General features: G+C 34.8%; 1 long non-coding RNA gene across 1 annotated transcript; it reads left to right on the top strand.

The window, feature by feature from the left end:
• The first annotated feature begins 8579 nt into the window (after positions 1-8579).
• Positions 8580-58127, top strand: LOC135296023 (uncharacterized). Its single transcript, XR_010358071.1, has 3 exons — positions 8580-8708; positions 40821-41401; positions 56439-58127. It is a non-coding gene; the product is annotated as an uncharacterized LOC135296023 (long non-coding RNA).
• The last annotated feature ends 13962 nt before the right edge of the window (positions 58128-72089 follow it).

Genomic DNA, 72089 nt, shown 5'->3' on the forward strand with positions numbered 1-72089 from the left:
TTTGGGGGTTTTTTGGGTTTTTTTTGGGTTTTTTGGTTTGTGTTTTTTGTTTTTTTGTGGTTTTTTTGTTTGTTTTGTTTTTGGGGTTTTTTTGTTTGGTTGGGGTTTTTTGGTGGTACACATTTCTATTTTAAAATTTTTACTGTTAGTGTATCCTTTTATAAACACTACAGGTTCATTCTTTTGAAGTGGCATTGATTTGGACTTCAGAGTTTGATGCCACTGTAATTCTAATTACAGTGGTAATGATAGCTTACCTTGTTGAAACAACTTAGTATCTGGTCATGTGAGATATCACAGAAGTATTTTGTTTACAAAATCCATAGGCAGCAGCACTTTTTTTCCCTATTTTTTTTTTTGTAGCATTAAGTGAAAACTTTTTACACTGGTGCATGAGTCTTGACCTGTTTGATTTTCATGTTAAACAGTATTATATTTTAGGAAAGGTGCAAGGGGACACACAAAATTAATACAGGCATTTCTAGGAGTGTAATTTAAACTTTATAAAAAGCACTGTTTACCTGTTAAATAATGCCTATTATATTACCATGTACAGTTTCAAGGACTGCATTTCATTTGTGTCAGTGAAACAATTCAAATGAAGAGCGTAATGTGTGTTCACTGAGTGATTAGATTATGAATTTTACACAGATTTCAGGAATTTCTTTCAAGCCTGAGATTCTGGAATAACGGTAGCTTTGGATATGAAAATTTTTAATTTAGTAGTTTTCAGTTTGCATGTTCATGAAGAAATCTTTAGTAAGAAAAAGGAAGAAAATCAGGAAAAAACCCCACATAATTCGAGAGTTGACAGAGAAACTGATTTCAATGTTGGGATAGTTTTTACTGAACTATTAAGCTCATGAGCTCATTTTTACCTAAAGCTGTAATTTTCATTAAGGTCCTAAGTTTCACTTTTCTTGAAATGAGTATTGATGCTCTTGTATCCCAAAGAATCTCAGGTGATCTTTGTCAAGATGTTTCATTTGTACTGAAAGACATACTCCTAGTGAGAAAGACTCTTGTCTGTTTGTGGGCTTTGTTTTTGTTTGGTCTTGTTTTGTTTAGGTTTTGTTTAGGTTTTGCTGTTAGTTTATCTTTCTCTCCATCCCCCCCAACAGGCAGACAGCAGAGGCTGCTGCATCCTTTCATATTTTGAATTAGACAAATTTTAAGAAAACAAGAATACAGATAATACAAAACCTAAAGATGGATTAGGGATATTGAAGGGATTCAGAAGATGGGATTATTATTTTTTATGTGAAAAAAGAGAAAATATTGAATGTACAAAAAAAAAAAAACAAACACCTGAGGAGAAGCTGAGCCTAAACTGTCAGAATAATTAAAAAATATGAAAGGCATAAATAATTGTAAAAACATAGTGATAGAAAACGGCAATTAGAGGAAAGTACTTGTCTCTTCTGAGTAGTTAGAAGCACAATGTTCTGTATTTACAGGATTACAGCCATGGAGATGACCTGAAATAATGTTCAAGAGGTGATTGCTTCTTGAAGGCTCAAAAGTTAAAAGGCTCATTCTTTGGTTCCATGATTTAAAGCAGCCACATTTTTTTAGGGGGGGAAGAAGGAGGGAGAGCTGTCAAACTGTTTGACTGCTTGACTTTGGTTTTGCTCTTTACACAGGGATGAATTGCACACTAAACAACCTCAATATGATCTTCAATTAATTATGCTTACTTTTTATGATGTATTCACTTATCTTTTAGAATTTAGTGAGATTCGCTGTAAACCATGCCAAAACACATAGTGGTAGTAGAGGGAAAAAAGAGGAAAAGAAATAATTAAAAATACATAGATCATATAGATTAATCAGTGACTAAGCAAGGCAGAACCAGGAAATTCTAATTTGTTTTTAAACTGTGTAGTACAAGAAACCAGCATCTCCATCTGTCAAGAAACAATGTGGACATCTGAATACACACCGTTCGGAATTTCAGCAGGCAGCCGGCCACTCCGGACCACCAAGCCCTGGACACAAACGATGGCCTTTCCCCAGAGAAACAAAACTCACCAGGCCAGGTTCCTGATGTCAGTTTGCAGGAGGATTTTATTCATAGCTTGTCTTGTGGATGGATTTCCTATTTTATGATAGAGTCCTTTGGTTTTGTCTGGGATAGAGATAATTCTCTTCATAGTAGCTGGAATAGTGCTGTACTTTGGGATGAAAATAATGTGGGTAAACACACTGATGGCTTAGGTTTCTCTGAGAAGTCCTTGCATTAAGTTAAGGAATTTTTGCCTCTTCCTTCACCCCACCAGTGAGGGGCCTTGGAGTGCACAAGGAACTGGGAGGGATCACAGCTGGGACAGCTGACCCCGATTGACAAAAATAATTTTCCAGACCTTGTGGCCTTATGCTGAACAAAACAAACAAAAAAAATTCTGGAGGAGCTAGCCAGGGAGTAGTGGTCACTACTTGGGAACTACCTGGGCATTTTGTTTATTACTACTACTACTACTACTACTACTACTACTACTACTACTACTACTACTACTACTACTACTACTACTATTATTATTATTATTATTATTATTATTATTATTATTATTACTATTATTATTATTTATTATTATTATTTATTGTTGTTATTAGTGCCTTCTCTTCTGTCCTAATAAATTGTCTTTCTCTCAACCCATAAGTTTTACCTTTCTTTCAAGTCTCTACCCCACCCCAGTGTGGAGCAATGAAGAGAGGACAGAGGTGTTTCACTATCTGGGGGGTTAAACCACATTTGTCTGTGATATCTGGCAGTATTTGCTTCTTGGGTTTTGAGTTGTTTGGGGGTTTTTTTGTGACTATTGTCTAACATTTAGTGAATCTATCTGTTTCTCTACTTATCATGTATTTATCTAGGAAGTATTGGGTTAGTTTTTTGGTGTCATTTGGTTAGACTCAGCTTGAAGGTGTCTGATTTTCAAATGTTTTCATCCATATCTTGGTCTAGAGGGCACACTTCATGAGTTGATATAATAGTTTTTGTGGTGATGAAGGCATTGTGTAAGAGAAAATTTAGATGTATTTCAAATAATTTAGAACATCAAAGGGAATTAAAAACCCCTATTTAATTAAAAATATTTTTTTATCCAGGCATGAGGATGAGGAGATATAGTGTTTCTGTCTGAGCACTCAGCTGCTTACTCATGTTCCCCTTCCCTGGTAGGATGGGGAAAGAATCAGAACCCTAAAAGTGGGAAAGAAACACAAGAATTGAGATAAAAACAGTTTAATAATTAAAAAGATATACCAAACAATGACAACAGCACATAATAATAATAATAATAATAATAATAATAATAATAATAATAATAATAATAATAATAGTAGTAGTAGTAGTAGTAGTAGCAGCAGTAGTAGTAGTAATATGGGAAAAAAGCAGAAAACCAATGTGAAACATCCAAAATTGTGAATAAAAAATTGCAAGAAAGTTTGGCACAGAGTATAAGTTTATTTTCCTCTTTTAAACTAGTGCTTATGATGGAGAAACAAAGGAGGTAAGGTAAGAAGGTAATTGACTTCTGAGATATGCTTTTTCAAACTTTATTATTAGATAAAAATACAAGTGCATATACTTAATACACTATTTATTGGCATAACTGGCCTTTAAGTTTATGAACTGGGGTTTTTTTTTTCATGGTTTTAGGATCTAATATTTAAAATTGGTTTGTGTTCAAGCCCAGGAATATCTATTTTTTTCATCATTACATAAAACAAGACAATATTTTTTTTTGTGCAAAAGGAATGGAGTGGGTTTAAATTGCATCCTAAGTTTTTATCCCAGTTATCATCATGTGTTTAAGAAGCTGAATTAAATTTTTTGCCAAAATCTGATCCATGAAAGCCTGGTGGTAGTTTTTAGAATGGATTGGGTCATATTTGTTATTGGAAAAAGCAGAAGGCATCCAATAATGCACAAAAATGAAAACACATTTCTAAACAACCTTTTTATTCTTAAATTGAAACAGAAAATAAAATTCACAACTACAACATAAGACTTGAAGATTTTAATGTTCTATTTTTCAGTTTTCTGGAGTATTATCCATTAAACTCTCTTTAGTACCATGCTTCAGATTGTAGATAAATTTGATTTCAGATTTGTCCATCTACTTTTGGGACCACTTTGTAGATAGCTTTGTGTGGATTTGGGTAAATCTAAGTTACTCCATCATGATTTATGGGTGTCTGGAGAGGATACATGTTAGATTTCACAAATTTTAGAGTTGATGCTGTGTATCATTCATTGGTTTTTCAGTGTACTGGAGAAATACTAGGCTTCATTCTTTAAACAATTTTTGTATTTTTCTCCCAGGCAAACAAGCACATACATGTTAAGAATGATAATAATTCCTTTTAAATTGAGTGAAAATATGTCTCCTTAATCACCTCCTCTTGCTATTGTCAAACTTTCCATGTTCTCTTCACATTAGATGAAAACAATTTAGAAGATGTCAGTGTCCTAGGTTACTCCTAGCCATGCAGAGATAAAGGAACAAACAAGAGACATTAATTTCTCAGGTTCATTAATTTTTGCACTTGAGCAAATCATAAATATAGGCTTGGGCTTTACAAGAATTAGTATTAGAAAGGAAGAATGTATTTATTAAGAAGAAGAATTATTAAGCCTAAAGGCCACATAATAAGGAAAAAGATGTTTAGTTTTCAGGTTTACTATGAAAAAGAGAGAGTTTCTTGTATGAGGTTTATATTTAGAGCATGGTGTTAAAAATGCCAAGGTCAAAGCTTCAATCCCCTTATGGGCCATTCACTTGAGAGCTAGACTCATTGACCCTTGTGGGTCACTTCCATCTCAGAATATTTTGTGGTTTGTAATGAAGTTTCTCCATTCAGTTTTCAGGTTTTGACAATATTAATAAAATTATCACCATGTATTAGGAATTGTATGTGTGTGAAAAGTGCAAAATAGTTAATGGTGAGTCTTGTATTTAATCTCAGGCAAAGTGTAGCTTCTGCAATAAGATTAAGTTTCTCTCTAGACAAAGTATTTGACTCACAAAATTTTAGTCACAGGTTAAATACTGCAAGCCTATTTCATAACTTCTGTTGAAAGTTATGATAAGAACTCCAACTGTGTATATCTTTCAGCTTCTAAATTGAATGTCAGTTTAGTTTGTAGGACTGTATTTCAGTCAATAAAAATTTACTACAACTCAAATTCACTTTAAAGCGGTGAGTTAAAGAATCACCTAAACTTTATTCTGATTCTTTTCTTTGGAAGAACAACATTAAATTACTTTTTTTTTTTTTTAAGTCTGCTTTGTACCTACATGTGTGGAGTCAGTCAAACACACAAGTTTTGCTTTGGTTTCATATAAAGATGATGAATTGCTTTTCAAGAAATGGTGCAAAAATCATGAAGACTGCTTTGTACGCTTCAAGTTCTTATGTTCATGTAATAGCAAAGCTCATATTCAATTAGATCTTGATGTATGAGTTTCATTTTTTATTGCAATCCATCAGAGATTTTACAGAGTGAATAACAGAACTGCTAAATATGACAAACATGTCAAAGTCAGTGAAGGATTATGATCTGGTATGGATATTATAACTGTTTCATATAATAACAATACAGTTGGAACTGTTTGTAAACATTTTGTTATAAATTAGCTGCTCTTGGGGACTGTAGTAATATACCTACATATATGGTTCTAAAGGACTGAAATTCAAAGGCTTTCCAGAGTGAACTATCTTCTCTAAAGTAGCTATTCATTACCCACAGTATCCTTCCTCAAATTTTAAGAATTATGAGTGAATTGAAAACTGCCAAAGGTATTCAAAATTATTCTCTTTAACAATATGGTTTTTTAAAAGATATTTGCATTCTATTAATACAATAATAGCAAAAATTCACAAGAATTACACTGAAATACTGGTAAAATAATCTGGTCAGTCTTAATTGCCACTACCACAGTGTTGTTGCTTACACAGACAGCAGTGATGATATCAAAGTTCATACTAGGTAAACGGTATGTAAAGGCATATAGTATATCCAGGATACTTCCTAGTTCCAACATGGTACAAATGAAGATAGAGACAGACTTCCAAATGAATTCTATTATTTAAAAATACAGGATACATTTACAAAATTATTTCATTTTCATTAAGTTCAGGAAATATGAGAAAATTCTGAAGAACTGGAAAATGTGAAAGACAACAGAGTGCAAATTCATAGATGTATCTCAGTATGAGAAGTTTCTCAGGAATTATAAACCAGCTACAAATCTGTAGCATGACAGAGTAATAACAGAATGAAGATTATTTTCAAAATATTTATGCTGATAGAATTGCTGGCCTTCCTGACAAATACTACTGTGTGGATGTATACTTTGATTTCTCCAAAGTATTTAGATTTTGTTCAAAGAATATACTATATGTAATTATCACACAATGAGTAGATGTAATTTAAAAGTGGTTTTTTAACTACAATTCCCTATAATCCAACAGAAAAATAATATGGTTTGAAAAATATATTTTGGATTTTTTCTTAAATTTTTACCTATGACCTATATGACATGGTAACTTTCTAGTATGGCTGCTAAACGACCCTGGTTGATGAGGGAAGCATTGGTAAATAAAACTAACAAATCTTTTCCCCTTTAGTATAGCTAAATCCAAGTGATTGCAAATTTTGCATTTGTGAGTAAAAAATATATGTGATATACATCTATATAAATTCTATAATTCTGTAGACCAGCAATTTAAAAGAAGACAGATTTTGGCATCGAAGTTTGATTCTACATAAATTCTCACCTGTACTGTTCTTGAAGGGAAAAAAAATGGAACACCAGAAAGGAAGGGGTTTTTTAGTATAGAGAGCATGTAGAACAGCTAAAATCCTATACCCAATTCAAGAAAACAATGAATATTGTAAAATGTTAGGAACATCACCTGAAGTGAGGGCACAGTTCTTGTGAGTAATATGGAAATCCTGAGAGAAGTGCAGTTGCTACTTCTCAGCTTCCTTATAACAATGAGGACATATACTTGTGATTTGCTGGTTTTAAGATTTCAAATTAAATCAGCATTAAATATTGCTGGAAGATAAGCACTACAGTATAATGTTTTATTTAAAATTATCAAAAGACAAAAGAGTTCATCAGGAAAAATAATTAAGATAAATACCTGATAGTAGAGGATTTTCAGACTTTTTGGTAACTACACAGTGAAATCCAATGACTGGAAGGTTTCACCAAGATGGTCGTTAAATGTAAGAGATTTAGCCTCAATTACTTTGTGTTGGGAAAAACTGGGAACTTCTAACACTTGAGCATGTGCAATTTGTGACAATCAAATTCTACAGCAAGGGACTAAGTCTTTTAGAGTATCAGCAAGTTAAAATTGCCAGAGCTAAAACTTGAAAGCTTTGGTTTCTTCAAAACTTGCAGTAGTTCAGCTTAACAGGGGAAATGGAACCATATGATCCTCTTTCCTAGGACACTGTTTCCTTCTGGTTATCAGATGCAGGTCCCTGGAGAGGATGGGATTTTAGAATAGCACTGTTTAAAAGGCAGAAAATCATGACCAAGTTTAATTTTCCATTGCATGAGGCTGTTGTCTTCAGAGGTAAGAAAAGAATACTGCACTCCATTGTGCACCCTTAGACTCACTGATGTCTTGATGTTCTCTTTTGATTTTTCTTTATCACCTCCTTAAAAAGGATCAGATAAGCGGCTACACACAGAGTGGACAAAAAGTACAGAACCCATTAATAATAAAATATTCCTGATAAAATTATATTTCTCAAAAAATATTCCTCGACTTGTTAGTGGCTCTGGCTGCATGACCTTTGCCCCTCTTCCCACCTCATTCTCAAACCAGTAAGAAAGATTAGTAGACACTTAACCTCATTACTTCTGTACACCTACCTACAGCTAATGTAGCCATATAGCAAAAATGTGAGTGAGGAGAGATGAAATATTTTTAATCAGTCTTTAGACAAAATAGTCAATATTCAGCTTCTCATCTTAGGGATTATTTTTCATTATTATGATGCCTAAAGATTTTTCTAAGAGCTCCTGTAGGAGGATGGAATTAATATTATTAACAATGTAATTCATTCTGAGTGAAAGATTTGATGTCTCCACAGTAACAGTTAATATCACTGAGTTACTAAAGAAAAATAATGCAACATAAAATATTTTTTTTCATTTTTGATTCGTTAAGCATTATAATATTTTCACTCTTCCATGCTCCATAACATAGTTAGCCTTTCTATAAGGAAGAATAAATTCTCAAAGTGTATTCAGTCACTGACCTAAACAATACTGTAAGAAAAAAGTAGTAATAGCTTTGGGGAAATTTTTACTTAGGTGGTGGTACCTGGGGCAGGAACTTTAACCCCTTATACAGCAAAAGCTTATCTCCCCATAACATATGGCTAGGTTAGGCTGCAATGATTTGTCATGTGATGAATTATCTCACCTGAGAACCTCCTTAGCTGGCAAAACACATCCTGGCTTGAATTGTGAGAAAGTAAAACCTAAAACTAGTAATTGCAGAACACAATCATTTTTGCAACTATAAAAGACTACTATGATTTTCATGAAATCAGAAATCTCTTATACATTCTCTGAGTGTGTGGAGAGTTCTCGATGTTAAGATGTTGGCAATGAGTTACTTCCCTGGGACTGAGAGAATCTGGGAGAGTCTCTGCCCATCACTGTCATTCCTTGGTAAGTGACATTGACTCCTAATCTATACTATTTCTCTGCTAGCTGTAACATAAGGTACCTTTACTAATATTATCGTGAACTGTATTTTTTATCTACTAGGAGCTCCTTTGTGTTATCCTGTGTAGTAGTAATCTGTTTAAGTTTTATGTCTGTTTCCTTGGCCTATTCAAATAAATAATTCATGTTGGAGTAAGCCTGGTTGGTCACTATTAAGAACTTGCCAGCAGGTGGGAGTTTTGGGGTGCTGGCTGCCTCAGTAAAGATTCTGCCCACTTCCAGAAACCTGGAAAGGCAGGGATTTATCTAAGCTCTCCCGTCTCCATTTGTTACAGTACCAAAGATGCATTTCAGTCTAGGCAGAACTGAATGTGTTTTTAACAACCAGTATGTGGGACATGAATTACTGACTAGGATGGTAGTCACAAACAAAATTACAAAGATGCAATTATTAAAATGAATAGACTTGGTCTTAAGGAGTTATGCAGTAAGGATTATAGAGCATGAAATCTCCTGACTGCTCAACAGGAGATCTTTTTAGATAGCCATTGTGTCATACTAATGTTAGTAAAGGGCTGATAAATAATTCGTCTCATTACCTGCACTGTAAAGTGGGAATGTGGATGATGCAGTTGTCAGGCAGTGCAAACATGAGGGTTATCTAGTATAACCTAGAGTATAGTCCTGAGATTCATTAACCTTCTTAATTATTTTAGTAACTAGATAAATGCTGAGTGTTTTTTTGGTTTGTTTGTTGTTGGGTTTTTTAATTGTGAATATAGGATTTAAGATATCTTAGCATCAAAGTATATTTTTTGTTGTTGGAAATTTTAGTAATTCAGATAAAAGAAACAGTCATAGATGAGAAACAAAGAGCAAAAATACTATATTTGTAATGAACTTGTTAAAAATACTTAGCAAAATAAAAAATGCAAATATTTATGCAAGGTAAATATAATCATATATGTATAAATGGGAAGATCATTGTGACTTATTTGTGATGTCAAGCTTTACAAAAATTTCAAGGTTTTAAAATTACTAAATTTATAACTTAAACCTAGTTAACAGATTGTATAATTTAAAACTGTTGACATTATAACAAGGATTTAATAAGCACTGGCTGTAGGCTCTTAGATGTAGAATTGATTCAGATTCCAGTTGAAACTCGGCTAAAAATTTCCTTTTAGGACACTGCATTAAATTATATTTTTATCTAATACTACTTGAACAATAAGAGAAAATGCAGTTTTTTCTTTAGATAATTTTATAATGTGTTAGCAATTTTGGAAATCTTTAAATTATAATTATATTTAAAATGCTTCTAGTAGGGCACAACTGTAAAATAAACTTTAATGCTCACTTTACCAACTCATAAGGGTTGTCTTTTACTGCCACCTCCTCTTAATCCACTAGTTGTCTTCCTCACTCACAACAGCAATTAATTCCTGCAGTATGTAAATACACATACAAAAAACTGTTCACCTTTGGACAGTATTTGATATATGTATTTCAAATTCAAACTTTACCCTTTTTTACAGACTCCACATGCATTAGCTCTCTTCTCAGTGCTTATCTTTTCTCTCATGCAGTTATACCGCTTTTTTGCCAGCTTTCAAAAGCAAGTTACAAGCTCCCTCTCCACGGTGTGTTTGCAATATGCTGCAGCTGTTCTGACTAAAGCTGTTGCTGAAGTGAAGTGAGAAATGAGACCATGACAGAGGATCAGACATTCCTTGAATCCTTTTAACCATGCCTTTGAATTTGTAAGGGAAATCAATACTAAACAACTGAACCTGAAATCAATTAAAGCAAAAGGGAAAAAAAAAACCCAACCCCCAAATGAGGAAGAGGACATGGAACAATCTTAAATGAATAATTTGATTAAATAATATCTTTTTTACTACTCGTTGGTCTCTATGCTTTGTATCAGCATTATTCCTTACTTTTTCAATTGTGGAATCACACCCAAGAAAACTTTGTGCATTGGTTGCAATTAACCATAAAGCATGAGATAACAATGAAAAATATATGTTCAGCATTCTTTTATTTATAGACTGATGTACTGGGGTTTTTTTTAACAATAATGAATGAACAATTTTTTCAATCTATTAGGAATATAAAAATACTGAGTATGTTTGTAGAGATATCAATAAGTAATACTCAACAGTATAAAATTGAATTTTGACACAGGTAATCATATTATTATAATTCATCTGAAGGGCAAAACACCAGTTCAAAATTCTCAAAAAGTAATTTAGTGAAGGTCATTAATCAGATAGCTACTTCAAGCAGAATGATGGAGGCACATTTCTGTTAAATCTGAGCACTGAATTAAAAGTAATCTACACAAGTGATTCATGCTCACATGACTTCAACTAATATCATATGAGCTCAACTGATATATATTCAAATTAAATAAGTGTCAAATCATAATTACCTACCAATGCAGACTTGCTTCAGACTTAGGAAATAAAGTATTTAACTATCTATGCACATATCTCTGTATGATTGACTAGCTTCTATAATAATTTTTAGTTTGTGTTTGCCCTTTGTGCTTTATAATTTATTTATTTCAGTGCAACCTTTTTACCCTGTTTGATTCTGCAGTTATTCAAATAAGTCCCCCGTGTGTATGTATGTTTATTCTCTATTCCAAAATTCATTTTTATGCCCTTAATTCTTACTTAGATCATTCTGGTTAACTACTATATTCTATGCGGACACCATGACATGTTGAAGGTTTATGACCAAGTTAAGCATTTACCTTTGTACACGTACACACATGGGCACAAATATATAAAGACAGGAATCTATATCCTAAATAACTGTGAACACTGCTGAAGTTTTGGACAGAAGACTCTAGATAAGCTACATGTGATTCTGGATATTTGTGTAAGATGCAATACAGATGCCTCAGTGTGATGTTTGTTCTTCATGAGGAGGTAACATGCCTGAAGGACATTTCCTTTAGTGTTCTAGAAGGAACAGGGAATAAATTAAATTCTTGCTACATAGATAATTTTTGAAATAATGATTAATAGTATCCAGTTCATAATCTCTACACTGACAGATATTTTCATATAAAGATAATAAAGAACTTTAAAGCTGTCCACTTATTTAGGGCCATTTATAATAAGATGCATTCAATTAAGTTCTACTTCATGTACTCCTGAATTATTGGGAGCAGCTGAGGTAACCTAGAGAAGTGGCAGTACAAAACATAACCAGTGCAAGTTCTTTCAGCTAATTCTCAGACTGTTCCATAAGCACAGAGTGGTGTATGTAGAAACACTGACTATAATAAAATCAGAAGTTAAAATTCTGGATTTTTCAGAATATATTCCAGAGCTAAGGCTCCACTGTGTGATATTTAACTGGCAATATCACCATCTGAAGGCCCAATTTCAAATTAACATTAAAACATTAAAACATATCCTAGCCATCCTTGTACATCTGAATTCACAGACATTCATCACTCATCAATGGACATTAGTCGAGACTGACATGAAAAAAATGTATCAAAAAAGCAAAATAAGGAAATTTTTGCCGTGGTTTCCATAGGATGGCACATGAAGACATCCTACTGCTATAAACTATGTCAATCAAATGTTCTGTCTTCATAAACAAGGAGAAAATAATGTATTAAAAAGTAATTAATTGATTGATTCCTCAATTTTCATAATCATATTTAAAGACCATTCTGTTGTGTACCACAGTTATAATTTTTTTAAAAAATTTCAGTACTGTCTGGACAACTTCTTTTAAGTTCTTCTCAAGCAGCATTATTAAAATCTACTCTTTGGAAACAAGTATTTGGAAACAATTTTGCATAAACTCACAAACTCCGTCTAGCACTTCACCTGGGAAAGCTGAGAAAACAAGAAGGGGTAGAAGTTTAATGTCTTGCTTACAGCTTTACAGATTTTTTTTTTTCCTTGACTGTCTGGAAATAAACGATTGGATATAAATAGTGGAAAGAATATTAAATAAAACATAAGGAGGATTAGAAGGACAGTGGAAGGATAAAAAGTAAGCCTGGATCTTTTTAAAACCTGAAATAATCTTCTCTGAGACTTTACGACTCTTTTGCTTGGTTTTGGAATGAATGATGAAACTGAACAGTAACAATTGCGTATGTGCAGAATCAGATTTTGTTCTCCAGGATGTTCATGATTGCCTTTAGCAAGAAAAGAAGAGTTGCTATACAATAACAGATGTTGAAATAAGGGTCAGTGTAAGAAGAACATAACATAGAATAAAATAAGATAGAATTCAAAATTTTAGAAGAGATCAACAATGAAATAGACAAATTATTTTGTCAGGTGAACCACTAAACTACCATTGAAGGATTTGATATCTGCATCACCCATGCTGAACGGTAGCATAATTATAAAAATAAATATAAAAACTATCTAAATGCTACTACATCAACTGTAAGTTTCTACCATCAAATAATAAGAAAATAAATCCCTAAAACAAGTCAAAAGAAAAGAAAGTTTTCTTTTTTGAGAATTTTTATCCTTGACAATTTTCAGATAAAACAAAACAACACCACTTGAAATTGCAACATATTAAGAGTTCCTGATTGAAACATATACTTGGTATATTTAAGTACCATTGGGAATTATTTTTTCATTTGTATGATATAAAAACTATGATGCATTTGTCAAAGGCATTGTGTTTTTTTTTTTCTCCTTTCAAATATTCTTTTTCAGTAAAAACACAAACAGTATATTTAGTAGTACATCTGCTAATAAAAAATAATTTAAACCCATTAGAACAAAAGTAATAATGAGATGTTTAGATTAAAGAACTTCATATAACTTTGATTGGAACAATTTTTATATGATTTAATAAGACAATAATAAAGTTTCTTGTCAATAAAAAATAAAAATAATAAATAAAAATGCTAAACAGCTGGTGATTAAGAAACAATAATGAAAATCACAAATAATTCTCTCACCACACAGAAACCTCAGTATTAGCAGATCTTTTAAGAGAACATTGATATATCTAATTTTGTTCATGAAAGGTGTTGCAAGGTATTGCGCTGAGAATAACTCATTAATTAATGAGTTTTATACATTAAAAAAGAAAGAAATACTATTATTGTCAGGATCTAGTCACAGGAACTGTCAATGACAATGGAAGTGTCTCTGTTTCATCTCTACCCTCCTGGCTTTCAATTACGATCAAACAAAGTCTGCATTACTATACTTCCCTTTTCTTCAGAGCTCAGTCATTATTTTAAAATCCTCATATTACCATTATGTTATGCATATTTAATAATTCAGGACACGTTTGGAAACTTTTCATCAAAATGCTATGGTTAAAGGTGGCTTTATCTCACAGTAAGCACTTCTGCCAGAAGAACCCAAAATTTACCAAGTTCCAGTTCACATGGGGAAGAGTTAGGTTCTTCAATGGTCAGTTTCAAATAGTAATTTATATCTACTTTAAAATAATCTTCATTATCATCAAAGAAGAGGAATTTCCATTTATTTCTGCTTTGTCTCAGTGGTTCCTTATTCTATTTCTTGTTTGAACCATAAACAATTAAAAATAAAACTTTGACTTCCTAAAAGTAACAGTAATTCATATTAACCTGCGGTGTCCCAGGAAGTTTTTGATAATGTAAGCATGGAAGTAATTTGGAAGGATATTAAGACACCATGCATGAAGAGCCACATAAATATGATGACCAGAGTAACAGAAAATAAGATAAATTATAGAGTGCAAGATCACTGCCCTTGGGGAATAAGAACAAATTATGCTACAAACCTACTAATTGCAACTGACTAGTGTAAAAACATTCTGTTTTTTCCATCATCTTATGATAGGGTAAAAATTATTAATAATTCAGTAATGAAGTGGCAAATGTTATCTCAGAATATATTAAATATAAATATTAAATATATTATATATCAGAATATATAATATGGCTGGAGCATTCCAGCCATAGCCTGTAGCACAGGACACCAGAAAATTCTTTATCAGAAAATTGTTCACTTTATCTTAAATAGTTCTGATGAGATCTTATCCATATAAGAATTAAATAAATTAAATTTTTTAAAAAGTAGATGTATATGTGCCGTACATGTGTATGGACCAGGAAAATTTGGTATGATCATGGAATAAAAAAGGTACTGCAGAGAAGGTAAAATTTTTGTCTTATACAGTCAAATGGTATGGTTCTTAAATATGGAGAGAAGAAGAAGGAAAGGAGGAAGCACAACCTGAGGTTAAAGAATAAATGAGTGGATGTTAGTATATATCAACCAGAAATAAGAAGATTTATTAAAAATAAAATACTGATAGCAGCTTGTCAATATTAGCACCAAGACAAAAAAAAAAACCAAAAACCAAAACTCAAGATATTATTTTTAAGATTTATCTAAATCATTGTATAAGAGGAGTTTAATGACTGAACTTGAAAACATTTCAAGTCTTTTAAAATCCTGTTTGGAAAAAAAAAAAAAAAGCATAAAAATCCAACAACCAAAACCACACTCCAATACAAATTTCTGGAAGAAAAAAATAAAACCATGACTTAGAACTACTTGGATTGTTAGTTTTAAAACAAAGGGGAAGCCAGCTCAAACAGAGCCTAAAGAGGACACCTGCCATCTTGGAGCATCCTGTGCTTTTCATGTTACTTTTGCTTTTGACAATGACAGTAAGGGCCATCATTATCCTAGACTCATCACTCTGTATACAACCTGGTTTGAAGAAACTTGTGTCTGTACAAATTCTCTGCCACTGTGCTCTCCACCTTACTCTTACTTTTGTATTTCTCTCTCTATCCCTTTCATTTTTCAGTTTTGAGTGGCCTAATCAAGAAAGTGTCTCAACAGTGAAAAACAATAAGGGACTAAACATTTACAGAAACATCTGATGCACTTTACTGCCACAGGTTTAGCACATTTTTAATCTGATTAAGAGAGCAGATGCTGTTCTATGTTTTTTCAGCAATGAGATAATCCAATAACAAAAATAGAAAGCTTGCAAATATTTGGTACTCTTCATTTTTCAATTGCACAAATTTGCTGTTATTTCTTCTGTGATGTTTAAAAATGTCTATGCATGATAAAAAATATGTTTTTCCCTGCATGAGAAAAAGTAGATTACATCTCTCATCATCAACAGAAACATAAGTAGGGGTTTTTTTGGTACAACATAATATACCTGAAGAAAAATGGAAACTGTGATTCCTGGTATATGCAATATTAGCAACTTTGTTTTCCTAAATGTTTAAACTTACTCATTACATATTGTCTTTCTATAATCAAATTAAATGGGATTGTCAGAATAACACTACCAGCAGTAATAGAGTATAAACTCCCAAAGCACATTAGCTGTTCAATATTATAAGAACTCACAAGCACTTAATTTTTCTCAGCTTTTTCTGAGCCCAGAAAACTCTGAAAATGGCCTTTCTCAGTAAAGCAAACCAACATGGTCAATTAGTAACGTAGACTCAGGGCAAAACTATCCAAGAACTTAGAGCAGTACTTGTTTTATTTCCAGAAGTCTGTTGAATTGTTAAACTTCAGTAATACCTGTTAACATGCCCAAATACTACCATGTAAAGACAACTAGACATAATAATAGGGCATTAGTTATACAAGTGATGGTTTTTCGGGTGGAAATAACCTGATTGCTTTCTTTATAAACAGAACAAGAGGAAAATATCCTACATATCACTTAAAACATTACCCTGTAAAAAAATTAAATCTATTTTTGTTTATTTGTATAGGCCTGCCAAAGATACAGTTATATATGAAGTGTGCATGAAGACATGGTCAGAATCACGGATAGGAAAGAAATAACAGTGATTGTCCTGAGCACATCTCACCTTCAAGGATTTCAGCTGGCTGAATCCAAATGGAATCTAGATTATGTCCTTCACTGGTAGAAGTTATCATGAAAAAAGCTGTAAGGTTGCCCCTCCTTTCCTCAGGACCAGTTTTTAAATATTCTGAAGCATGATCAATGCCCTTACTAGCAAGAAGCTTTGGTGTGGGCTTAGAATGCTAGAAACAGGATCCAGTGTGCAGACAATAGTCAGGATCAGCCCTGGTGTGATGCTGGTCTGTGATGGTGACATTCATCCAAGGTCAAGTTAATCAGTGGGACAAGATCAAAACTGAGAAGATATAACCAGGGCAGACATAAATACAACCAGCTGAATTTCTTTGTTTAGGCAAAATCCTGGAAGTGGGATTAGGAACTTGATGTTGGGCAGAAATTTGGAGACACGAACAAAGATCAGGAGATGAATGAACAGGATAAACAAAAGTTTATGTATAGGCTGAAACAGGAAAATTTGAAGATGTTGTCAATGCACTCTACACAGAGATACTTTTTTCTTGCCATGGTAAGTAAAGAATGCAATCTAATATTTAGCTGTTTAGATTACCTACTGCTTCATCAATAACTAGCCACTGGGAGAATGCCTGCTAGTATCAGTGACAACATCAATATCAATATAAATAAATAGTCCCTTGATTTCAGATAAATATAATTCTATATTACCCCTTCAGATATTAATTCGTAGGCAGAAGAAAGGTTAGTGAGATCAGGCAGAAGACAGAACAATTAACTCCTTTTTTTTTTTAGCAGTATTGGCAAGGTTAATGAGCTAAAAGAAATATGAAAATGAGTGAAATAATGAAGCCAATCTTTAATTTCAGTAAACAGCTGCCATTCAAGGTTACAGAGTTTAAAGGATTTTTATCCATTTATCAGTTTTAGACTTTTCTTGTAGTTGTTATGGTTTCTGTATATTTTGCTCTGCAAACTCTTACTGCAATAGGTTAGTACTTGGAAATTTTCCGATATGTTAGATAATAGTTTTGAAGTTCATTTTAACAGTGAATGCTTTTACAACCTACGCTTACCCAGTTTGATGTAATCCTGTTTACTGCAGAGGTTCTTTAAAAACTCAGATTGATCATGAATAGAAGAGTGATGAGTAAAATGTATGAGGATCTATTTTTGTAAAAAACTGTAACAGCGCAGTTATTTGGATTAAGAAATATGAAAAGTAATTTCTCTTCCTGATAGGATTGAAGGTGTTTCAAATTTATGGGCTTTTTATGTGCAATGTGAAGCATTTGATCAGCTGCTGACAATTTGAGCACATATCTTTTACAGCTACCACTTTGTTGAGTTACTGTAAAGCATAAATAATATACTGGCCTTAGCCTTTGTCAACTTGATTTCCCAAAGACTGTGGTCAATACACTTGTTACACTTAAAATAGCCACCAAAACTTCTTAGGCAATGGAAGAGATGAATGATTTGGTGGTCTTTGGGAGATGCCAGTAGTATACATTGGACTGGCAAGGGCAGGTGGGTTGCTAACTTAGCTCTTTGAGATAAGGTGCTAGCATTACACCAGGAAAGGTGAACAGCAGATACGTGTCCCCAGTGAGTTAACTGGAAGGGTAAGGTACTTCAAGTAAAGAATCCTTAATTGCCAATGTCCTTTATCCTAAGCTGAGATAATTAGGAAATTTTAAAGAATAGCTTATTACTTCCATACATATTTGTGGAAGTAATATATCTTTTTCTGTACAGACAGAAACAGCACAAGAAAAGAAAGCATCAAACTTAATTACAAGAAACATCTACCTGAAATTTTGCTCCTGCAAAAGCAACCTGAAAAGCAAGTGAATAATAATATAATCATGCTGTGTTCATATATAATATTTATATAACTGTATAATAATACCTGTGGGTATTAGGATAGACAACAATTTGTTTGACCACACCATCTTTTAAAATTTCTTTTTTTTACACAGATAATGATAGTGCTGATTTTTTGTGTAATTCTAGAACATGAGTCTGAATTATTCAAGGGTCCAGAATTTAGGTCATCCTCTTACTCGTAATATTCAGGTCAATAGGTCACTATTTAGTATTTAGTATTTCCTGCAACAGTTTTTCCCCTCCACCTCACCTTTTTTTTTTTTTAATGAAAGGGATAATTGTCACAGTAAATTCAAATATGGTGAACATCCCTTTTACTGTACTTGCTTCAACTACTCAGTCAACATGCTGCTCAATACCTATTTTTCACTTTATCTGTTAGGCTTCAGAGGTGCATATATGCTTATATTCTGCTAAATAACAGAAATTACCAAGTTGTATCAAGAGTATGAACAAATCCATCTGAGGTGCCTAAAATAAGTAGAGTGTATAGCAAAAATCATTAGAATTGATACAAGTATCTTCAACAACCTATGATATACAAGAACTTAAATCTCACTTAAAAATTATTGTTATTTATGGACTTATGAAAATCATAAATCATTAATGTAGTACTTTAGTTTCATACTCTAATTAGAAGGAAATTTTAAAATAGTGTTTTCTTTTTTGATGTGTTCAAAACCAGGCTTACAATCACATTTATCCATTCTTCAAGTAAACTCTGGGTTTCACTTTCCCATACTGCACAGAGCATAAAACAGTTTACAAGCAAAGAGGGTCTCGGATTTGATCATCAACCATAGAAAGAGAATCAAATTAGAGAATAATTATCAAAAGGTCCAAAAACGATTCTTATTGGGAATCAGATTGAAATTTACACAGCTACCACAAGAGAAATATAACTTTTTTTTCAAATCAAGGGAATCAGACATATTTCTTATTAAAAATAAATTGGTGTGTGATTCCATAATACTATTATTAATTTCACTTCTTGCTATGACATTTTGGCTATATTTGTTCTGTCTTGCAGAATAAGCCTATTTCATGGAATGAGCAAATACATTTTTCTCTTTATTTTCTGTTGTTTTCCTAGTAACATAACTCCAGATTCAAGGAAATGTGGTTTCTTTAATCTTTCTGGCTAATGAAATGAAAGTATTCAATATGCCTATTACTGTTCTCACATCTATCACAATTTTATATTAAGATATTCTTTTTTTTTTCCTCAAGCAACTACAGAATTTCCCTAAATATATCATTCTAGTTATTTACTTACCAGCCTAATATAATGTCAGACCAATTTCACATCTAAATCTGTTATCCAACATCATTTGCAGTCTAATCTTTACAAGCGTGATAAGGAAAATTCAGTTTCCCAGACCTTATATGTTTGAGCTTTCAAAGTTTTACAAAAATGATTCCTACTCTATTGAATTTGATTTTCTGAGAGCCAAAATAAGTACAAATCTAGTTGTATAACAGAAATAGTTATTCCAATTTTAGGTCGATTTTTCCATATCCCACATATTAACTAAGGCTTGAAAATCACCAAAGCACACAAGGAATTGTTCAAGCTGTATATATTGGCTGCAAATTTTGATTCCTTGAATATTTTGCTCTCAAATACCTTACATACTTCCCCTTTGCAATTTAATATTTATCCCTATTTTTTTTTCACTCAGACCTTTGAAAAATGTGAAATAAAATCCTCCAGAAGACAAACAGCAATAGACAATAATAACCAAGCATTTTCTGGTGTAAGGCATGTTAATAGTACAAGTAGCTTTTTTTAACCATGGCTGATGTTTCATTGGCAGAAATCAGTCACTAGGTCCAAATTTCAGTAGCAAATAGAAGAAAAATCACTAACCTTCTCTTCATGGATCTTTTGATCATTTTGCCAATATGTGTGCTAAAAGATGAAGAAGAAAAATGTTCATAGGAAACCCTCTGGCCTGCTGATGTAGGAATCAAAATCATTTGCCCTCTGTGGTTTCACTGGCAAATTGATCTGCAGTAACTCTCATAGGTTTGACACAAGTTTTCTTTTTTGCAAGGCACATGTCTCTCCAGAGCCCACTGCACTCTGCTATTGAAAAAATTTTGCTATCCCTACAAATGCCATGAGAGTACAAGATTTTGATTTCTTTTGCCATTAAAAGCAGAACATGCTTTTTGTGAGCTCCACAGTTTCAAGAAGTGAGAATGAACAGGTGAAGAAAAATTGGGAGAGGAAAAGACCCCTATTGTTTGCCTTTCTAGACACAGCCAGATACAGCAAACTCTACATTGCAGGACACAGCTGAGCCAATGCACAAAGTTGGTTGCTGCTATGAGAGGAATACTCAGAGCTTACAACCACCATATCTAGTACTACAAAAAATCACTAGAATTTTCTTAGAAGTTTTCTCTTCAAGGGACATGAACTATTAAAATGTATAAGCAGGCATCTCCAAATATTTATGGATAGCACCTCAACCCCACAGGACCTAGAAAACATTGTGATTCCTCATGAGGAATAGAGGAATATCACACATGAAAAGCTAAATAATCCATGTAACAATTGTATTTTTGCATGTTACTTAATACAAAATAATATGCAAAATATGTAGTATTATTTTCTTAAGGAAAAGTATGAATGAGACAGGATCTGGAGTTCCAAACAATTCAACTATTTTTGAATATTTCTCTCTAGGCAGTTCAGCCTGATGCTGAAAGTTCTGTTGAAAATGGGAATCACAGCAACATAACACTACAACCTTTGTGTGTTTATAGGTATTTCTGGACAGAAATACCAAGTTATGTCACAACTACACTGAACACAGAATAGAATGAACTTGTCACAAAGCCCATGCTGACCACAGGACAGCAGAAAATCAGCCAGAATGAAGAGTTAACACTATGGTGTTGCAACATTGTGGCAACAGTAAAAGTACATAGGAGAACTAGGCGCTTGTACTGCTTAAACCCTTAAATCATTCACCAGAAACATGAGGCTTATCCCTAGCTGCTGTGAAAACATAAAAATCAGAAACTCCTGAAGAAAACACGTCAGCAGTTTATACCAAGAGCCAGGGAACTGGGCAGTGACAAGCATGTCTTGGATTTGATTCTGCAGGTGAAGATTAACCTAAAAGGTCTGGGGAAGTTTTGGAAACACACTCTTCTCCCCAAAAACCTTGCTCGTTAAGGCACATTTATGGACCCACCTTGCTTCTATATTTTCACTATTCAGCACCTGGTCTCCATGTCTTCTGAAAGCATAGAGATTTCAGCAGATGGTTTAACATTATAAATTAAAGTCAAAGCCTTACAGATCTAGTCTTTTTTTAAGACAACTGAAGTGACATACCTCTTGCAGTTCCCGTACTTCAACCAGGATTTCAGTAGCTCAATTCGAGTCTAAATACTTTGATGAGGCAATAAGGGCTATGTAATAGCTTTCACAATGAAACTACAGCTTAAAGACATATCTTTAAAATGCCACCTCCATACTGCAGAAACCACGGGAAAATAAATTTTATAAGACCATTTTCCATTCATATGTAGAAACAGGGGGCACTAAGGAAAATAGAACATCAGTTACTTCCAATATTTCCATTTAGTAGCCTACAAACTACAATACCTTGAAAGAATATAGAAGATTAATTTCTTCTTGAATGGCTCTCTTACCCTCAAGACATAATGAAATGTTATATTTTATGTTCCTAACATATAGAAGTCTTTAAACTCTGTCAAAATCCTGGCACACATCTGGTGAGGGTAAAAGCAAGACCACACAACAGCACAAAGTGCTCTCCACTGTCCAGCAAAAGCTCACTTTGGCTGGGAACTGAGAAGAATGGTTTATCAATCCAAAACTTGCATACCAGCAGTAAATTTCTTTTTAACAAGAGATTTCTCTGAGGGCCTCTTACTGATTTCCTGTTCTCTGCTTGGACATTCAAAGATCCATAAAACTGACCCAAGATCCCTGCTTTGAACATTTGGAAAGATTTTTTGCTGTTACATCTGGCGTTTGAGTGCTTTATCTAACATTATCAACTCTGTGTGTTCAGAATTCATGAAATGAATCTCACTAAGTATAACAGGCTTTTAACAATTATAAAGAGTTAAGAATAAGCAGCACAGCAAGTTTGGCGCTGCGTATAGACTTAGTTGTTCACATTGCCATTTTCTCCAGTGCAAGAGTTAGAAAGTGTAACTTCAGCTGGAACACAGAACTTGTCACAAATTTCAAGACATGGCTAAGTCTTGTCATGAATTTCAAGACTTGTCATGAGTTTCAAGACAAAATCTTTACATGATTCTGCATGAGGGTGTCAGTCATCACTGAAAGGTAAATGCACTTTTCTCCAGAAGATTAGAAAAGCTTATACTCTTTTCAATTGTAGTACGAAAATGGATTTTTAGTTTCAGTCCCCATGAGGATTACTTTCTGAAAACCACTTCAGAATAGTTTGTCCCTCACTTAGCTGATAACAGCAGTGATCCATAGTAAGATACACAATTTGAAAAGCAATGAAGAATATGGTGCACTCTAATTGCCTCTTGACTGCAGGCAGGTTATTGAATAGGCAAAATCAATTTTACTATACAGTGAACAGATTTGGAATTAAGGCAGTCTTATTGAAGAGCTGGTCAAAAGTCATTTCCAATTGAGGAGTTTTGCTTCAGAAAATGCTAATTTGCCCATTGCACCTTAACTGCCGGTCAGGACTGTCCGGTTTTCTGAAAACCTACCCAAAAAGAAATAAAAGCTGCAGAACCAATCTAACAAATTCTATATAGATCACTAGGGGGAATTAAAATTTTCATCATTTCAATGTACTTACTACTTTTTTATATTCTTCTGAATAAAAGGCAATAAGTGCACCTTTGGGTCTTTATCAGTAGTACTTGCCTTCCTACTATGTTATTATTGCAAAGAAACATATTATACAATTGTTCGGACATATATATTCAGACATATATGTTCCAGAAAACCTGCTGTTAAAATTATCATTTTTATTCATATGGCTTATGAGAAAAGTGATTCTTTTCTCCCTCTCTCCCCTCAGACAAAACAAAAAACAAATCCAGAAGAAAACACCACAGGTCTTCCTGAATGAGATAAACATAATGCAGGAAGGAAATACTTATATGAGATGCATGTCCTGCTTTAAAATTTTTTTTTTCTTAATTCTCTATCTTATTGTTTGTTCTTTTTTAATCCATTCCTCTTAGCTGAATAGAAATGCATCTCCAAATAAGGAATATACTATATGAAGTTGAATTATTTTTGAGGATTTCAGACCAGTATTTGAAGTTTCAATAAAATTGCAGTAAAATCTACCTTCTGGAAATTCACCATCAGATTTTCACTTAATATTAAGTGATTTTCCCATTTCTGATACTTAAACTTTGTATATCCTATCTGTATAAGAATTCCCAAAAGCTTTTGTAATCTCAGATGAGCAAATTGAGTAATAGGAGTTAATTCCTATGACATAATTATGAAGAGTTTTTGCAGCTTTCTGAAGATTTTAATTGTGTTTTTTTCATAGTCTTTACCATTTTTATATGCATGTGTGTTTGTTTGTGAAAGAAAAAGGTGTCTATTATTATCTGATACCATATGATTTATGCTATAACTTATGCATTTATGAATAGTTATTACAGTTTCCTAAGTTTTTTTTATTTTTTTAATTGTTCCTGTAAGACCATAAAATCTTATTCCGTATAAAATACTGTCTACAAAAGGCAGCATACATGGTAGCACCAAAATATTTTTATCCACAATAGTTTGGAATTGGTATAAGTCTCAAAACCACTCCAGCTGTATAATTAAAAAAAACCAAAATCTGATTTTCAGGCAAACCCATTTTCCCCAAGAAAAATACTCTGAGTTGATAGCTTATGGCTGGTATTGTTGCAAGAAGATATCAAATGGTGTAACTATCAATCCATACCTGCCCTGTGCAGGCAGAATAACCACATTGCAAGAGCCAAAGTTCATGCTTCAACACGGTTAGACATATTTTGTATTACATGTAATAAGGATTAGTTTTGTACATCACAAGCAGAGATTCCCCAGATGGATGAGATGGTGTGTCCCAACAAATTTGCAAATAACAAGTCCTGTTGTAAACCGAAGTAACTTCCTATACTAAGTATGGCTGCTGTATGGTATAGGAACATAAACCCCCAGTTTTCCTATTTTTGTAAAGCATTGTAAAAATTCAATTCAATTTTAAAACATTAATAAAAGGAGAAATTGATTCTCACTACAAATTCTGTTACAAGAAAGATGCTATTATCTTTCCTGTAATAAAGATGTTGATTTTGTACAGATACTTTTACTCAGAAAAAACCCTCTAACAAATTCTAGTGATATGAAACATTAAAAAGTGTGCACTGTAAAAAAACTCAATGTTTACCAGTGGCTTCATTTTTAATGTTGCTTCTCGTGGATCAAAAATAATTAAGTATTCTGAAGCGAACCTTTATAAGAATTTCTCAAGACAGATATTTTCAGGGATATTTGTGAAGCCATGAAAGTCTGTTGTTGCAAAAAATACATTTCATTAAGACCTATAATGAACTGCATGCATTTTCTTCCTTTTAATCTCTACAGATGTAGTAGATGGCAATGGTTTCTTCCAGAACTGGGATGCAGTTATCCAATAATTAACCTATCAAAGTCCCCAAGTATCTCATTCATGAGATACATTCCAATTATTAGAGGCTTATTAATTATCTGGGGATAGACTAAGGGAGAAGACTCAAGCCTGCATTAGCTCTGAGTAAGTAATTGCTGTCTACTTGAAAAACTGCATTTTAAGGAAGTCTTTCATATATTTATCTAAGGAGAGGGGTATTCCAGAGGGAAGTTGTCCACATTTTCTGGCAGCCACACTTAATATGATTAGTACTTCTCTTCTACAGTTCCAGTGGGGTTACTGCCAGAGGAAGGTTATAATTAAGACTAAACCAGGACATTATAGCTGTAAGTCATTCAAACATGTTTAGGTGAGTTTATGCTTCTTGCCAGATCCTTAAGCAAAATTTGACATAAATTGTACCAGTAGCATCAATCTTTGAAAAATAATTTCCTAGTATCTATCTTTCTTTTTTTTGCTGTGAATAGATAATAAATCTTAATATGCATCTGGACAAATGTTCAATGTGATGAAGTGAAAGACAGACTTTGTGATCTTCTCCAAAGAGCTGGAGTGTTGGTGGATAAAGGAAGAGCAACTGTTATCTTCTTCCTGGACTTGTGCAGAGCTCTTGGCACTGTCCCCAGAAGACAACCTCATCTTTAAACTGAGGAGACATGTATTTGATGAATGAACCACTGAGTGGATGAGGAATTGGCTAGATGTTTTTACTCATGCAGTTGTGGTCAACATCTCAATATCCATGTGGAGACCAATTATAGGTGAACAATATAAAAATATTGCCTTATATCTTCAAAACATATATTAAACAAAAAAGGCAACATTGTGAATGGCATAATAATAAACCATGCTTAACACCTCAAGATAGCTATGCTTTCGAGAAGGGGAAAAAATACATAAAATTGCTTCACATATAATTTTCTAAGAAAAAAATGAAGGCAGAAATTTAAATTGTTTGTATTTTATGTTCAGCTGTTGTTGTGTCTTATACCATCAACACCAAAACAAGAAGAAAGTATCTGTTTTGGTGACATCTGGAATTCAGTCACTGGAGGACCCATTAGAAAAATGAAACATTTTTCACTTGTTTATTTCCGTTCTTGTCTATACAGTAGAGATATCTATTAATTTCAAATTGCTACTCCATGAATGTAGTAGTACAGGGCCTTGGAAACACTTTTTGCTGAAAACATTGAGCAGATTAATACAAAATTCATGTTTTGCCTACCTGATCATGAGAATTGCAACTTGATTTGGAAAAAATACACGTAACTTTAAGGGAGACATAATTTTTTTTTAAATACTGATAGAAAAATAAGGCAGCTATTAGATAAACACATTTAAAATCAGGTTTTATAAGATGCAAATTTTGTAAAAAAATGTGATGTGAAAATAAACAAAAATTAATCAAGTTTTCTTCCATTCTCTTAATATCCTTTCTGTCAGTTGGTAGCTTCTCTAGTAACAAACTGCTTCTGACTCTGCAGATGACAGGATTGTTTTCAGTTTCCAAGCATGGAAGAAGCAGGTAATAGATCTCTCAACTGGTGTGGGTTTGTATTGCAATCTAACATGGCTCTTGAAAACAAACACCTGTTATTTGTCTGTTCTATGTGCTATGTGACATCCTGTAAATTTTATTTGCCATTTGGGAAAAAAATTTTGCCCGTCAGTTGCTGAGAAGGAAAAAGATCTACTTGGACTTTAAGGACTAGGAAGACCACTACTGCTCTGGTCCAAAGTGGCATATTTTTAGTGATCTGGTTTAGATTTATGGTACCTCTTCCTTTGAAGGAAATGTTACAACATAACAAAACATCATAATCTTTCTACAAACCTAATATATTCACAGTAGAGGGATATCAGCAAAGACTGTCTTTAGAAGTACTTATTAATTAATGAATAGACAAGCATTATGAAATGCAGAGTAGTAAAATAGCAAGGGTCTGTACATGGCATTCATAACTTCTTTTTGTCTTGGTGTTGTTTTTGTTTTTATGGCGTTTGTTTGGGGTTTTGTTTTTTTTTTGTTTTGGTTTTTTTTTGGTTGATGTTTTTGGTGATTCTGGGGGGAATTTTTGCCAGCAGCTATTCTTATAGTAGCAGAAATTCATCCTTACCCAGAGCAGTTTAAATCAATTCTTTTATTCCCTCACAGAAAAGGTATGGAGTCTGTGATATTGAACAGTCAAAGAATAAATGCCTGAAGTGTCACCAAACAGTAAAATAGAGACATCCTGCTCTTTTTAGAAGCAAGGAATAGCTAAGAAAGTTGCTCATGACTTTCCAAACTGTGTTTTAACAGATTATCTGCAATTAAAGATTATTAGATCTGGACTCATGATGGCAACAGCCCCAAATGACTGTCATAGGGTTTAGCCTAAGGCTGAAGTGCGAAAATGTGGAAGAATTTCTACAGATTTCAACATGGTCAGAACTTATAGACAGTATGTGAGAGCTACAAGGATTATGTATGTGAGGCAGCTTCTCACCACAAAGCATGGGAGACTCATTGCTCTGCTAAGGAAACCTGCGTAGGTGCTAACAGGGGCTTGAATTACGATGCACAGAGTAATCTTGTGAATTTCCCAACCACCCAAAAGACACTTCCAAGGAAGGAAGGTCTTTTTGACAAAGAACATCAAAAGACTTTTAAGAATGATATCGAAGTCTGACCTTTGATTCTCCAAAAATAATTTTTAACACTATTAGACATCAGATCAAAGCTTTTGTGTGCTGATTCCTAGGCCATGCACACAAAATGGAAATACAGAAAATGGTCGCTCGTGACAATGTTGATTGGTTTATTTTCCACAGAGTCTGTCATGGACATAAGTCTGAGGTGAGTGCGATTATTTTGTTTGGTAGGGTTTTTTTAACAGATGAGATTACGTTGCAGTCAAAAATATATATGTGTTCTTACCTCATTTTAAAAAGCAATGAAAACCTGAATCTCATACAAATAAAATTTTGTCCAGGTCAGTGTATAAATGGATGACCGGTTCTTCCTTGAACTGCTGCTGTTCACCATGTGGTATACTACTCTAAATCGCCGTCTGTTTCATTTTATTTTAATATATTGGACTATGAAGCATGACATTTCAAGCCTCTGATGCACATTTCTTGTCAGAATTAACTTCAGCGGCTCAAGAGGTCACTGTTTGCCCAGCTGGAAGAGGCAATCTGCTCAGACACCACAATGAAAGCTGACAGAAACCATGAATCATTACACTCACATGTCAACCCTGTTTCATTTTCTGAAATGGCCTGGAGGCATTCTCACAACACAGCATAGCAGAGATGCTGCCTTCTAGGTGAATCTGTTACAGCAAAGTCAAACTCCTAGTTTGTACCACTGGTGAAGGTGATCTCAAGTGAAAAACTTTCTCTTGAAAGTCTGATTGAATTCCTCTATTTCCAGATACAAGAGATTTACAGCTTAGAATGTCTCAACAGGTTGTGCTGTGATGATGGTTTGAGTCTCAACTGAGATATTTTTCCTTTTGCATGGTTGAAATATAGTCCAAAATGGAACACAGTGTCCTTCAATACATGGTAGTTAACAGTTTTCAGAGGCAGATAGAAAATCAGGAAGTCAGAAACACTGGATGCTGAAAAATACTGTTCTTAACCAACACCGTGCATGAAAGCTCCTCAAAATTTTATATATGATCTTACCAATCTGTGTAGTCATTTTTCATCAATGACATCTTCCAGTCCTTGTATTATCAAAACTCTCATAAGCTGAGAGAAATTGAATTTCAAAATTATGTTGGCCATGGTTTAAGCAATTTCATTTTTTGTCTTGATTCAGTACATTTTAGATTGATGAATCAGTGGATGTATCCTTATGGGTTGAAGGCAATGTTGTAACTTGCAAAAATGGAATTTAAAAAAAAAAATTCCCATTTTCCTTTTAAATTTTTCTAGGGATTTTTTGTTGCTTTTTCTTTCTTTCTCTCTATGTCTAAAAAGCAGGGACCAATTTAGTAATAAAGCATGTTTTCAAACAAACTGTCATAAAAACTTAGAAGATTTTAAGGTTTGTTCATCTAGAATGCTTTCTTTATCCTTAAATGATACAGCATTTTGGCTGTTAATTTTAAATTTAGTTCCCTAGAATAACAGCTATGGAAATTATCTTTAAAGCAATGTCTAGAACAAGGAATAAAAGAAGAAGCAGATGCACACATTCAGCATTCTTTTCTCCAGGTTAAACAAGCACAAAGTTCCTCAGCTGGTCCTCATAAGGCTTGTGGTCCTTCAACAGCTCTACTGCCTTTCTCTGGACACACTCCAGCCTTCTTTCTTGAAGTGAGGAGACCAAAATAGAATCACAGAATTAAATCACGCATGCTTTAAAATGAAATCAATACATTGAAAGAGGGAGCAAATAAAGTTGAATGCTATGCTTATTTTAATGCATGATATGTTTACTCTATGTTAAATGAAAGTTTTAAAACAAGTATGGATGCTTGTTTAGAAAGCATTTTCTGAATTTAAATACATTTGAATTAACACAAAAAACATTATATTTTATACATGACAAAAAGACAAACAATATACACTTCAAAGCCATTTCTGAGTCCTTTAGTTTTTCTTAATGTGCTATCCTGAAATACTGTAATATTTTAACTGTGTATGAGGAGAAGACTGAGAGTCCAGAGAGATTTTGGTAACTATATTTCATATTTCTTGAATTTTCATGGACAAAACACCTAAATGTCTGTTGTGTGGAACCTTAAATTTTTGTAAAATTAGCCATAAAATCTCAGAGGTGGGGGTTTAAAATTTCTCTTATTTTAACCTCCTCAGCACTGCTGAATTGTAAAGTGAAATCTAACACTCATTCCCATCAAAAATTGACATAATCCACTCTATGTGCTTTGGGCACCGTTCTGTGGCATAAGAGAGGATACAGTCACTGGGCTTATGGTTGTAATATGCCCTTGGCAGAAATATCACTGTTTTTTGACTTCTTATCTCGGGAATAGAGCAGAATTTAGGAACTGTAAACAAGTCACTGTCTTTACTCCGGTTCTTTCCATCACCTCACTAATAACCCACCACGAGCAGCCAGTCTAGAAGGCTAATTCTCATGCCATGATTTCTATCTACCTCCCAACTCTTTCACTGATATATTTTCCCACGTCTGGCTCTGTGCAAATTGGCTATTTCACAGACGCAGTTTCCTATGACTGATAGTTAAGATTCGTGGCTTCAAGGGTTGTCACTGTATGGAATAAAATGAGGAGATGAAGCTAGGAATGTAAAATAAAGTAGCTGTGGTAACATTATTTATTACCTTATTTATTTTTTTCTATTAATCATAATAACCAATACCTGCCTCTGTCTTTCATCTGTACACTGAGAAAGTAGACATGCTGTGACATGGAGTGAACAGGAGGGTTAGACCTCTCATTTCTCTTCTCTATGGAACACCCTTATAGAGACAAATCTCCTCAACCCCAAGGTTCAGGTAGCATGATCCTAAGCTGAAAAATTTTAGAGTTTTGAATTTCAGTATATAATAAAGTTAACAAACTGCTTATCTGAGAATAAAGTTATCTCCTTTTTTAATCAGCATTCCCTCATGACAAATGCCTTATGGTTCTTTCTTTATAAAGGACAAAGGGTCAAGATGATGTACTCATGCCAAAGATTGAGTAATTTAGCAAATGGCCAAAAAATGTTTCTGAAAAAAAAAGTGTTCTCAATAGACTTCCGCAGAACTGCACATGAAATGTCACACAAGGCTAAAAGGTGATAAAGTTCATAGTCTCACAAACTATCAGAATTACATATTCCTGGTGAGATGTTTTGCTTGATAAGGAAGATGCTAACTGGATTATGAACTTGCTGCTTCTTCTAAAATATTAAAGTATTATATTAACAGTAACTCATATTTGAATAACAAAAACATGGATCATACCAATAAAGTTGCTATCTAGGGTGAAAAGGAAATAATTTCACCTCTGACACTCAACTGTTCATCCAATCTTACAGCTAAGTTTCAACTTTCTCTGAAATAAGGCCTGTGAATAAAGGGGTGTAGTGGGCAGACACCACTAGAAGATGAGCACTACTTTTTCACTTTCTTTGTTCACTTCAGACCTTCAAGAGATGGGGGAGCAAAAACGAAAAAAAAATGAGGAAGGTCCTGGGGTGAAAATAATATAATTCCAAAAACTGAGGGAAGAGGAAGGAAAAAATCCTATCAAAATAAAGAAATGCAAATTCAGTCATTGAGTTCAACAAGAGGACTAATACCCTGCTACTCTCTGAACAATAGTTTCTACCCCAGAATCCCAATCTCCTCAGTTTGTGTTGCTCAACATGAGGTTAATGATGAAGAATAAGGGGTGGAGATTATTTTAGGTCTGTCAGGGAAAGGGTTAATTTCCTTCATAGGAGGTTACATGGTGCTGTCTTGTGGATTTATGGCTAAAACAGCCTTGATAATATACCAGAAATAAAAATTTTTAAAAAATCATAAAATAATAGAATCAGAGAATGGTTTTGGTTTGAACAGACTTTAAAATCATCTGGTTTCAAGCTCCCTGCCATGGCCAGGACACTTTCCATTAAACCAGGCTGCTCAAAGTCCCGTCTTGAACACTGCCAGAGATGGGGCACTCACACCTTTTCTGGGCAACCCATTCCATGCCTCATCACCCTCACAGTTGAGGAATTTCTTCCTAATAGCTAATCTAAGTCTACCCTCTTTCAGTTTAAAGCCCTTAACCCTCTTGCTGTCACTATTTGCCCATGTAAAACGTCCCTCTCCAGCTCTCTTGCGGCCTCCTTTAGGTACTGGAAGATCAATAGAAGGTCTGCCTGCAGCTTTCTCTTCTCCAGAGAGTTGAGACACAAACTGTCTCAGCATGTCTTTATAGGGAAAGTGATCTGATCATCCCAGCCCGTCCCATCCCAGCCCTCTGATCATCTTCTGACCTCTATCTAGGAGAGAAAGAGTGAGAGAAACTAGATGGGCATATAGGTTCCAGACAGGGCCAATCCACTGCAGGGAGCCAGTGATTTGTTTTATTATCCTGACAAATGTAAATTCATCTCCTGTCTCTTGTATAGTATTCTGTTCTGCAAAATTTATGATATATCTGTCATTCTGTCTCCACTTCCTTGTTTTGTTTATGAAAATTAAAATACTTAAATGCAATCATTCACATAAACTTATTGTCACCTAGCACTTCACACAACACTTCTTTTATGGCAGCACTGTTTCATATATTTTCCCTAACACTTTCTTTGCCATATAATATTTCATTAGTCACAAAGGGATGAAGTTGAAGAATCTATCCCAAACCTCCCTTCAGAATCTGTATTTTTCTAGAAGTATTTTTCTAGATAAACATCTTTCCATTTATTACTTTCATTTCTATTCTCTGTGTTATTAGACTCCTAATCTCCTAGATTAGATTAACAGGAATCTATCATAAGGTGTATCACTTGGTCATTTTGGCACAGATTTTGACTGTTTAGATTTAAACTGACTTTAGGCTATAAAAAAATATAAAAAACATTTTATAGTTTTCAATAGCTTCTTCATTGTTCCATACATCTTTCATTATTAATTTAACTAAGTAATAAATTAACTGATTAACAATTAAGTAATTGTTATAAATTTAACTAATTTTGCACTCTTCTCAGTATGTCCTAAACTTTTTGATTCAATACCTACTTTAAATTTTTGTTGAAATGGAACACAACACATATGATGTGTTTTTGTATGGTTTATTCATATTGCTCTTTCTATAGCCAGTACAGATTTTCCTAAATATGCTGGGTTATATTTTGAGTCACCAGCATATTCCAGAACGGGAATTAATCTGTTATCTTGAATCTTATCAAAATCAATAAACACAGATAATTCTCTAAGTACTTAATTAGCAAAGATACTATGAGAGGAATTTGATACATAGTTGGGAAAGCATATGAAGCTGAGGCACATACAGACTATTTTCCTTGTAAATTATACTTTAGATCACCAGTGTGGAAAATACCATTTCACACTTGATTTGCTACTTTGGGGAAAAGAACATTAAGATTCACATTTCCTTCCCAAACTTCACCTCCCAGAACTCATCTAACATGTTACCATAACAGTGGTAAGTGGTATGTACTGCAATGGAGTTTCACAGGTATCCTAAAAGGCCTAATTTTTCTCAGCTATCTGTGTGTCTATCTGGCATGTCATGTTGTCTTTTCTTTTGAGAAATATAATGTTGATGATATCTATTTCCTTAGTCCTTTAGTGCTTCCATAGTTTTTTCAGCTTATTTGTTAACATTAGTTATAAGATCAGCTCAGCACAAAGCAGAAATGTGAGTAGTCAGAAGGGGAAGACAAAGTTTTATTCGGATATGAAGGTCTTCTCCTCAGGTGGAGAGTTCTGAAAAGGACCCCATAAATTAATAATGAGATTAAGTCTTTTAAAAAAGACAGCTCTCTTGTGAGAGCAAATCTAATGAGGATTAATCCTTTCTTTGAGTTGTGGAATTGACACATCCTAGTGTAAAAGGAATTAATCTGACAAGACTTCACTGCACATGTAAACGTTCTACAGATGAAGAACTGAGTGCAGCAGATGTGCAGCACAACTATCTCTACTAGGGGAGTTCTGACAGCTGTCACAAACTCTCCGGTCATTGTCAAATGAGTCTGTCAATCCCATTACTTACCTTTTTACATGCCAAGGGAACGCTGCAAGCTTCAAGCAAAGTAAAAGGTAAAGTTTGAGAAGCTATCACAGACTCTTTGTAATAGTGGTTTTATCAAATTAATATACAAAACTCATTTATAGAAGTAAATCAAATGTATTTTGATGCCAACGCATTAAAACAATCAGGAATCATCTATATAAGTTACAAATGGTCTTCTAAAATCTTGGTAACCAACCTGTTTCTTTCATATCAGCCCTAATGATGCCAACTTGGGTAACAAAGAACCACTCACCCTATGTTAGGTTTAAGTAGTGCAATGCACTGAGAAATGTCTGAAATTATGTAAATTTAAGCACTGATAGTAGAGGAGAGGCTTGAACTGTGTCAAAGTTAATTTAGAAAGTTAAAGAAATAATGAATGCCAACAGTGCAGAGCCTTGGTATCATGCAATAGGAAAGCAAAAGAGATAGACAGGCCATTCTAGAGAATTGAATTCCAGAAGTCCATTTAAACTATATTAAGGCAGTAGGAAACTTCTGCTTTGAATTTTAAAATGTCACAATGAACACAAAATGGAAAATATCTTCGATAATATTATTTGCAATCTGTGATTCACTTCACAGTAGAAACATGAAAAACTATCTGTTATAGCAAAATATTGATAAAAGGGGTATTTTGATAGGGTTTGCATAAATATATTTCACCTATTAATAAACAAATTAAAGGTTAATGAAACTATGTGAACAATGTATAATGCTGAATAGTATGAAGGTCATAAGACCTTTTCCAATTCTGCTTGAGGCCCAAAGTAACATTTAGATGTTCACAATATTTTCAAGCTTTATAAATGTTATATAATTAGCTATTCTCTCCCTGGAGAAAGAAAAACTGATAGACTTCAGGAGTGAATATCTAAATAATACAATACTAAATTACGCTTTATTTGAAAAATTATTTTATATTCAGTTATTTCTGAAATTACATAATTTCTGATAAGTATGTTATGTTCTCTAAAAAAAAATGAAATGTCATGCTTACGAGAAGATAAAAAACCAAACCATACTATTTTAATAATACTTCCATATTAGCATCTGTCTAGGGTTTGCCAATATCAACTGTAGCACCACTTAGATTATTTAATGATACATAACGAAATGAACAAAGTCTGGAATCCTTAATGAGAGCAAATGGAATAAAGTGAAGTTCATTCTCAACATAATCATAAGTACAGAATTTTGCAAAAGAAATTGAAAGTGTGAGCTTAAGCAAAACTGGTTCATTCACTTTCCTGTCATGCAAGAGTCAGTGGCTACTGTAGGGATAAATGAGGCAAAGCACACCATGGAAACTAAAACACTAACAGAGGTTTGAGAAGGTTAAAATAAGTCATGCTTGCAAAACTTTCTTTAAATATGATGCACTATTTTCTTTGAAGTACTTTCCAAGAATTAAATGCTTGCTCTGGAGAAAAAATTCAATTAGAAAACTATTGTAGAGATTACTATAGGAGAATACATGCAGTTTGCTGCTAATCTGTTTATTCTCAGCCCTGAATTTTCTTAAAAAAAATTAATTAAGATTATATGACAGATGTACTGAAAGTAAATTATGCATTCTTTATAAAATATTCCTATCTAATCTTCCTTATTTATAGGTGAGCACATGACCAAGCGACCACAGAGTCAGAGAAACACAAAATGACAGAATAGTTGACACCAGTTTCCTCTGCAGTACGGGACTTTCGGAGATCTTTCAATCCAGTCTGTCTGTTCAACCCACTTACCCAGGACTGTGTTCAGATGGCTTTGAGCATCCCCAAGGTGAGAGGCTCTACCAGATCTCTGGCCAATCTGTGCCAGTGTTCAATCATTCTAACAGAAAAAGTGTTTTCTGATATTTAGATAATACTCTGTGTTTCAGTTTGCGTCTGTTGTCTCTTACCTTGCCACTGGACAACAAGAAAAGCCTGTCTTGGTCTTCTTTACTCTCTCCATTCAAATATTTTTATATCGTTAATTTACATTTTTACATTGTGTCTTAGCCTTCTATTCAGATTATAGATACCCAGCTGTTTTAGTGTTTCCTCACAGGATAAATCCTCCAGTTCCTGAACTATCTTTGTGTCCTTTCACTTGACTCTCTTCAGGATGTCTCTCTCGTACTGAGGAGCCTAGAACTGGATTCAGGACACAAAATGCTGCCCCACCACCACGGAGGAAAGGGGAAGGATACCTTTCCTCAACCTGTTGGCAATACTTTGTTTAATATTGCTGAGGATTCCAACATTTTGAGGCTTTGTTTTTGTGTTTAAGTTTTGCCAAGAGCTCCTTGCTCATCCGCACCTCTTGGGTGGATTGCTTTTGCTTGGAAAAGAGGATTGTTGAATATCAACCACCTTTTTTGGGCCCCTCTCCATGACAGGGACTTATCCCATGGGATTCTTTCAGATAGATCCCTAAAGAGGAAAAAATCTGTTCTCCTGAAGTTCAGGGTTGTGACCTTGCTTTTTGCCTGATCTTTCCTCTCAGAATCCTGAACTCTGCCATCTTATTGTCACTGAGGTCAATGGTGCCTTCAACCTTTATCTCTCCAATAAGTCCTCCCTTGTTAATGAACGTGAGGTCCAGCAGAGCACCTCTCCTTACTGGCTTCTTAATCACTAATAGTAGAATTTGCATAATATTGTCTTGCAATTTTTCTATTCAAAATATTTTTGAAATCCTTTTTGTTAAAAAAAAAAAATCTTGTTCAGATGTACCAGGAAAAGATTTTCTGTTGCAAAATTCTCATTTGATTACTCTGATAGGTTAGGGAAGAATTTTTCCCCATAAAAAGAATGTCTTCCATTTGCTAGGAAACTTGTAATAATTATGTTTAGTTAACAAAAAAAAAAACAACAAACAACCTCACGAAATATAACCAAACAAAAAAACCAAACCAAAAAACCAAACCAAAACAAAACAAAAAAACCCAAACAAAAAACCCCAATAAACATTTCTGGTTTGCTTTTTTTCCTTGACGTGCTTTTGTAAAAAAATAAAGTGGTTTATTTTAACTTGTTCATGTGTCTATTATATACACTTTTCCACTTTAAGTTCTCACAAATGTTCTGTGCCTGAGATTTGAAAAATCCCTATATAAAATGCCTGGTCAAAGTTGAAGAACTCATGAAAACCTGGAAAATTGTTTTGGCTTGTTGTAAAACTGTTGAAATCAATAGGTGTTGTGCCACTGGCTTCTCTGGACCACAGGTCAAGTCCCTTGGCAGGAAGGTGTGAAGAACACTAATTTATAAAACATTTTGAAGATATATACAATTTTTCTGTACTTGTCATGGATAATTTGAGCAAAGCTCAGTTGCACTTGATCGCATGAAAGACTATTTCCTCTTTAATGGCCCAGATAAGAGGAGAGAGTCAAGGAGTTAGGACTGTTTATCCTGGAAAAGGGAAGTCTTGAAGGGGACCTAACAGCAATTTTTTAAAATTGCAGAGTAGATTGCCAAGAAAAGACAGCAAGATTCTTTACTGAGAGGTACAGTAAGAAAGTTAGAAATTGGTCACAAATCAGAATTCGGGAGGGTTGACTATGTGAACAATCAAGCAGGAGAATGTGTTGTTCTTTACAGATAATTTAGCATTCGTCCTTGGAGATCTTCAAATTCTAGTTGGACAAACCCGTGAACAACTGGTCAGAATTCAGTTTTTGCCCTGTTTCGAGCTGGTGGCTGGTCTAGATGCCTCTTGTGATCTCTTCTAACCTGAATGACTTCACAACTCAGATTTCTCCTGAAGGCGCTGGATCTTTAGGATTTCCCTAATTTTAGGATTTCCCTAGTTTCCCATTACCATAAATTTTAAGTGAAAATTAAGATGCTCAGATACACATATATGTTAGTCCTCACTGGTGTTTTAATAGTGATTTCAGTAATGATTTACCAAAAATATACCTCAAAAATGAAAAAATATACAATTTTAAACTTTCCTATGTTAGCTTTCACTTTGCACCCACCCCTATATAATAAAACAGAAATCAAAAACCTACCCTTAACAAGTTATTCACAACTTTGTCATCATAATGAACAGAATTTTCTATGAAAATCAAAGATTTTCAAAAATACAATTATTCCAGCGACTTATAGAGTAAATTAATAGTGCCTTTATTTTACTTATGCATTAAATCTAATTTAAATATTGAATGTTTTCTTTCGAGGTAAGGATTTAGAAAACTTGATAGAGCAAAACCAACATTCTGAACAACCATGAAATATATATTTGCAAAACCATTGCCTTCTGCTAGAGGAACTTACCTAATAACAGCTTCTTTTTAGTCATCTTCACTTTTACCCTCCGAAGATCTGGCTTATGAAAATATAATAATCCTTATGGTATGTTTATTAAATGTAAGAACCTAAGCTATTAAACTGAATAAATTAAATTCCTTTTCTGTGAAAATAAAAAAAGAACCCCAAATGTTAGAAGCTTTGAATTCTCTTATATGTGACCTTATAAAATAATTAAATCAAGAAAAAAATTGAGATCTTAAATTTTTAAGATTTATAAATAAAATCTAAAATAGTTTAATACTGGTATTACACAACCAGATATCAATGTGGATTTATTTTGATTTGAATTCTGAAAGTCATTACTAGATTATCTTGCTCTGAGAGCTCAATCACATTGAGTGCTCAAAAGTATTTTATGCCATAAACTTAGAAATCTGGTACAATTTTATTCACTCATTTGTTGAACTAATTGAGAAAGACCCTAATCATCCATTCAATTGAAAATAAATTGTGAGAGGCTACCTTTTCTTTCATGATGGAACTTTAGATAGACAAGTGCTAGAGCCTTTATCTTGTAATAAGCCTGGAAATTTTGATTACATAGCATAGTCATACAATTGAATGACACAGCCTGAAACCTTAATCACAAATTATCATACTATAAGTGCTTGTAATGGCAGTGGGAACAATTATGGGAAGTGGAAGAAGTCCGTGTAGGTAAAGTTCTCAGTATCTGTCTTTCAAACCCATGGAAAATGCTTGAAAGTCTTTGAAAGATATGGTCCTTAGTTTCAGTAACATGAAGTGTGAAGTGTCAGCAATGCCTGATATGTTCCTAATATTTAATTCTAAGGATGGCATACATTGCATGAAATCCATTGTGGGCATAAAATTTAAATATTTTGCATAGGGTATGTCAGAAAGAAGAAAGGGATTCCTCTTTTTTTCTCTATTTGCTTACTTATTTTTTTTCTTTAGAAACACAAATTCAGTATTTTCTGACTCTTAGCAGGAGGTTTCCCTTTTTCCTTCTAGTTTTTTCAAAGGTTCATTGACAGCCAGTGGTTTATTAAATCTTTAATAAATAACATTATAGTTTATCTCTATAAGCTCAAATCAATACAATGCTGTGAGGATAACGTCATTGTTGACTTTTATGTTTCACATAATTTTTATTAAACTTAGATAACTTAGTAGCTCTTCATTCAGAGTCTGAAAATCAGATTACAAAATGACTATTTAAAACTTTCTCAGAGTAAAAAAGCTTCAAGAAAAGAAGAAGCCACAATGTCAGCTTGTGACTTAATCTCTTTAGAAATACCTAAAGTGAGTACGTGAAAATATAAATAAAATTTTTTAAATTATGTGTATATACAATTTTATTCTACATATATGTAAATCTCTTCCTAACATTTGTCTCACATGCATGGGACCAAGACGCCAAAATTTAAAAAATTGTTAGAATTTTTTAGAATTTACTGTTACTCTTTATATTAAAATATCTGTTACTGTTTATATTAATATGAAATATAATTATGGGCCTTCCACTCAGATAAGGCCTTGTTGCTACAGAAAACTTGATAAAGCTCAGAAAATTATTGATTGAATATTTATTAAAAGAGGAGCCTATAGTGCCATTATTATTTGATTTTTACTCAGGCAAAAATTAGGGCTTGGAGAAATTTCTGGCTATGGAATACCTATTTTCTGGTTCACTCCAGCACCTCCTGTAAATATTTACAATTTCAAAACTACTGGTGCAGCCTGGTGTCCACTCAGCTGCTATCTTCCAAGGCTCTGCTCTATTTTCTTAAGATTATTACTCTCAATTAAAACATTTGTATATATACATTATTTTGGAAACAATATTGTGACAGTGTTGGAAAAATTACCCCCTCTGTTCTCAGTAATGTAGAATTGAACTTTGCAACATATTGGATGTTACCCTTAACACTGAACTCCATTATTACTTGGTCTTCAGTAAATCAAACATAAAAATTAAAATAGGAGAATCTTATTCAAGTGATCAAAAGTAACCCTTTCTTCAACTGATGTGGTAATTTCCCCATCTCCAAGCACAACTACGTTTGTCTAATTAGTAGCAGGAGAGGATCATCCATCACTTATTTGGCCATTCTCCCCTCTTATGCGTGTTGTGTTCCATCCAAGCATGTGTTCTGGTACATCACTTCACAGTAACTTCCAATGCTGCCAGCCTTTGAATACTTTTCTGATACTGTCCTATGGGCTAATAAAACAGCTGGAGAAAATACCGTTTATACCATAAGGGTATAAAGGTGAGGTGAAAATGAGATTTTATTCTCATTTTATTCTCATAAATGAGTAAAGAACAAGAACGGAACGGAAAATATTCTAAGCAAAACACAAAACTGGTACTGTCCAGTGCTGGACAGAAGTTCAGAAATGCAACTGTTAATTCACCTCTAAAACCAGGGACTGGTGTTCAGTGGGAACAAATTTCATTTCTATTTCAAACTTTTATTTTCAAGACTCTGTCAATAATATTATCCTACAGCCACCTCTGACTTCCAAAGGTTTCTTCCATAATAAACTCCTGATTTGCTGTTTCTAGTCAAAGCAGAGGCAGAAAGCCATGCAAGATGAATGGGAGGGGAAGCAAAGGTCAAAGAAAGATGTTTCAGTTCCTATTTTTGCTTTTTAAAAACTAGCTATTAAATAACTTGGTAGTTTTGTCTGTCCTAGGCAACAGGGTGATTGCTTAATTTTTCCCTTTTATTTTCTGTGATAGAGGTGTTGGAGCAGAGATTCCCCTGCAGCCCTGGTGCAGCCCATGGTGAGGCAGCTGTGCCCTGTGGCCCATGGAGGTCCATGGGGGAGCAGAGATCCACCTGCAGCTCGTGGAAGATGCAATACCAGAGCACGTGGATTCCTGAAGGAGGCTGTGACCTAAAAAATGTGGGTGTTAAAGTGGTAGGTGCTGCTGCCTATCCCCAGCAAGCCTCTCCTGTCGAAAAGCAGGCTGAAATAACATTCAGGCAATGCAGTCCACCCTCCCCTTAACACTCACCGCAGCTGGCTCACCGACAGAGGCAAGAAAGGCTCTTTTGCAAGGTTTTATTCCAGCAGAGCAACACCTTCTCTGAAGGACAAACCCCGGGGAAACAGGATGAACCACCTGGAGCCGACAGCTTATAGAGGGGAAGGGGCGGGGGACAGAGCTAAGGGGTGGGCAGAGGGGCCTGGCCACCGAGGGTAGTGGGGTGGCCACCAGGGATACCAAGCCAGTGACCAAGGAAGGAGGAACCAGAGGGAGTTGTGACGCCAAGTGTGTGGGGAAGATTGTTTATCCCTTTGGGAGGGATGACTCTATGGTAAGTAGTTAATGTTTCCAGGGCTGAGGGCTTGGGGATTGATTAAGGGGGGAGAATTTATGGGATGCTACAGTTACCCTCTGGGAAGCCCCTGCAGGGGCAGGCTCCTGTGGCCTGGAGAGAGGAGCCCACACTGGAGGAGGTTTGCTGGCAGCACTTCTGACCCCATGGAGGTCCCATGCTGGAACCGCCTGCTCCCGAGGGACTGCATCCTGTGGGATGAACTCACACTGGAGCAGTTTGTGAAGAACTGTACCCATAGGAAGGACTCATGTTGAAGCAGTGTGTGGAGGACTCTCTTCTTTGGTAGGGACCCCACACTGAAGAAAAGAGTGTCCTCCCCCTGAGGAGAAAGGGATGGCAAAGATGTGTCCTGAGCTGACCACAGTCCCTCTTCTCTGTCCCCATGCCCCACTGTGAAGGAGGAGGCAGAAAAATCAGGAGTGAACTTCAGTCCAGAAGTAAGGGCGGGGTGAGAAAATTAATTTTTTATTTCACATTTTCCTATTCTGACTTAATTGATAAAACATAAAACCCATTTTTCCTCAAGTGGAGTCTGCTTTGCCCATGACAGTCACTGCTGAGTGGTCTCTCCCTGTCCTTATCTCGATTTACAAGACTTTCATTTATTTTCTCCCTTCTCCCCAGCTGAGAAGGGCAGTCATAGAGCAGCACTAGGTGTGCCCCTGCCATCTGACTAGGGTCAGCCCAACATAATCTTAAAAAACTGCTAGTCTCCAGTAAATATTTAATCATTTGTATTACAGAAGCTTACAGTATGAAATTTCAACAAAGTTCCCTGAGAGGTAATTGCTAAAAGAGAAATCTTTTCACAGTTCCCTGTGAGAAAAAAAAAAAATCTCATTAAAAACAGATGTTTTAATATTTTCCTCAGTCTGTGAAAATAATAGTAAAGAAATACTCTACAATCTGTGTGTAATATTAGGATTTTATAAATATGAAAATGAGAGAGAAAGGGCTACTTCACATTCAGTATTTCGGTTGGACTAAAAAGAGTGCTTAATATATTTCATTCCATTAGAATTAGCTTATATTTTTGGTTGGCTATCTACTCCATTTCCAGAGATAAGGCTACTGGAATTTTATTCTTTTTAAAATGAAGGAAAAGATTTTGTAGTCCTTTCAGCAGTCTTTGCAAAGACATCAATCTGACCTGAATTCTTTTCTACCTTACAGTTTGTGTTACCTCATAGATCAGTGTTAAAACTCCTTTTGGATTTCTGGATCAGACTTTGAATGATTTTCAGGCATAATGTTATACAAAGGCTGCTAAAAATATGAATAATATATGTCTACAACTCCAGCTCTGCAGGGCACATTTGAGATACATAAATACTATTTTTATATAATTTTTTTCTTAGACAGAGCTATGAACAGCTACTAGTGAGCATATTTTAAGACTGGTTGAATTTTTATATGCTCAATAGTATTTCTGCAGAGATATAATGAAGATTTCAGTCTCTATATTCTAAATCTTTATCTTACACATTTTTAGGAGATTTATGATCTATAATATTTCATTGTTCAGTAGGGGCCTGAAGGCCGTAGGCATCTTTGCAGTGATTTTAATGAGCTTTGGGTCAATTTTATTATATTCTGGGAAAACAGGGTATTCCTAGGTGACAATACAAATTTAGATTTTGAGTAAAAGTAGATATTCAAAGAAGTTACGGCCAAAAAATTATGCTGATAATTTAATTTTCTGTTCTATATAACTATAATATCACACACAAATTACTACATCAAACCATGTGGGAATTATTGAACATAACCAGTATAAAAGAGGATTATAAAAGGGATTGTGGAGAAAATTAAGAAAATGGACAGAGAGAGAAATCAAGTTGTTAAGAGGTGGTAAAAATGGAATTCTTCAAATGGTCTTCCTTAAAAGGAAGGAATTTTATTCGCATTCCAGATACAATTTTTGTGGCGGCGTCTAGACTATGCACATGCACACTCCAAGTTCTACTCTTATCTACCATTCCTCATTACGGGACTAGGAATCATCATAAACATCCCAAAAAGTACCATGATAGTGGCCCAAACTTGTCTTGATGGAAAAATTCAGGGATTTTTGTCTCTTACAGTATCTCAAATATTAGCCTATAAGGCAGAAGCAATTCCCCCCACCTGAATATTTTCCAGTACTTTAAAGTATGAGATATGGTGTTGAGGAGACAAGGAAAAGGCAAAGATGAAAATAGCAGGATTGCAATCCTAATTATCAGGAGAAAAAGCTTTGACCTGTTCAGACATCTTCTTGGGAGCAAGCCTCCTTGGAAGCAAGCCCAAGAGAGCTGACTAATCTTAAAGGATGTTCTCCTTTAAGTTTAAGAATGAACGATTCTGAAATACATAAAAAACAACAGAAAGGCAGCAGAAGGTCTGCATGGACAAACAAGAAGCTCCTGATAAGACCCCAAAGAGATTTATAAGTGGGAGCAGGGTCAGGTCATACAGTCAGCAATCAAGGGCAGTGTCAAAATTGTCACCTCCAATATATTATGTATCTTCACAAAAACTCCACAACACAGCTATAGAGCCATGAGACTGTATCTTCTTATTTTTTCTGTGTTTGTGTTTTTTTCTGGTTTAGTCTGCTGTTCTACGCTTTGATGCCATAACTGTTCCAAAGCCCTTGCAAAGGGCACAATCACCACCAGAGCCAGTGTGTCACTGCAGTACTTGCAAGCAGAAAGTCATTTAGGTGGAGCAACATCACAGGAAACATTTCTCTCTCTTCCTGACACTTCAGCTTTCTCTTGAATATCTAGATCAGATATTACTGACTGAGACTGAGCATGCTAAATTACTCAAATCTGCTTGGAAACAAATGGTATTTTAATTTTCCTTATGGTCAGTGACACCTCAGCTGATGGGCAAGCATTCTCTCCCTTCTGGTAACCTGTCCATCACTTGTGTCTTTTCCCACTCTGGCATGAGGTGTGATACTTACAAAGGCTTGTGGGGGGTAACTCTCAGCCTCAGGACGTTTGTGATCAGCAGTGATACTGAAAAGGAACACCATTTTTTGCCCTTGACATCCTTCATGTGTTTCCTGGAGAGTGAGGAAAATAAAGTTTTAACTTATCTTCTTGTTTGTCCTTGTCAGGGAGAATAAATGCTGATATTCAAACAGCTTTTAAAATAGCCAAGAACATTCTGATTTTTATCTCAATCATCTCATTATAATGCAGTTATGTATGTAATATATAATATCCTCTAATTTACCCAATGAAATATAACTAACTAAATAAATAAATAAGCACACTACAAGATCCCATTTTTCTCTGCACAAAATGTTTTTTTTCTGGGACAAAAACCATTCAAGCTTACTTATGTTAAATAAAAGTAAATAGTATTCTGGACATGGAAAAGAAATGCCCTACTGTTTCTTTAAAAGTATATGGTTCTGATATTAAGGTCCAAGGACTTACTTTGACAAGATTAAAACCACCTATATATTTGCAATTTTGGTCTCAGTAGAAATAGTTGCTATTCCATTCCATTACATGTAATATGAACTGCTTGGACTCCTGTGACTCATTGATGAGTGTAGTCACAAGACAGTTATATTTAAATTATATAATTTTCAGGTTAGTTTGGATCAGATTTTACATTTTTCCATTATGATTGCTTTTTTCCCCAGTGACAAATGTATATAATTTTACATTGTGCATGAATTCCATCATGATTTACAGGTTCCCTGCCTTCTCAAAGAGATTTCCTCTTGCACAACCAGAAATGCCCCTGAGCTGCATGTGATTTCATGGATGGCAGAACATTGATTTCACAACACAGACAGGGACATAACTTTGAATTATTCTAAAATTTCAGCTAAATGTGTGGAGAAAATGGTTTCTAACTGGCATTCCTTTAAAAACCATCAGGTTTTTTGTTTAATACAACACTATTTAGTAACAGTTGTACTTGCAGGATGTATGTAGCAGTATCCAAGATTGAGTTAAACATCGTATTATTGATAGAAGTAACTAATAGCATCAAGCTCATATCAGAGTAGCTGGTGAGTAGGTGACATAGCCTGGGATCCAGGGGTTTGTGAGACCTTGGGAGGAGCTGAAGGGGTCAAAGTGATCAAGGTGTCCCCAGCTTCTGTGTGTGTGTGAACAGAATGTTCTGTAGCAGCAACATGCAGGGCTGCAGCCTCAGAGTTCATCTGTCCATGTGCCAGCAGCTGGGCAGAGTGTCTGAGCCCAGCTACTAGAGAAATTAATGAGATATAAATAAATAAATGTATATATAGACATATATCTTTATACATAGACACATTTATATATTTATTTTCTACATAGGACATTATTATATATTTATCTAATATATACATATTTATATTTTTTTCCCTACAAAAGGACCAGTCAGAGAGGGGAGTGGAATATAGTCATTTGCACTGTCTATTTTCTGAGTGCTCCATGTTTGTGCCTGTGTTTTCTGTGCAGCCAGTTATGTAAATATTTTCATATATACATTGAGCATATGTGTGCTCTACATGCTTATCCTTTCTACAGCTTCTGCCTGGCTGCACAGAGAAAATGAAGGTTTACAGGACAGAAAGAGTTTTGAAATGTATTTGTACAAACATTGCAATGTAAAATTACTTTAATGAAACATTTGTAAAATCATTCATTGTGTCTCAATTGATGTTGCAAGTATAGAAATTATGTAATTATGGGGATATAAAATAAATTATTTGCATTATGTAGAACTGATTTAAGTTCTATTTAAACTTTCTGTAGTTTTTAAAAGCAAGAAAGAATATAAATTCTACAACTAATACTTAGTTTCTGTTAAATTCAAACTGTGAATTACTATTACAATTTTGACATTGTCCCTCAAAACTGAACAGTAAAATCAATAAGAAATTATAAAGGAAGCTCTATATAATCTAACAGTAATTTGATGACCAGTGTCTTTAAGATGCATGAGTGAGCTGAAAGTTAAGACTGTGAGAAGCTGAAGGAAGAGAATTATTCTATTGTCTAAAATGTGTGTGCAAGACCTATTGACAATTATTTTTTGTTTGCTGTGTTGAAGCTGATAATCTAAAACAGATCAAAGTGACAATTCACTTTGTACAAATATACATCTGACTATACCAGGAAATAATATTTTAGTCCTTTTTTCTTTTGTTTGCAACTACAATTCCAATAACTTTTGGAGAAAACTGTTTTCTGATGAATTTCGAACAGGTGTATGAATTAATTTAGAATATTAATGAACTCAAAACTATGCTATAATTTAGTTAAAGTATGGATTCTGGGTCAAGGGCCCCACAGGGCAAGGTGAAATGGAGGGTAACCACAAGTGATAGTACATTAGAAAGGGATACAGCCACAGCAATATAGAAATTGCTCTAGTGACAGGCACATATGTAAACCACTGCAGGTGAGCCTGGAGTTATGCAGGTGGGAGCATATGACAGTAAAAATTAAAAAAAAATAAGTAGGAAAGCATGAAAGGTTTTTGGGTTTGCTAAAAAGAATTGTTTAGCATTTAAAAATTTGGAACAGTTCAAGGGTAATAATTAAGCATGAAATAAAAGTAATTTTTGAAAATGTGATGAATTTTTACCTCTTACCTTCTAACTCTTTGAAAATGGGTAAGGCAAAAAAATCTCCTCAAAACACTCTTGGTGTAATTTCAACCAGGGCAACTTGGAACTTACCTTGGTTAAAATACATTTATTTCTAAGTGGTATGTTACCCTGTTCTGTGGGAAAGAGAACGTATCAAGGCATGTTTCACACAGAATCTTACTATATGTTTGTTGCAGAATTTAAAAATAAAATGTATTTCTAGGACTAAATTGCATATTGCTGAGTTTGTATTTTCTACTCACATAACCACTGAACTAAACAATAAACAATTGCCATAAGTGCTTCTCCATATTATATATATTTTGGTTTTACAAGTAATTTCTGTAATTACATTTTAAAAAAAGGAAAATTTGTAATGAACTGAAATAGTTTTCAGTGCTGTTGGCACTGTAAAGAAATTCTAAGTGCGTCCAAACAAACTGTACATTCATTCCATTATTTGTAGATTATTTTCAAAAAGAATATGCTATATTAATTGATAAAGGCAAAGAAAATCATCCTGGAAATGTATAAGATTTACTGTTTTCCTTAGGACATCATAAGTGTTCATTAAACATTGACACCATTCCTACTGGTTTAAATAGTCTTTTTTTGCATTAAATCCTGCCTGTACTAGCTCACTTTGTACTGACACAAGGATTCAGCAAGGAGATGTAAATTATTAGGAGATACTTCTTTGCACTACCTTATATCCAACAATATTTGACCCTATATTTTCTCTAAGAAATAGTATCTTGATCCATGTAGTGAATCAAATATGTTCTAGGTCAGAGTTTTATTACAGTCTGAGGCAGCAGTGTCACCTACTAAATGAATAACACATCTTCCTGCACTCCTCACATTTGTGCTGCCATCAGAGCTCTGACCATGGCACTTCTGCCCAATACCTATCACATGCTGTAAAAAAACCTTGCTTTTGAAACTTTTTTGAAAGTTCTTGCTTTTGAACAACTGCTGAACAATTTATTTATTTCATTCATTAAAAAACCTTAATGAATGTGAGGAACATAACACTCCACTGAGTAGATAAAGAAAAGGGATGTTTCTTCTTACAGCACAAATCCCACTGCTGACATTGCAACAAAAACTTGATTTTTTTTGTTATTATTTATATTTTAAATCCAACTGTTTTGTTATTGGCAGTAATACTGATCTTTCACTTATAAGTGATAAAAACTATTGTTGACAATAGTTGCCTTGGTGACCCAGGTTGTTGGCTGGAGAACATTGCTGCACCTGTTGTGTTTATCTCATAGCAGAAAGATGCCAAGGCAATTGCTGTCCTAATTTGTCTAGAGATTCCCCAGCTCCTCTCCTGCTTATCTGAATCCTCTGTGAATGCAGATCACTCAATTTTTTTCTCTAAAAAGTGCTTGCCCAAACTTACAACTTGTTCTATGATTACTTTGGATATGGAGAACTCCCATTAGTTCTCTTTTCTCTACCTTTTTCTTTAAAAACCTCTCAGAAAGGTGAGGTTTTAACTGTTCTTCCCAGTAAACCTTTATTGTTAAAATGAAGTCATTCAAAGGATCTAAACTGACATTTCTGGAAAGTGGTATTTTCAGTTCCACTGAATAATATATGGAGCACTTTGGATTGTGTTCTCTGTCAGTATGAAGAATCCTTGTCCAAGTGAGAATGTTTTTATCAGGCAGTTCAGTCAGGAAGAGTAACAGAAATGTTAGTCAGAAGAGAATCCTGGAGGTTTTTCAGACCAGACTTTTGGCTGGATTTATTGCTAGCACTAGGTGGTCAGTCTGTTTTCTCTAGCCAAGGTTTGAGAATTTGCAGAGACGGAGATAACCCATTCCAGAGAGGCATTACCCTAGTGATTTCCATTTAACTAAAAACTTTCCTAAAATAGAAAGACTTATTTTAGAAAAGACAGCAGGACTAGAGGTTCTTTGTGATTATGGTTTTGTAGTACCTGTGTGTGCCAAGTTGCTCCATATAAGCTATACATGTCCAAAATGGTCAGTGTATTCTTCATTCAAAGTTAATTACAGGGAAAGAGAGATTTGTATATTACTTTAGCATACCTCAATGGCTAGATTACAGAATTCTATTTGCCCCTAATGGAAAAATGTTTAATTTATTAACTTAGCATGACTGAATATTTATACCAACTTTTCAAAAATAAATGTTATTCAAGTTACCACAGATTTCCAACTCTGAGAATTGTGTAAGAATTAACTTGGGGATTTATCTGGTATCTGGATGTTTTGACCTAATTGTTTCTGTCTGATGAATGCCATTATTTATTCAAGAAACAGATGGGATGCCAGTAGGGGTTATGGGTCAAAATCCCACATTAAACACTTCTTAATTTTTTAGATAATGTACAGAACTCTGCTATTGTCTTAGGACTACTGAAGGATTAAGTCTTTGTCTTTGAAAAAAAATAGTCTTCTAATGCTGATAAATATTTCCGGATAATTTAACTTGCAAAATTTCACGGGAAAGAGCTTACATGATGAAATATAGCAGAATCACTTTCTTTCTGAAATATATTCCTGTCATTCAGTTCTTCAAACATGGTGCACTTCATTTTTTGAAGGGCTAAAGGCAATTTATAGTTAATATCCCACAAAAAAAATCAACCAACCAACCAAACAAAAAAATCAAAAGAAAACAAAAAAAAGGTCTAAAAAATAAATTCTGAAGTCTTTTTCACCTCTTTTGCTCTCATGTTATGGAAAACCACAAACATCAGTACAGGAGCTTACTCACTGTATGTAACCATTTTGCCTCTTTTATGAAAAGGCCTAAATTATACACAGATGAATAAAATAGCTAACATGAGAAAAAGATGCAGAAACCCAAGAAACCTGTACCATCAGATTTTAATAAGAATGAAAAAAGAGAAGCTATGTGAACATAGCTGTAAACATACTGTTTACATTTCCAGTAAGAAACCTGTGATTTCCGTGGGTGTAGAAGACATCATGAGTATTCTGGTTAAAGGAAGGGAGTGGCTGCAATAGAGTTACTCGAATAACATATTATCATGCAAAAGATATTACTACACGGAAATGATAGTTTGAGTAAAGTTCAAATGTTTGAATCACTCCTGAAACAATTTTAAAATTTTTATTACTCTTGAGAGACTCACGACACACCTAATAGCATATAATGATTATGTATGTTAGTAATAAATTGAAAGAGATTTAAAAAGTATTTCAGGGCAAAAGTGAGACCCAAAAAAAGCTGAACAACTGGAGTCATTCCTCTAAAAGCAGAAAATGCTTTTATTTGTTCTGACAGCAATAATTTTTGATGGAATTAAGTGCACATGAAAATCATTGACAAGATGTGCAGAATGGACCTGATAAACGATCTGTGGCTCCCTGGCTTATTGCTTGAAAAATACTTCTTTACTACAGAAAATACAATACACTCATGACTTCAACTCAGTAGTCAGAAAAGTCCATTTTCTGACTGTTTTTCTGGGTCATCTTATTCATTTAATACATAATGCATTCCCCCATCCACCTCCTGTTCCAAACATGAATTTGAATTTTTGACCCTGATTCTGCAAGGTACATAAGCATTGAAATTAAGTACAAAGTGAGGAGCACTTTGGTGTCTCAAATAGAACAATTAAAGGCTGATGTGTAAAAAAAGCTCCACAAACCTTTGTTCCAAATTACCCTTAGGTGAACACAGGGGAGGACTTACGTGAAATGCCTGAGATACTTTAAGAGCTCCTTGGTATAACATAAACATCCCTTTTTCCTGCCTTGCCCTTTCTGTCCCTATTCCTGCCATCCTTTGTGTGCCCTTTTACTTTTTGCCCAACATTCATTTTCTATTGAATCATTAAGCAAAAAAACCAGAATTTTTTTTTCTCTTTTTTTCTGTAATTGTATTAGTTCTCTGTCTGTTTAGATGCACTCAAGTTGTAGTGGTAGAACAAAGGACTGAATGCCAAATATGCAGCACATGGAAGGAGTAAAAAAGGAGGTGCAAATTTATACTGGCAATGCCAGTAATTGTAATTCTATTCCAAAATTCACTGTGTGTCTTTTGTTCAATTTGAAATAAACTAGTGACTCAATGTCATCTCCTAGGCATGTACAGATACTGTTTCCTGGTTTAATAGAAAGCAGCAAAAGCAGAAAGAAGCAGCTGTCTGCCATCTTTTAATGAAAAGGAAAGGAAAGGAAAGGAAAGGAAAGGAAAGGAAAGGAAAGGAAAGGAAAGGAAAGGAAAGGAAAGGAAAGGAAAGGAAAGGAAAGGAAAGGAAAGGAAAGGAAAGGAAAGGAAAGGAAAGGAAAGGAAAGGAAAGGAAAGGAAAGGAAAGGAAAGGAAAGGAAAGGAAAGGAAAGGAAAGGAAAGGAAAGGAAAGGAAAGGAAGGGAAGGGAAGGGAAGGGAAGGGAAGGGAAGGGAAGGGAAGGGAAGGGAAGGGAAGGGAAGGGAAGGGAAGGGAAGGGAAGGGAAGGGAAGGGAAGGGAAAGGAAAGGAAAGGAAAGGAAAGGAAAGGAAAGGAAAGGAAAGGAAAGGAAAGGAAAGGAAAAAACTCCGAGGTTCTTGAGTACATGGAGTAATACTTGTGGAGCTGCTGAAGTGTCTGCTTCTAGGTGTCCCATCCAAAGACACCAAAACCCAATTTTTGGAAGGGAAAGTAATCCCAATTTTTTTGACAGAGCAGACTTGTCACAGTTTAATCCCCTACAGGCTTGTTAAATGGAGTTTATTTTTTTGAGGGAAAAAATAATATTTTAAATATAGGTATCCAGAGTATAAAATGGGGTGTGCTTATGATGCAGTTGCTGTAGTGAGAGTACTCTTGCGATTTTTAACAGACCTTTGATCAGATACAGAGATGATAGTTGTGATAATAAGGACAGACTACAAAAACCCAATCAATAAGGAATAGTCTGGGATAGTAGCAGGGAAAAGCTACACTGATGTTGGAGAGAATGGTGAGGACAGGAAGGAAATGAAAGATAAAAAAAGGGAGATGGAAGAAGCAGAAGTTCAGGGGAAATATTTTTCTTCTGTACATCAAACACAGCTTAAGCTGCTTGAGGTTCCACTTAGCCTTGCTGGTCCTGCTAGTGATGTAAGAGAGGCTTATTCTGCCTCTGGCAGGCTGACCCTGCCTGGATGGCCGGTGCCTGCCAAAGCCTCTCGAGATTTTTGGGGCTGGTCTATATCTGGCAAATGAAAAGTGAGAAATCACAATTATTTTACAGTCATGTAACAGATCCATTTGTGAAAGTTTGCTTTACTACTGCAGCTGTTCTGCCTTACAGACAAGTTACATGGTGAAGAAAAAGGGGAAATGGACTATAATTATCATGGCAATGATAGCATCCACTTAGGAAACACTAAAATAGTTATTTTCTTTTTTGATTATCACACTTTTAGATTTGATTTTTTAAAATGAATCTTATGTAAGCCAGTGACATGTTTTCTTTGAATTTCTATTTCTTTTGGGGAAAGAAAGAATGTCCAATATTACATTTTTTTTCAGAACAACTCATCATTTACAGTGACTTCTGCAAAATATTTTTGTTTCCATGTCAAACAAGAGAAATTGTTATCACTGAATTAAAACAGACTCCAAAAGGTTATAAAAACCCCAAGAATTTGAGAGTCATATGCATTCCCTCTAGTGTATGAAATGTAGAGTTGTTAATTTTATATTAATATGCAGATAAATAAAAGAATTATAAAATGATACTGATAATATACTTAGCTTTTTCAAAATGTCCATAACAAAAAAATTAATAAAATCTGCAAATTCTCTTTTCCTTTTCTCTTTCTCTTAAAAGCTGTTTTACTTTTGCTATTTTTACAATAATTTGTTACTTTAGCAGTAATGATGGTAATTATTGTCCATAATTTCAATCTTAACAGTAAATGAAGACCATAAGAAAAAGGCAGGGGTTTTTTTGGATATGAATTATAAGCCTTCATATTATTAATTTAAAGAAGAAAATGATGGATTGAAAAAACATTTCAGAATCTTCAAGGCAATTAAGGCTGCAAGGGAATTTGTACTAGAGGTCAGTGGGAATCAGACCAAATTTCCTCAGAAACTACTGACTGGCAGATAGATAGATGCAGATAATAGATAAATAAAAATAATTAGTGTTAAGGTTCAGTTCAGTTCAATTTCCCCTTGTATTTTTTTCATTGAAGCATGAATATATATATATTTCTTCTTGATTTAGTCATGCATTCTAGATGTTCATATATGAACATTACAGAATCACAGAATCACAGAATAATGAGGTTGGAAGAGACCTCTAAGATCATCAAGTCCAACCTATGCCCTAACATCTCAACTAGACTATAGCACCAAGTGCCATGTCCAGTCTTTTTTTAAACACATCCAGAGATGGTGATTCCACCACCTCCCTGGGAAGACAATTCCAGTGCTTTATTATTCTTTCAGTGAAAATTTTTTTCCTAATATCTAACCTATACCTTCCCTGACGTAGCTTGAGACTGTGTCCCCTTGTTCTGTCAGTTGCTGCCCGGTGGAAGAGACCGACCCCCACCTGTCTACAACCTCCCTTCAGGAAGTTGTAGAGAGCAATAAGGTCACCTCTAAGCCTCCTCTTCTCCAGGCTAAACAACCTCAGTTCCTTCAAACGTTCTTCGTAGGGCTTGTTTTCCAAGCCCCTCACCAGCCTCGTTGCTCTCCTCTGGACATGCTCAAGCATCTCAATATCCTTCCTAAATTGAGGGGCCCAGAACTGGACACAGTACTCAAGATGTGGCCTCACCAGTGCCGAGTACAGGGGAAGAATGACCTCCCTGCTCCTGCTGGTCACACAATTCCTACTGCAGGCCAGGATGCCGTTGGCCTTCTTGGCCACCAAGGCACATTGCTGGCTCATATCCAATCGGCTGTCAACCAGCACCCCCAGGTCCCTTTCTGCCTGAACACTGTCCAGCCACACCGTCCCCAGCCTGTAACGCTGTAGGGGATTTTTGTGGCCAAAATGCAGAACTCGGCACTTAGACTTATTAAACTTCATACTGTTGGACTCTGCCCATCCATCCAGCCGATCTAAGTCTCTCTGCAGAGCCCTCCTTCCTTCCAACAGATCAACACAAGCTCCCAGCTTAGTGTCATCTGCAAATTTGCTAATGAAGGACTCGATGCCCTCATCCATGTCATCTATAAAAATATTAAATAGAACTGGTCCCAGTACAGACCCCTGAGGGACACCACTGGTGGCTGGCCGCCAGCTGGATGCAGCACCATTCACAACCACTCTCTGGGCCTGGCCATCCAGCCAGTTCCTAACCCAGCGAAGAGTGCTCCTATCCAAGCCATGGGCTGCCAGCTTTTCCAGGAGTGCTGTATGTGTTTGTATGTTCAGTCATTTCTTGAGCAAACTGTGGTCTCACTGAAGATAGTACAGTGAATATACTTCCCAACAGACACTGAGTTAAAATTATCTTCATAAATATGCAGACAATGTTTCAGGATGAGCACAAACATTTAGTAAGAAAAAGAGGAAGTATGCTATTTTTCAGAATTTATGAAATGCATTCTTCTTTATAAGTATGGTTAAATATTTGTATTTTGCTAACTTTAAACAGCACAAAATTGCTAGCAGGCCTTTTGTAAAACTTTAAGTGTGTATACATTACTATACAAGTAACAATGTTTTATTATAAAATTATATGTTATTTTACACATGAAACTACATTAGGCATCAACCTATGCTACATATTATAAATTTCCTTATCCCTATATTTATTTACATTATTATTTATAAAATTGAAAAAATTATTTTATTCAAAATAAGTTATATTTAGTATAGAACAAGACATGAGAATAATAAATTTTAGGAGTGATTATGGAAGAAAGAGAAAATGTACTTGTGACAAGGTGAGTTGGCTTCACTGTCTCATAAGAAGATTTACCTTGAAAAACTATGGGAACAACTGTACTGTACTGTGATCCATAAAGTACAGCTGGTCTAAGTAGAGAAAACCTCTTCTGCCAGATTTCAACAGAGCTGTCCTGCCTAGGACAAATTACTTATATCATTTCCATGCTGCTTCCAAATCTGTGCCAAGAGCAATGTGGCTTTAATGGACCAAGAAATCTTAGCCAAGGTTTGCTGAATTTTAAAAGCAGCAATTTCTTCTGACAATATACAACCAAAGAAGAATAACAGATACAATATCATGTTCACCAAAAGTCTTACTGAAAATTAAGAGTGGAAAAACACCTCTTATTTTCTACCTGTTAGCCTGTTTCTAGGAATGAAGAATGTATTAAGACATATTTGATTAGAAATGCACTTGTTTTGCTCCCAATAAAAGACAAAATAGAGAAAGTGGGGATCAAAACCAAAACATTTCTGTCCTGCTCTGAGTCTGATCTCAAAGGCTGTTTGCCTGTTTCAGGAATACGGCAACACACAGGAAAACTGCAGCTCATAGCAGTCAGTGTGCACAGGTTCATAAATGGAGGTTTACCATGGCTTATTTTCCAAATCAGTTTATTTTGGAAATAAAAGCTACTTGAATGCTTTCTGCTGAGGGTCAAATATAGGTCTGCTTCCTTTTCCTCACAGTCAGAGCTTGTGCTCTCCTCCAGGTAAGAAATTATGTGACCTTGATCACAAACTTTCCATGCAGGTTGATTCACTGCCATGGCTTGAAGAAGCTGACTGACAGACAATTGCCACAGCTTTTCATTATCTCCTAATTATGAATCTGAAATTTTATAATTAAGTTCAAGCATAGTAAGACAGCTTTTAGAGACCTTTGTCTTGTTACACCTCACAACTCTATTAAAAGATGTATAAATAATGTAGTTTTGTGTATAATATATGGCTGAAAGTTAGTGTTCTGCAGTAGTCTGTATTCAGCTTTTTCACAATACACCAAGAAAATTTTATACTTTAGTGTAAAATTTCGGATATAACAATATTCAGATGCTCAGAGCGCAATATAGATTCAGAGTCTAAATTATGCTTTCCAAAACAAAAGAACACTTTCAAGAAGCAAGTTATCTAATAACGTAAGAAAATAGATATAGGTGGATATATTTTGCTGCCATTATTGAAGTATTTATGTGAATGAATTCCACAGAAAACTCCAATTCAAAAGCAACATGAAGAAAAATTTCATCTCATAGTTGTAAAAATAAGTCTTTCTGCACATCAGAAAATGACAGTTTTCCTATTCTTTAAATTGACTGACCTGGTCTGTTCTCTTTGGAACCAGACCCTGGAATCTACTGAGTGACCCATGGGAAGTAAAACATTGCAGTTCAAAGAAATATAATATGGTTACGTTGTCTTACTTGCCTCTGGCATGTTTCTTCTCCTTTTGTGCTTGATGACAGCTGTGTTAAGATGCTGCTCAGCTAGGTTAGGATGCTGCTTTTATCTTCCTTTATATCTTATTTTTTTTAGCTGGAGTTAAAATATTCAGTGAGGCAGAGACAGTACACCTGACAATAAAGAGCAGGAGAGCTCCACAGAGGAGGCAGATACTGCAGGAAGCCTGTGAGCATTAGGTGCAAATCTGGAGCAGCCTGGAGGTTTGAGCAATTAGTGAAAGATTTTAAAGAAGAACAGACTTGGGTCTGGCTGGGACCTAGGAACAACTCTTTAGGAGTCAGAGGACAGCCCCAGAGGTGAGAAGGAATTGGTGAAGCAGCAACCAATAGTGAAGGACCACTGGAAAGATGAAAGTGAGAAGTGAGACATCAAGCCAGAGGGGATGTCAAGAAAAAGAAGTCAATGGCAGGTAGATGCCAGCTGTGAAAAAACCAGGCAACTTCTTCCAGGAATCAGCACAAGTCCAGTGAAATGTGGTGATTTGTCTTTGGCAGTCTTTGGGTAAAATGAAATTATCTTCAATAAAGCTTTGTAACTGTTATTACCTCAAAATTCAGGGAATATAGGCAACATTCTAGTCCAGAATGCTGAAGACATGCTTCGTAACTAGATTAGATTCCCTATGCTGATGCCACTTCCAAAAATGACCAAAAGACAGAGGAGGAGTGTTTGGCTGAAAAAGTGCCTTTCTGAATGTCACTTGCATACCTGTTTGGTAAATTAAAATCAGAGTGCACATTACATACAAGCAATTTCATAATACCTCTTGTACTCTTACAAGTATTGCTATTAATTCTTTTTTTTTTTGGCAGAAGAAATATTCCATCATACAGTTTCATGATCTTCCTGTCTTCTCCACTGTTCTCCACTTCTCCACTGTGGCTGCAGAAAATTCTACTGCTAAACTAGTTCAGATCTATTTAAAAAGAGAGACTGTGTGCAGATGGTGGGTCAGTAGGGATGTTTGTGCTGCACAGCACTGAAATCCATTTTGTTCCATCCAACCAAATGTAATTATGAGTTGGATTTTTTTGTTTGTTGGTGGGTGTTTTCTTTCCCCCAGGTGTGGCTTACAAGAGATGAATAACAGAGGTGTCAGAGAAGCAGTAGGTTTCTTTACTTATAATAAGATTTTGCCTTTTACCCCTTGCAGTGACATTTCATTACTTTTTTGTGTCTGAGAACCTTCTTAAAGTCAAAATACTCAGGAGGAAAGCATATAATAAATTCTTTTGACTTTCACATGAAATAATTCTGCCAAATTCTGTTTCTCAAGGTTATAGAGGAAAGGTGAAAACACAGATATTAAAATATGATTTTGCATAAATATTATTTTTATCAAATTATGTTTTCAGTATTATCTTATTCTGAACTCTGAGGTTCATAGTGAGATTCAAACTTCAACCAAGCCATTTTTATGCTACAGTTTTGCATCATTAAGTGATGCAAATTTCAAAAATACCACCAAGTTCATTTTCTCAGCACATTTATCTGCTAGTTCCTGAAATTGTCCAAAGTACTTTCAGAGCATGCACAGAAACATTTCTGTAGAGGGCTGCAAGAGTTCTGTCCTCTAAGTTGCTTTTCCAGAATCAAAGACTAATTAGGTAAGGGGCAAATGGTACTCTAGGATAGAAAACACAAATATAATAAGGTCAGTGTATAGTGTCAGATGTTATTAGTATTTTCTCTATATAAAATATCACCTTTAGGATTTTAAAGCAACAGTTTATCCCCAAACTTCTAAAATGTGATTTTTCTCCTTGAAGGTTTACAAGAAGTTGTTGCTGCTGTGGTGGCTGCTCATGTTTTGCTTCTCTTCACATAGATCTGGCTACCTGTTTGGCAGGTGACTGCTGCAAAGGGTACTCATGGCTCATTCCCAGACTGTTGTGTGAGGCTAGAGACTTCTTCCAAACATTTGAATTAAGGCAATATGTACTAGAAGTATACGCCTGTCGAATGCTATCAGCCACTTGATGCAGATGATACACTGGCTGTGTATCTGTGCTTTCAATGCTGCCAGCTATCACTGTATAATTAATGTGCTAATATATGAGGTTTTTTCTTCTTTACTATGAAAAAAGTCATCATTTTCAGTTCTCCCTTGTATTAAAAAAACCCCATATTTTCCTAATTCTTCAGATGATGTACTTCTTGACTATAACCATTGCCCTTTTTTTTCCTCAGTCAATCTCTCAAACATACAGCCTCAGAAAAAAATGGAAAATGAGCAAACTGAGTAATCCATGCTATTTCAAGAGAAAATATTAAGTCCTAAAAAAAATTTTAAAACATAATATTTACCAAAAAGGATGTTCTAAAGAAGTTGGTTGTAGTAGTTTAGTTATTTCTTAGTCCTAGCACATGAGAAAGAATTAATTTGAAGTAAATATTCATCTATGTATCTCAAAGAGGGCTTTAACTTGTCAGTGCCTGATACTAGTGCAGGACCTGGACTGCTGCATGTCTGAATAAATGAGATATTCTTCACTTTCCTCTAATGTGGGCATATGAGACCTCTACTTCTCTTTAGTATAATGGAAGATTGGGCTCTTAAGGGGAAATTATATTTCCTGAAGTTCTTGACCTGATCATATTTAATGTTTCTCCCCATATAATCCAAAAATATTTGTTGTGAATTTATGCTTGTGTCCACACACCTCTTTAAAGGAAGTTTCTTGTTACAGAGAGTTTTAAGACAGGATACCTAAAAATTCATGTTCACAAAAGGAAACAGAAACAAATGCATAATTATTTTAATATCAGTTACATGTAAGGTTCATTCTTAATCCTCCAGCAGGAATACATCATTTACTAACAAATTAGATAAGGGTCCATTAGGGAAAACAGACTCTAAAAATGTGTTAGGGAAATTATACTCTTTGATATACAATCATGCAGTCTAGTAAAACATCATCTATGAAAAAAGTGAATGAAATATATTTCTGCCCCTTGTCCATCTTAGGTCTTCTATTAATGTCCATATTTGCAAAAACAGATGTAGGAAAGTGTCTGGATACAGCCTTATAAGGGAAGATGACAATAAATATAATGGAGAAGTTCAACCATATTGCCATATTGCTGAAAGCTCTTGGCTAGGAAAGTGTTACCACAACTAGGAATGGAAAGCTTCTGGTTAAAATGTAAACAGAAGCGCTATACAACTCCCAGAAGCAGGTACCAAACAAAGACACAATCATTCAAAAATATATAATATACATCAGTGTATAGTTACCAGCTTACCATGACAGTCACAGATTCTGAGTTTAATTTGGATAAATAGATTGGGAAATAAATGTTGTTTTCAACTGGCTTGTAAGACTGTTTTCAGTTCAGATAAATTGTTCCACCAAATAACTTCTATTGGCAGGCTTATGAGAAAAGAAAATATGTTTGTGAGCTGATAGTACAATTGGGAATGGATTTTATTTATTTAGATATTTTCATATCAGGTGGCAAACCTGTAAGTTTTGAGGGTGCATTGTGCCACTAGCAGCCACCTAGATTATTGCATGTCTGAGTTGCCTAGGCTGCAGCATATATTTTTTCAAAGGTGTGAATTGTACAAATAATAGAAAACACCTTGTTGCTTTTAAGCTGTTGCAAAGGTTATATATGATTGTGGTACTTTTCACCCAATAATTTTCCAGACAAACTAAAATAGCAGCATTGTTGCTTGTTCTTTCTGTTTCCTTCTCTTTCTTTCTCCATTTGTCTATATAAACCACATTTATTTACCATGCTTATTAACTTGGAAACCAGAATAAAATTGTAAGTTAAATTTTAGAAATAAACCACAAAATGCTGGAAGTAATTTTACATGGTTGCTCATAATTTAGTCTTGTTATTTTAATATTATGATATAGCTCTGTAACTGTCTAATTGTGTGCTTTTAGTGGGAATATTTTCTGACATGGTGAAATAATTGTTTAAATACTTATGTTAGTATTTTTAAAAGGAAATTGAAAAATCATAAGTCTGTTGTAGTGTCATGTACTTTTTGTTGCAAAAGAGATTATCAACTTCTGTGTAAACCAGAATGGAAGGCAGCTAAAACACATTGGAGATCACTTTCAAAACCAGCCACCAAGAGCTGTAGCTAGATAAACATGGTTATTTCAAGATTATGGCATGATACCTGGGTCAGAGACTTATCCACATTAGTCTGTTTTACTGTTATATAAACAGGGAGGAAGGAAGGAAGGAAGGAAGGAAGGAAGGAAGGAAGGAAGGAAGGAAGGAAGGAAGGAAGGAAGGAAGGAAGGAAGGAAGGAAGGAAGGAAGGAAGGAAGGAAGGAAGGAAGGAAGGAAGGAAGGAAGGAAGGAAGGAAGGAAGGAAGGAAGGAAGGAAGGAAGGAAGGAAGGAAGGAAGGAAGGAAGGAAGGAAGGAAGGAAGGAAGGAAGGAAGGAAGGAAGGAAGGAAGGAAGGAAGGAAGGAAGGAAGGAAGGAAGGAAGGAAGGAAGGAAGGAAGGAAGGAAGGAAGGAAGGAAGGAGAGGATATTTATATATAAAGTAGGTTGTATGACAAAACCCCTTCAGCTCAGCTGGGGGGTGCAAACCTGTCCTCAGCAAAGCACATGCTGCTTTTGCAAATGGCAGTTTTTTAAGTCATTCACCCTTAACATTTCAGTATCTCACACCTTGTTATTCAAGCATTCAAAAAAATTAGATAATGTAAAGGTTTCAGAGACATCAGAAAAAAAATTTGATTATGCTTTTCAAAATGCTTATTATGGGTTGGTTTTTTTTTCTTTTTTTTTTTTGGTGAAGGTAAATCTAGCCAACTGGTCTGTGCAGAAGAGTCTAACATATGTAACACTGGTAATACACACATCCTTAGAAAGGTAGAAAAGGGCCTGAAATCCATGAGGGCCAGCCAGGTGTGATCCAAAGTGTATATCTAATAACTTAAGATTACTGGAATGTTCTAGACCTGGACAAAAATGCATTAAAAGAAACACCTTAAAATCATGCTTTGTCATTCTCGTTATGGAAGGAAAAATGTACTGATTTGAACAAAATTTGTAACTCTGAACTGTCAAAACAAATTGTTTAGAGATATTGCTTGGATAGCACGAAGCATTCCAGCTATGCTTGAACAACTGACTCATCTAGGATTAGTATAATAACATCAGTTTAATGGAATATAGAAATATAAATTATTTAATATATTATTTTCCAATTTATAAAAAGAATACTTGCTAGTTGCAACTTTTTCCATTTTTTTTTCCATTTTGTTCCTTAGTGTTTTTTTCTTGTAAAATTTATCCTCATTGAGAACAGGTACACTTTCCTTGGCAGATCTCCAAAGTAACTTCTAGTAAAGTTACTCTTATAACAAGAGCTCCAGGACACATATAAGCATATTCTGAATTATGGTCTTGACTCACTTATTTTTTTCTCATTACTGTTGTTACATAAAAAAGACCATCAGTATCAAAATATAGACAATGAAAACTGAAGGTGAAAAGCTTTCAGCAGCTTTTCACACAACAAGAAGTGAAAAATATTGATAATAAATTGGAAAAAGAAGATCTGATATACTTCTTGGAATAAGTCAGAAGTAGAGAAAAATGTGTCTTAACTGTGAAGCAGGGGGAGGGACAATGGAAGAGGTTTTGACAGGAGTATTTGACAACACTTTCCACATGAGAGTAAGTGCTTTTAGCAGTGTGTTGAGTGGAAAAAGGATTCGAAAAACCAACTCTTGGTCGAAAGACTGTTGTGTGTAACTGTCACTCTAAATTACCTCTATTTGCTTTACATGGAGCAGCTGGAAGTAAGATAACAGGTACATGTCAGGACACAGGATGTTTCTAAAGTTAATTCTGAACTTATTTTCACACAACTTCCATGCAGTGCAGGGTCCTCTCCATCCTGCTGGTGTTGTTCTATTCCCCATGGTCTGCCAATGGGGGAAGGAGTTTAAGGATGGAGGAAGCACCTTTCAACTGATCATTTTCTCTTATAAAATAGATCAGTTTTCCAAACAAACTGCTTAGCTTTATTCTTTAGCTCATTGCAGTTAGTATACTCCTTTACTAAACCTCTGTTCTTTTCCTGATGATTTATTTCTGAAAGGGTTGTTGGTCCGAGGTAAGCAATCTTACATTAGGTGTAACTCTGAGAGGGTTTAAGTGAATGCACCTGAAATTTTAGGAAGGACGGCGTTTTTGATCAGTTACTAAGGCATCTGCAGCACAAAATAGATACTAGACAAAGAGATCAGAACACACAAATATACCCTGAAATCCCAAAGCTTTAACAGCGGCTAAACTCTCCATCAAATACAGCAACTTGTTTAATCTGTATCAACTTAATGAACAAATTCAGTGAGTGATTTTGTGGTTTTCCCCAGTATTATATATCATGCATACAGCTACATATACGTGTGTGTATGTGTGCATATTTATACACATACATGCATATAAACACAGAGATGCCTGTGGCAGTTTTCTCTGTAATTTTAAAATATGTCTTGTATCAGGTATGGCCTCTTGTGCAGAATCAGTCTTTCATTTTCTATACATAAAAGGCCACAACCATTTAAATTAATTCCATTTTTTTATCTTCAAAAGCATATAGTCTCTTGAAGAGCTGAATGTAATAAATATTTATACCTTCTGGAATTATGATTTAGGATCTTTCACATAAGAATGAAAGAGAAGGACAAAATTTAATATCTCAGGAACTGTGAGAAAAGTTTGCCTAAATAAACTCTAATGAAAAAAAACTTGATGCAATATCACTATTTACCAGCACATCTGGGATACTATATTACAGTAAAAACTATTGAATTCAGAGAATTTAACTATATGGACATTGACATTAAGTCCTTATAACCTTTTTTTTTCTCTTTTTTTTTTAATGTAAATTGGATTTTTTATAAGGCTAATGCAAGCAGTTACAAAATGATGAAACAGAACAATTGAGAATCTGGTCAGAAGGAATAAAAGAGTTTTATAATGTATTTTAATAAAACTTTTGTAGATCTGTTTTACAACATAATGCAAGAATCTACACAACTAAGGGAATATGGAAATTAATTATCTACACAGTAGCAATGGGAATGTTCTACATAAAAATGCTAGAAATTCAGCATAGCTGTTGTCCCAATTTACTTCAGTTCATACACAGCTTTACTGGGATCAATATTCCCAGTATGAATACAGACCTAACATGACATGTTATTAAAGTCATTATATTAAAGTCACTGGAACAATTGGGAGAGTATTAAGAAGCAAAACAACTAACAAGTCAGGTGGAGAAACTCAATATTTACAAAGCAGTATGGTAAAAGCTGACTTACTCAGATACTGTCTCTAAGAAATTTGAAAAAAGTATGGATCTGTGTTTCAGTTTCTAAGTGATTCTGATTTTAGGCCTGAAAAAATATGAAGCTCATAAAACAACAAAATAAAAATGTGTAAATTTACTTAGCCTTTAAATTTATTACTCTCTTTTAACCACCTTTTTTCCTACTTCGTGATCTGAAATAAATACTCTGAATTATTAATTCAGAATTGTCCAAATGCTTTAACTGGAGACAGATCAGTATTAAACTAAAATTAATTTTTCTTTCAGACCCTTCTGAGAGTGGCATCTTCATGGTTTATGTTTTGCAGAAAGGAAGCTGGTGACCAGATTGCTGCCATTTCTACCCTTCTTCAGTATTTAATCTCAACCAGTGTCTATTTATAAGTCATTAGCTTGTTCATAGGTGCAAAGAAGGTTTTGGCCGTCCCATAATTTAAATTCCAGATAATTTAGATGTACTGACCCAAAACATCTGGATTAATTTCTGCCAAACTGAAATCTGAGTGTTTTACCAAGCAAATATATTTGAGGAGAAAAATAGTTAGGACCGGGGAAAACACAATTTACAGAAGCTATGTTTTCTTTTTTAAGCAGGCTCTTTTTAAAAGAAACTTTCAAGGTTCCAATTGTAATAAACAGTAGAATAAGAAATGTTTTGTTCATGAGTAATGTGGGGGTTTTTTGTTAAAAATAATTTTATTATAAGCTTTTGTAACTCAGTATCTAGAAATAAAATAAGTCTCCCAAATAAGTATTCTCTGTGAACTCCTCTCTTGTTTTGTGTTCCCAAGATCAATTATTGTGTCTGATTTGCACACTGAATCTCTTTAGAACATCGAATGTTGTGGTTCCACCCCAGCTGGCAACCAAGTCCCACACAGCCACTTGGCTACTCCCCCAGCAGGGTCAGGGAGAGAATCAGAAGTGTGAAAGCTGGAAAACTCACAGACTGAGACACAGACAGTTTAGTAGGGAAAGAAAAAGCTGGCACACAGGCTAAGCAAAACAAGGAATTAATTCCCTGCTTTCATTGGGTGAGCAGGTGTTCATCCATTTCCAGGAGAGTAGGACCCCATTGCACTAGTGGTGACTTGGGAAAACAACTTCTATCACTTCAAATATCCCCCCTCCCTCCTTCCTCCCCCAGCTTTAGATACTGAGTGTGATGTCACATGGTATGGACTCCCCCTTTGGTCAGTTTGGGTCACCTGTCCTGGCTGTATCTCCTCCCAGCCTCCCTTGCATCCCCAAATTCCTCACCAGTGTGGCAGTAAGAACTGCAGAAAAGACTTTGGCTCTGTTCCAAGGTCCCTGCTCAGCAATGACAAAAATATCTCTGTGTTATTAGTTCTGTGTTCAGCACAAATTCAAAACACAGCCCAATACAAGCCTGCAAAGAAAATTAACTCTACTCCAGAGAAAACCAGCACAAGAGATCTCTGGAAGTGCATCCTTACCACTGGACTTAACAAACCTGGAAATATATATTTGTGTCTGGAGTCAGGCGTAATTAATGAATTCCAGCCACTACCAAATACAATAATGTGCCTGCAGTTGGAAACATGTTTAAAGTTTAAAACAAATTGCAAAGCCCAGGTTTCAGGAGAATCTCTGGTATTTTGGTATTTTAATGAACTTTTAAAAAATTATTTTAAACATGGTATTTCTTCTCTGTGAGTGCTATTTGTCTAGCATTCCTGATTTCCCTTTAATAGAAACATAAACCCGTAGGAAACTTTTGCCACGTTGTATGACATCCATATCAGTAAGATCATAAAGCTTTAAATTCTTTGGCTTTCTATGTTTTAATTTAATTCTTAAGGTTTCTATGCTCTTGAACATTGAGACTATAAATTTTTTCTGTCTTCTGTTTCTTTCTGTATTTGCCTTATTCAAACAGAAACTATAATTAAACTTTTGCTGGTATAGCTTTCTTTAGAAAGACTTTGAAAATGGCAGAAGGTAAAATTTGATCTTTTTCTCTATTCTCTTTCATGAAATCTTATGCCTACAATCTGCTGAACAGATAGTGACATCAAAATACTGAATACTCTATATAAATTTTTCACTCCCTGACCCAAACCTCATCCTTATTTTACTTCTGCTTAGAGATGGAAGTCAGTCCTACTACCAAGATATTTAAGGATGATTACAATCAGTCAATGTTGAAGTGTTTGAGTGCAGATTGTTCACAGCAAACACCTTTCAAGATTAAGATATGCCAAGTGAGTAAGAGGTGATACCTGTTAAAAGAATGTTTTGATTTATCTGTGCCTGCATTTCCAAAGGGCAAATAAAATAAGCTGCATTTTATGTTATTACTTTTATATTATTATTTTTTGTAATGCATTGGGATTCTGATAGTACATTCCACTTGCATCTCTCTGTGACCCTCTCACTTGTCTTCTGGAACAGACAGCACAGCCATTATTAACATTAAAGCACAGAATTACTAGTGTTCTTCAGACAATAACTTTTTCACTTCATTATTGTGATATACTGGCGAAACTTCCAAACTCCATTAATCCAAATAATTCTACTAACTTCACAGATATTACCTTCCCTTAATAGTGGAAATTTGACTACAATATATTTAAGCATGACAATGCCTTAGAAATTTTCTGTTTGTTAATCATGCTATTACACTTGCAATAGGCTGTTGTCGATATCTTTCCTCCATCTGCATTGCCTTTTATTGGTATTTTGGTTTCTTATAGTAATATCCTGCATGGAGTCCCATGCATGGAGCTGAAAGTAAATACATATCATTTTGATGAGGAAAAAGCAAGAGAAAAAAAGAAAAGAGAAAATGGAAGTAGAATGAATGAGGAGAGAAAAACAAGTGAAGTATAGAGTACAGTTAACTTCTTCCCTCATAAAATAATAAAGTAAATCATTCACATTCCTTAATATGTCCACTTCAGGAAACAAATGAAACAAAACTCACAAACACAGTAGACAATTCCCCAAAGAGGAGTTTACTGGGTTTTTTAACGTACCCCCACTGCCTTTATAAGTAGTCTACGAGGTTGGTAAGCTACATCCTACCAGGAACTGAGCATCCTCAGCTGGTTGACAGAAATGAACAGCAACTCACATGACTTAATGCAGATATTTATGACAGACTTTTACATTTGAGTCAGCCATGCTGTGGTCTCTGTGACAGCAGAGAAATTATTTGTGCTAGTAAATCTTCTTGCATGATACTAATGCAAGATTAACTGCATACTTGCATGCTAATGCTCTGCCAGTGAATATACTTTGTACCTGGCTTACAGTCAGAATAACTTAGAATGGTGAACTTTGTGTTTCTTTTTCTGTAAACCACCTTGAACTGTATAACACCATACAATGTAGAAACCAAGACATTAACTATGAAAAGGAACTTTTTAATGGACCTAATCCTTTAGAGACCTCACTGAACTTCTGCTGGTTAGCATGTGAGAATATTTATTTTTTAAAATAATTTAACCTTTTTATTGATGGTATTTGCTTCAGTGCCTGCATTATAATGAGTTGTAATTGTGTCATGCCATGATGTTGTTTTCAACTGGAACAATGAAACACCCTTTGGAAATGCTAGGAACAAAGAAAAAGGGTACAGGCTTATGCTTGCTGCTCTAATGTTGGAGAGAGATTTTTTAGGGCTGTTCTCACTTAAGACCTGAACCTTTTCCATTTTATGGAATGGAAAATTTAGAGAGGGCTGTTCTCTCTAATTTAACGCTGTTAAAAATTTACTCTTGGCTTTTTTAATTTTATCATAATGAATCTGTTTTATTTAGTGGAAAAAAATCCTCCTATATGATTTTTAAAAATAGGAGAACCATTTTTCAACATATTCAATTATGACAACACTGAAAGAAAGTCACAGCAATTTGAGTCTTCTAATTCCATGCACAGAGTAAAGGTCAACACTTTCATATTTGAGTGCCTATCATTAGAACTTCAGAGTGCAAACCATTTATTCCAGTTTTTACATCATAGTAAGAAAAAAACTTATTCTGATTAGACCAGAGAATCCAGCTGCGAAAACTCTCAGCCAAATAAGCAACTATTTTGCACTTATGACTCATACTTCTGAAAATTTCATATTAATTCTTGTCTTCAGCTCACATTTTTTGTAAAAAAAAAAAGGTTTGAATAGGCTTTTCAAAGATAAATACCATTGTCAGTGTTTATTTTGAAAGTATAATAAAGTTCAGACAAGGAATGCAAAAGATATGAATATGATGTAATTTTGTTTGTATTTAATTCCATTAATCATTTATATTGACTAAAATACTGGGCTGTAACACAGATTTTTCTTAATAATCAGACAATGATTTAATTCGTTTTTGTTATATTAACATAACCAAAAAGCTGTGAATTTGGTTCTAAACTGGGTAAGCAACTGTGTTTTATTGTGACTTGTTATAATAAGCTGTCAGGTACTTCAATAAATGCTAAGTGTTCTTTCACCACAGAAAATATATTTCTATCATTTTGCAAGTTTTTCTTAGCAAAACAAGGTTATGTAACACTGTCTCATGGTGTGTATATATACAGACTTTTCTCATAGTAAAATCAGAGCAAATAGCATAAAGTGTTGTAGACTGTTTTCAGTATTCACATTGTAGTACCTAGGAGAATTATAGACAATGCCTGGACATTCTATGTCCAGCCTTACATGAAAAAATTTAGATGATGCACAGAAAGATAGTGACTATAAAAAGTGAAAAAATCCAGCAAGACACAGACTCCTATCTCACTATTTTACTCATCCTATTTATTCTATTTCAGTATATTTTTTCACTAATTTTGTTACTCTTCTTGCAAAGCAATGTGTTCTTAGGACATCACAAAGGTGGAGATGCTCTTAATTCTTAATGTCTCAAACCTTATAAAAGAGTTGCTTATCTATCATACTCAAGGATTGTGCTGCTTGTCCTTTGCTGGCTTTCTGTTGTACCAATTGTGAATCTTAGAGATAGTTTTTAACTTAAAATAATGAAACTATTTTGAGATAATTCTTTTTTCTTAAGCAGGTCACTGATTCTTTTAGGACATTACCTATGACAATATTTCAGTCATTTACACCAGATGTCATTTACTAGGAGACATAAAATTTATTTGGGTGCTGTTCAGCTTCCTCAGATAATTTCACAATATTGTGCAGTAAGGATCTTGCTTGTGAATGCTTAGGGGTTTTTATTAAAAACTTAATAATAGAAAAAAAGGTTAAATATAAAAGGAATACAACTAAATCAATGGCATAGAGTAAGCAAAAGCTGTTCACTCAGAGGAAATAAAGAGTAGATCCATTGGTCCATTTTCTACATGAACCACAGTATTCAATCAGTCTCTTGGCTGAAAAGGCTCTGAAACACAGGTTACAACACAGTCCCAGCTGAGCAATAATACTATGAATTTGTAGAGGGAGAAAGAACTAGTGGGAAAATGGCCAGTCTGGAGGAGTGTCAAGAAGAATCTAGTAAGAATTCTACCTAGATTTAGAAAGTGAGTAAAAAGGAAGAACGGAGTTTCTGGAGGAAAAAACCCTCTGAATGACTGCTTAGTCACTTTGGAACGTGGTCGTCCCTAGAGACGTGATACCTCTCCTGTAAATTTTGCAGTGAGTTGAGGCACCTGTGCTCTGACTGTAATAGCAACTGGGAAAGACTAGTGATTCAAAAAAGCAGTACAGAATTAAGCTCTGCAATAAAAATGCCCACTAGGAGTGGTATTGTAGAAAATACTACCTTTAAACTTATCATATCCCTTTATAAAAAAATGAAAATAAATAACATGATGAAGTGAACCTGACAGATTTTTAAAAACATGTATGCAATTGTCTGTCCTTTATAGCACTGATGAGCATTTACCCAATAAAGTTGAATAAAAAAAGTTCAATTATGCATATTTTGAAATGCTTACATTATGGTTAAGGTTCAGATAAATGCACTTTAAACAGCAAATTTTGCACATCAAAGCTTTATTCATGTGCTTTATTCATTTATTCATTATTGCTCTTTGAGGTCCATCAAACCAGGACTGATCTCTCATGGAATATGATAGTGCTGGAAACTAATAATTCTATTTTGATCAATACTGAATCACAGTTTCTACCTGTGACTTTCACAGCTCAAATTTCCTTAGTCATGAATACACACAATTGCACAGGGTAATCTCAATATTATGAAGTTCTACTTGCTGTTATGCAGAGAGCTGAGGTCTCAGTATGGGACGTAGTGCACTGTTGGCATTAATTGGTTGTTATTCATATGTGATATTTAGAAAGACAGGAGTTTGTATCTCTGCCTTATTATTCTTATTAACATTTGATATGCATGGAAAACACTAAGTTCCAGTAAATGAAAACAAGTGTATCTTTCACCCATGTTGTGAAAGCAAAATTTCCTATAAAATAAAACATTATTGCAAAAAAAAAAAGAAAGGGGTTCACTTGGGATCTCATAACACAAGCACTCAGGGTCATTGTAGCTCTGGGGTTATTCCAGAGGGCATGATTGCCTTTGCTTAAATTGTAAAAAGTAGATTGGGTAACTCAAGGCAATCCTTTAATTTTTTTCTGCCTGATGTTTGCAATTCACAAGGTTTCATTTTTTACTGCTGAAAAAGCACTACAGGACTTTGGAAGATGGTCAGAGAACAAAATAAGCTAATAATTTCAATTCTGAATTCACTATGCAGGTTGCAGCGTTTATCATGTACTACATGCTGCTGCAACTACAACAAATCACCTGTCATAAGCTGAAAGACAGAAAAACACATGAATATTTTATATATCTAGCTCACCCACCATTCAAGCATACAATTAGGACAACAAAGGTCAATTGTGCTATACAAAGAATTTTTGGCTAAGCTGAATTCTGTGTACTTCACAGTAAAAGTGGATCTTTGGGTCAATGATGTGATATTGAACAGAAAAGAGGTAAAAAAGCCAAGGGGAAAAACTACTTTCTTTAAAAATTTCTCATACAGTGTTGTGGATTAATTCCAGTGGGAAGCTAAACATCCCACAGGCATTTTTAACTTGCCCCTGGAGGGATGGGGAAGAGTATTAGAAGTGTAACAGTGAGAAAAGTCACTGACTGAGATAAATACAATTTGATAGGCAAAGCAAAAGCTATATGCACACAAAGCAAGATACAGACTTCATTCATTACTTCCCACTGTCAGGCAGCTGTTCAGCCATCTTCAGGAAAATGGAATTGCAGCATGGGTAGTGGTGATTTGAGAAGACAAACCTCAACACTCCAAACATCCCCTTCTTTCTTCTTTCTCCAGGTCTACATGCTGAGCAGGATGCCATGTGGTTTGGGGCGCCCATTTGGTCATCTGGGGTGAGCTGTCCTGGCTGTGTCCCCTTGCAACATCCTGGGCACACCCAGCCCATTCATTGTGGGAAACAGCGGTGCAATGAGGAACAGAGAACACCTTGACAGAGTGCAGGCACTGCTCAGTGACCATTAAAACATTTGTATGCTATCAACACTATGTTGCTCAAAAATCCAAAACATAGCACTGTATGAGCTATTATGAAGAAAATTACCTCCATCACAAACAAAATCAGTACAAACTAGACCCCTTTTCCCAAATCATTTGTGGCGTGCTCAGGTCCCGCATTATTCAATGCATCTATTAGCTCTTCTCTTCCTATCTTTTGATAGACCCATGGATATCATAAAATTACTTCAGCTGAAAGGGACCTTAAAAATCATCTAATTCCAAATCCTTTGCCATGTGCTGGGACACTTTCCACTAGACCAGGTTGCTCAGAGCCCCTTCCAATGTGGCATTGAAAAGTTCCAGAGATGAAAGCTCCACTATCTGTCTGAGCAACCTGTTCCTGTGCCTCATATCATATACCATATCATTCCTTTGGTCTACAGCCACCACTTTAAAATGTCCAGAAAGTTTCTGTTGAGTTCATTTAGTTCACAATGATCCTTCTTTGGTTTAGGTACTGTAGTACCACTGAAATGAATTTGATAGCAAAAACAATGAGCTTCCTACATATCTCCCTTGCTATTTACTTGAAATATGTCTAGGAGGCCATGGAACTATATTTCCTATTCATCCATTCCTATCTCCTACAGAGAATTTCCCCTGTTTCCTCTCTAAAAAAATAGAGACTTATGAAAATAAAACATTTATTTTTAATAATGCTAAACAGGATTTATACCCATGAGAGCTACATCTCCAACTGGTTGAAGCAGAAAAGTCACATTTGAATATATTAAGCTTGACTTTTAAGAATGTGAGTAGTTCTGCTTTCACTTGCATCTTGATAATTGATTGTTCTGCTGCATTAAGAGTAGACAGAAGATCTACACTTGATCTCAAGCTTAGTATGAGACTAGCTTAAAGTTAACTTCAGAGAACCAAAATAGCTTTTG

This window comes from Passer domesticus, chromosome 3, assembly GCF_036417665.1.
Source record: "Passer domesticus isolate bPasDom1 chromosome 3, bPasDom1.hap1, whole genome shotgun sequence".
Lineage (NCBI taxonomy): Eukaryota > Metazoa > Chordata > Aves > Passeriformes > Passeridae > Passer > Passer domesticus.